This window comes from Solanum stenotomum, chromosome 10, assembly GCF_019186545.1.
Source record: "Solanum stenotomum isolate F172 chromosome 10, ASM1918654v1, whole genome shotgun sequence".
Lineage (NCBI taxonomy): Eukaryota > Viridiplantae > Streptophyta > Magnoliopsida > Solanales > Solanaceae > Solanum > Solanum stenotomum.
The window spans coordinates 26,017,204-26,089,292 of NC_064291.1; the positions used below are offsets into that span (position 1 = coordinate 26,017,204).

At 34.8% G+C, this 72,089-nt stretch overlaps 1 protein-coding gene and 1 long non-coding RNA gene across 3 annotated transcripts; both read left to right on the forward strand.

The window, feature by feature from the left end:
• Positions 1-39,279: 39,279 nt before the first annotated feature.
• LOC125878295 (uncharacterized) lies at positions 39,280-40,258 on the forward strand. Its single transcript, XM_049559521.1, has one exon. The coding sequence runs from the start codon at positions 39,371-39,373 to the stop codon at positions 39,872-39,874; it is 504 nt and encodes a 167-aa protein (XP_049415478.1). The 5' UTR covers positions 39,280-39,370; the 3' UTR covers positions 39,875-40,258.
• A 571-nt stretch (positions 40,259-40,829) lies between these two features.
• On the forward strand, positions 40,830-45,345 carry LOC125878298 (uncharacterized). Of its 2 annotated transcripts, XR_007447741.1 has the most exons (4): positions 40,830-42,338; positions 42,701-42,784; positions 43,197-43,461; positions 44,265-45,345. It is a non-coding gene; the product is annotated as an uncharacterized LOC125878298 (long non-coding RNA). The 2 variants fall into 2 exon arrangements; XR_007447740.1 differs by having other exon boundaries at positions 40,830-42,784.
• The last annotated feature ends 26,744 nt before the right edge of the window (positions 45,346-72,089 follow it).

Below are 72,089 nucleotides of genomic sequence, written 5' to 3' on the forward strand. Positions count from 1 at the left end.
AAAAAGAGGAAATATGCAAAAAAAAAAATTACCTTTCCGTGAATGGTAAGAATTATTATTGCTTTGAATTTCCTTTATTGAGATGCATTTTTTTTTCTGGAAAAACTAAAGAAAAGACTATCGTATTTAAATTTAGTGAATTAATACGGTTGAGATTTTTTGGGGAAGGAAGTTAAGTAAGTGGGTGAGGAATTTTAGGGATAATTATTTGTAGTTGAATTTTTTTAAAAAAATTAAATAAAGAAAGAAATAGATAATTAGATAGTTTAGATTTCTTTACAATTTTGTATATAGCTTAAATATGCTTTAGTGTTATTTAAACGGTAAGTTGCAAAATGTATGTTTTATTTTTAAAAAATTGTTTTATATTGTTATTTATTTTTAAAGTTGAATTTAAACATTACGTTCCAATTTTAAAAAGTGGTTTTATATTGTTATTTGTTTTTAAATTTGAATTTAAATGTTAAGTTTCAAAACTGTTTTTTTTTTAAATGTTTTATATTGTTCTTTGTTTTTAAAATTGAATATCTTATTTAAATTAACTAAAAATATCAGTTTTAAAACTAAAATTTAAGAATAATTGTGGTGATGGCATGTGACGTTTTCTCTCTCCTATTATATATAGATAGATTATTATTATTATTATTATTATTATTATTATATTGTTATTATTATTATTATTATTATTATTACTATATTGTTATTATTATTATTATTAAATTGTACTTCAATTATAAAATTGTATTTCAGAAAAGGAAAAATTAAAAATTCAAATTTGTTGACAGTTTTCGTGGAAACTGATTCCAACAGTAACCTTTATTTCTTTTTGGTTAATTTAAGATAGATAATTAAAATATTTTTAATTAATTTTTGAATTTTAAAATTGTTAAAATTTTTGTGATGTTGACATGTGTCATTCTAATTCTAATTATTGACATGTGTCTTTATTTATTTATTTAATTTCTGTTTATTAAGTATTTAAAATTCTTCAAAATTCTAAAAATTTTGTGGTGTTGACATGTGTCATTTTTTCTTCTCCTTTTATATATAGATAGAAGTTTTACGCTCTTCAGAAAGAAAGAAAAAACAGAAATCTCAACAAAATGTAACATTTTCTTCTAAGACAAAAAGACATCCAACAAAAGAGGCATTTAGTTTGTGAAGCACAATCTTTGTTTCCTAGTGATACAAAGAAGGATTCGGAGTGTAACACCCTGCTATTAGAAAGACTTGGAATTTGAAAGAAACCGTATTTGGAAATAATCAAATTTGGAAAGTTTGGCAAATATAGTTAAGTATGAGTTTTGGGTCAACTTCAAACGAACATAACTTCTAGCTCAGAATTATTTAGGTTTTCTACAACATAACGTAGGAAAGATCTTTGAATTATCTTTCCAACGCCGCCGAGTTTGATAAATTTCGAGTTCGTATGAAGGAGATATGCTCATTTGAAGTTGGGTTGTCTAGATAAGGAAAGTCAAAACCAGATTTTAGAAGGGTATTATGGGTTTTTCACTACCCAATTAATTAAATTTATTTTTGGTAAATAAGTTGGGGTCTCAACTGATTGGATTCAGTTTATGCTTCACAAAAATAAGTTAGGGTTTTGAGAGAAGAGAAAAAAAAGGAGAAAAGAGGAGGAAAGGAGAAGAAAAGTTCAAGATTCGTCAAGTTCTTGAGAGTTTGGTTGTGGATTTCGCCAAGGATTCAATCCTACGAGGTATGTGAGTTCACATAGCGTTGGGTTCGTTCACCCACGCGCCAAACATGTTTATTTCAGTATGATTTTCGTCCTAAAAGATTGGGACTTTGATGTTCTTGAGTTGTGTTCTTGAATTGGTTTCGTTCTTGAATTGGGGATGAGATTGAGGAGTTCTTGAGAATTGAAGGTCGATTGTTAGAGTTGTTTTGAGTTAGATTCTTGTGTACATATACTAGATATCTGGATCTAAAGAGAATTTGGGAAAAAGAACCGAGTTTAAGCGAATTGGGGTTAGAAAACGAAAGAGGAAAAAGTCGGGCGAATCTGGGTACTAGGTCCGCGACGCGGACCTGTTCCTCAAGATTGAGGAATTTTTCTTGGCATCGTGGAGTGTTCACGGACTGTTATGCCTCAAAATATATTTTGCGACCAAATATTTAAATGCATCTCTGCGTCGCGAACTTGCTTCCAGATAGTGATTTCTTGATCGTTTCTCATGTTTAACTATCTAAAAACACTCCTAAACATCATGAGATCTTTCCTATCACAAATCACAATCATTGAATACATAAATTCAAATTCAAGAAAAGTTAAGAGCCAAGTCAAGAGAAGTTCATAGAATCTTCCAAAAGCCTTTTACAAATGTTTTAACTTTGTTTTAAGACCTGAGTTTTGAGTTAAGTAAAGAGTAAAGATTTGAAGTTCATTACTTCAAAAGTGTATATCGGGACTATGTATTCCCAAAGAGTAAAATGCTTTCACATTTAAACAAGAAAGAAACTGAGATTTCCAAAAGAGCCTTTGAGCTAGTTTTCAGTAAAGAGTAAATGCTTTCATAATTAAGAAAAAAAGGAAACTTTGATTTCCAAGAGAGCCTTTGAGCTATGTTTTGAGCAATTATCTCAAACCACAGAAAGAAGTTATGTTTTTAAACATAAGAGCTAGTATTATATTTTAGGAGTAGTATTGAGCACCGATATGGAGGAGAGTTCAGACAACTCTCAGCCCCATAAACCATGTAGCCATCATGGGTAGAAATCATACTTTTTAGATGATTCCTTAGTGCTTTTTAGCATAGACTATTGGATCCACTTAGTAGTTAGGTTCTATACCCTCAACAAGGTATATGATGGCCCTGGCAGCGTGAGGCAAAACGATGTATCATCACAATAGCTCTTAAGTGATGGTTGTCGATTAGAGAAACTCCCACAGAAGTATTTTGAATTCTTATATACACAGAGTTAATTGTATTTTATATACATCCAGAGTTTATATTGTATCTTTTCATACATACAGAGTTGCTATTGTATTTCTAAAGACCTAGAGTTGTTATCCATATTTTAAAAGCTTTTCTTTATATTGAATTGATATTATTGCTTTATATTGAAATGAGTTAAGTTTAGTTGAGTTGAGCCATGTATGTTCTTTCATTTCCTTTCAAGCTTATGTCTTGTTTAGTATTCCTCTCGCATGCTCGTACATTCAATGTACTTATTGAGCCCTTCAATGTTTCTACACCTGTTGGTAAGTCTATTCCAACAGAGAGAGTTTATCGTGAGTGTACCATTTTCGTCAATCACTAGAGCACCATGGTTGATTTAGTTGAGTTAGACATGGTAGATTTTGATGTCATTCTAGGTATGGACTGGCTTCATGCCTGTTATGCATCAATAGACTGTAGAACTCGAGTAGTCAAGTTCCAGTTCCAGTGAACCAGTTATAGAGTGGAAGAGTAGTTCAGCAGTGCCTAAGGGTCGTTTTATTTCGTACCTTAAGGTAAGAAAGTTAGTCTCCAAGGGGTGTGTCTATCACTTAGTCCAAGTTAATGTCTCTAATGTTGAGATACCTCATATTCAGTCAGTTCCAGTAGTAAAAAGTTTCCAGAAGTATTTCTAGATGATCTTCCCGGAGTCCCTCCTGAGAGAGAAATAGACTTCGGTATAGATATTTTTCTCGATACTCGCCCTATATCTATTCCTCCATATAGGATGGCACTAGAAGAGTTGAAAGAGTTGAAAGAGCAGTTGAAAGATCTACTAGAGAAAGGTTTCATTCGACCAAGTGGCTCACCTTGGGGAGCTCCAGTCTTATTTGTGAGGAAGAAAGATGCTTCCCTTAGAATGTGTAAAGATTGCCATCATTTGAACAAGGTTACTATAAAAAAATAAGTATCCTCTTCCGAGAATTTATGATCTCTTCGATCAATTTCAGGGTGTCACTTGTTTCTCTAAGATAGACCTCAGATCTGGCTACCATCAGTTAAGAGTAAGGGAATGTGATATTCCAAAGACAGCTTTTAGGACCCGTTATGGTCATGATGAGTTTTTGGTCATGTCGTTTGGTTTAACTAATGCACCTACAACGTTCATAGACCTCATGAATAGAGTATTCAAGCCTTATTTAGATATGTTTGTTATCGTGTTCACTGATGACAATATAATCTATTCGAGGACTGAGGAAGATCATGCTAGTCATCTCAGAATACTTCTCCAAACTCTAAAGGATAGAGAGTCATATGCCAAGTTCTCTAAGTGTGAGTTTTTGCTTGAGTCTGTGGCATTCTTAGGCCACATTATTTCCGGTGATGGAATTAGAGTTGACACTAGAAAATAGAGGCAGTGCAGAATTGGCCTAGACCCACATCTCCAACTGATATTAGGAGTTTCTTGGGGTTGGCTGGATATTATAGAAGGTTCATAGAGGGGTTCTCATCTATTTCATCCCCTTTGACCAAGTTGACTCAGAAAACAGTGAAGTTTCAATGGTCTGAACCTTGTGAGAAAAGCTTTCAGGAATTGAAAAGGAGGTTGACTAATGCCCCAATATTGACCTTACCAAAAGGTACGCAAGACTTTGTTGTATATTGTGATGCGTCTAGAGTTGGTTTGGGTTGTGTGTTAATGCAGAATGACAAAGTTATAGCTTATGCCTCCAGACATTTGAAAGCTCATGAGAAGAACTACCCAACCCATGACTTAGAGTTGGTTGTCGTAGTATTTTCTTTGAAAATATGGCGTCATTATTTGTATGGTGTTCATGTAGATGTATTCACTGATCATAAGAGTCTTCAGTATGTGTTTAGTCAAAAAGAGCTTAATGTTAAACAGAGAAGGTGGTTAGAGTTACTCAAAGATTATGACATGAGTATTCTTTATCACCCAGGTAAGGCTAATGTTGTTGTTGATGCCTTGAGTAGAATATCTATGTGTAGTATCGACCATTTCGAGCAAGATAAGAAAGAGTTAGCAAAATATATGCACAGACTTGCATGATTAGGAGTTCGATTAATGGATTCCACTGAAGGAGGAGTAGTGGTGATGAATGGGGTTGAATCATCATTAGTGTCAGAAGTGAAAGAGAAGCAAAACCAAGATCCTATTTTGCTTGAATTGAAGGCAAATGTTCATAAGCAAAGAGTAATAGCTTTTGAACAAAGGGAGATGGTGTATTTAGGTATCAAGGTAGATTGTGTGTACCAAGGGTGGATGAACTCCAAGAAAGGATCATGGAGGAAGCACATAGCTCCAGATATTCTATCCATCCGGGTTCCACAAAGATGTATCATGACTTGAGGGAAGTATATTGGTGCAATAGTATGAAGAAAAGTAATGTTGAGTTCGTTGCAAAATGCATGAATTGTCAACAAGTTAGAGTAGAGCACCAAAGGCCCTATATTATAGCTCAGAATATAGAACTTCTGGAATGAAAGTGGGAGATGATCAATATGAATTTCATCACAGGTTTACCAAGGTCTCGCAGGCAACATGATTCGATTTGGGTGATTATAGCTCGAATGAATAAATCAGCAAATTTCTTACCGGTAAAGACTACCCATTCAGCAGAGGACTATGCCAAGTTGTATCTTCAAGAGGTAGTTAGTCTTCATGAGGTGCTAGTTTTGATTATTTCAAACAGAGGTGCATAATTTACTGCACAGTTTTGGAAGTCATTCCAGAAAGGCTTGGGTTCAAAGGTGAACTTAAGTATTGTTTTTCATCCTCAGACAGAAAGTCAAGCAGAGCGCACTATTCAGACTATAGAAGATATGTTGAGGGCTTGTGTGATTGATTTCAAGGGTAATTGGGATGATCACCTACCTCTCATTGAATTTTCTTATAACAACAGTTACCATTTTAGCATTCAGATGGCTCCTTATGAAGATCTTTATGGGAGAAGGTACAGATCTCTAATTGCATGGTTTGAGGTTGGTAAAGCTGGGTTGATAGGACCAGACTTAGTTCATCAAGCTATGGAGAAAGTGAAAGTTATTCAATAGAGGTTGAAAACAGCGCAGAGTCGTCAGAAATCTTATACAAATGTTATGAAAAGGGACTTAGAGTTCAAAGTAGACGATTGGGGCTACTTGAAAGTTTCACCCATGAAGTGTGTTATGAGATTTGGTAAGAAGGGGAAACTTAGTCCTCGATATAGTGGTCCTTACAGAATATCCAAGAGGATTGGCAATATAGCTTATGAGTTGGAGCTACCTCAAGAGTTAGCAGCGGTTTATCCGGTATTTCACATCTCCATGTTGAAAAAGTGCATGGGTGATCCTTCACTTACCATACCTACTGAAGATATTGGTATCAAGGATAGCTTATCATATGAGGACATTCATGTTCAGATTTTAGATCGCCAATTTCGCAAGTTGAGGACTAAAGAAGTAGCATCAGTCAAAGTGCTATGGAGAAATCAATTTGTTGAGGAAGCTACTTGGGAAACTGAGGAGGATATGAAGAAGAGATACCACATCTATTCATATCCGGAGAAGTTCCAACTTAAGGTACTAATCCTTTTCTTGGCTTTTATTTTAACTTGGCATGTTGAATTTACATTTTGCTTGTTGGGTGTTTGAGCTAGATGTTAGATGTTACGCCATTAACCTGCTAAGATTAATCTCATTCGAGGATGAATGTTCCCAAGGAGAAGATATTGTAACACTCTGCTACTAGAAAGACTTGCAATTAGAAAGAAACTGTATTTGGAAATAATCAAATTTGGAAAGTTTGGCAAAGTTAAGTTAAGTATGAGTTTTGGATCAACTTCAACGACCATAACTCATAGCTCAAGATAAGTTAGGTGTTCTACAAGATACCGTAGGAAAGATCTTTGAATTATCTTTCCAACGCCGCCGAGTTTGATAAATTTAAAGTTCCTATGAGAGAGATATGCCCATTTGAAGTTGGGTTGTCTAGATAAGGAAAGTCAACCGAATTTTAGAAGGGTATTATGGTCTTTTCACTACCCAATTGATTAAATTCATTTTTGGTAATTAAGTTAGGGTCTCAACCGATATGATTCAGTTTACGCTTCACAAAAATAAGTTAGGGTTTTGAGAGGAGAAAAAGAAGAGGAGGAAAGAGGAGGAAAGGAGAAGAAAAGTTCAAGATTCGTCAAGTTCTTGCGAGTTTGGTTGTGGATTTCGCCAAGGATTCAATCCTATGAGCTATGTGAGTTCACATAGTGTTGGGTTCGTTCACCCACGCGCCAAACATGTTTATTTCAGTATGATTTTTGTCCTAAAAGATTGAGACTTTGATGCTTTTGAGTTGTGTTCTTGAATTGGTTTCGTTCTTGAATTTGGGATGAGATTGAGGAGTTCTTGAGAGTTTAAGGTCAATTGTTAGAGTTGTATTGAGTTAGATTCTTGTGTACATATTGTCGCACCCTATTTCAAACTGGCCGAAACAGTTCACAACATAATATGGCTGTCACTCTAAATTTTTGAAAAAAATTGTTTTATTTTTATTTTAGAATCGCCAGCTAAATTTTAAGGAGAGTATTAGAAAAACCATTTTTTATATGTAAATGTAAACTCTGTTTTGATTTGCGAAACCAATGAGATTCTGATTAAGGGTTTTGGTTACTCGAGGGGAAGGTATTAAGTATCCCTCCGAAGATAGTCCTTAAACTCAATTTTAGAAAAAATTTATCAGGAAAACTTATTTATTTATTTGTTTTAAAATTAATGATAAGTTAATTTCATTAGTTTAAGAAAAAAATAAGTAAAATACAAGGTATGACATATATACGTCTACAAAATAATAGTATATTTATCCTATAGTAAAATAAATAAGTAAATAAATAAATGCACTTAAAATGTACAAAAATTTTATATGGGTATGGAAATTTGTCCTTTTTATTTATATAAAATTAGGACGTAAAAAAATAAGATAATAGTCAGAATAAGTATATAATAGTATGTGTAATATGTGTTTTTGAATAATAATAGATAAAATGGAGTGTTCTAAAAATAAACAAATAAAATAAATAATAAAGGTACTAAATGCTAATATATTATATAAAATATGTGATTTTAGCTAGATTTATTATAAAGTGTAGTATATACATGTAAGTTGTTTAAAACATGTGAACATTTATTATTTTATTTACATGTATAGACGAATTGACGATAGATTGGATGTAGTAAATAATATGTACATTTAAGTGTATGGATTTATGAATTATAAAAATAAATAAGTAAAATTTGTAAAGTGATAGTAGATATGAGAAAAATAATAGAAAGTAAAGCAAAATAATAGGTTATGTGTAGAGAAAACTAAATATAAAATATATAATTTATTATCTTTACGTGCATGACATATATATATATGTATGTACCTTATATTTTGAACTTGTTGGCATATCTAAAATCTTGAAATAGCATGTTAGGAGATTAAAATATTTTTAGCAATATTTGATTTAAAAATAGAGATAGTGATAATAGTAAAATATAATTTCTTTATAAAGAGGTTGATCTAAAGATTATAAAATAGTCCTCTAACTATTGGGACTTATTCTATAATTATATTTATTTTTTTGTTAATAAATTATATAGACCTACTTCCTTACTTGTTTTCAAAAAATATGTATCTCTAAAGGTGAATATCTTAACCTTAAATATTTCTAAAGGGTAGTTATTTAAGCCATTAAATTAGCTTTAAAATATTTGGAGGTCCTAAGCGATGAGTAGGCCTAAATGAATATTATTTTAGTCCTTTTGAAACTTCATTTGGAAACTAGCTATAACCCCCTCTTTTCGACTTAAAAGGGCTGAAAGAATGTTATAAGAAAAAATGCTAACCCATTTTTTACAAAATACTTTTTTTATCATTTATTCTAAATAGTGTTTCAACTAAATTTATAAATAATATTAGCTCCATAAATAATCTTCAAAATAAAAGACAAGCAATATATCAAAAAAACTAGTAAGTAAATGTTAGCCAACACATCAAAACAACATAAGTAGGACAACGAAAGAAAGGCTAAGAAACACATTGGACTACTAATTTGCGAGACTCCAAGCATTGCAATGAAGTTGGAATCGTTTTTCTGGATGATTTTCAATGGGAACCAAATGGCTTTTTATAGCCGATTTTGGGATAGATTCACACTCTAAAACCCATTAGATTAAGGCATAACCAACAAAAATCCAACGGTTCTTTACATCCCTCAACTTTTCAAGCCTAGCAATAGTGGTAGACGAGATTTATAGACCTGCCTTGATCAGAAAAAAGGGATGGAAATGATATAAGGTTGTAGGAAGGGATTGTGATTGATGGACGGTGGAGGGGCGTAGTTGAAAACCGCCGGATATTGCCATTTTTCGGCGGTCCAAAGTTGATGGGAGAGGAACGTGGAGAAGCGGTCATGGCAAGAGAACGTTGGGAAGGAGGAGAAGTTGTACGGGGGAGAGGTTTGGGGAAATGATGTTCTGGGAAAGAGAACCTGGGGATGAGGCGGGTCATGGAAACGATTAAGAAGGCTTAAGCGGTGGATGCACTATTTTTGGATGGTATGACAACAATTAATCGGGCTTGGTACACCCACGAAGATCAGGTCTCCCCTCTCACTTTTAAATTGACCAAGGAGCAGCTTGAGAAAGACCAGAAGAGGGACCAAAACATGGCAAAGATCATGACCCAACTTGACATTTTGTCCAAGAATATCATAGGAGCTTGTTCTAGAAGTGTCAATGATGGGGGTGTTGGGTGTGTAAACCTCGATGAGGCTAAGTTTGAAGCATTGTACAACGAAGAGGTGAATTTCCTTGCCAACCAAGGAGGTGGTTATCGTACAAACTACCCGAGGCAGGGTGGTAACCAAGGTTGGAACAAGGATGAAGGCTGGAAAGATCGTGATAGAGAGTGGAGGGACCGTAACCCCACTTGGAAAGAAAGAGATTGGGAGAAGGAAATGTGCATTCCTCCCCACGAGTGTCAAAAACCAAAGGATTCTGAGGGTGGTCGGTCTGAGGATATGCTTTCTCGTATTCTCAACAAGGTTGAAGGGTTTGACAAAATTTTGAAAGAAATGAAGGAAGATGTGTCGACCCTTAGTCAGACGATTATTTCTCACTCCGTCTCTATCAAACAGTTGGAGACCCAGATGGGTCAGACTTCGTCTCATTTAAACCCGAGACAATAAGGGGGGTTTCCTAGTAACACTATGGACAACCCCAAGAATGAGGTCTGAGTGAGAACTTATGTTGTGCCACGATGTTAACTAAGGCGTTGCTTGGGAGGCAACCCAAGTTTTTATTTTCTTTCTTTTTTATTTTGGAATAATTGTGTGTTGATTATACAAGTTAAAGTGTGGAATGTGAGGAAAAGTGCAGGTTGGCGAGTCTAATGTCCAGTCGGAGACTCGCTGAAGAGGTCGGCGAGCCCGACTTGGACTATCGTTGGACTCAAGAAATTCTAAGGTTGGAGTCTGTAAAACTAGGCGGGCCTATGGACAAGTCGAAGAGTCGCCGAACAGGTCGGCGACCCCGACTTTGCCCGTCGTTTGGACCCTCACATTAACTGGAGATCCTGTAAAACTCGGCGAGGTAAGTGACCACTTGGCGTGTCACCGAGTGGTTCGGCGAGAAAAATTAATGTCGCCGAATAGGTGAGAACTGGACGATTTTTAAAGGCCAAAGGTTTAAAATTTCAAACTCTTTCACTTTCCCTCACTTTTTAACCTTCCAAAATCACACCCGCCCTATATTTTTTCGTATTTTCATATTTTTACCGCTTCCTAGTCGTCACTTGTGTGTTCGGAGTTGGAAATCTTTGTCGCCTAGCTTTTCAAATCTTGTATTCGGCATTAAAGGTTGGTTTTCTGAACCCCGAACTCGTATTTAGCGATTTTACTCATTTGCAATTGTTTTGCTCTTAATGATGTATGTTGGGCCTCTCTGATCCCATGTTTTGTGCTAGTGTGAATACGTGCCTGTTTTAATTTGAATATCTTGCCTAAAATGCGAATATTGTTGATTTCCCAAATTTTAGTGCTTTAAAATTTATCTAAATTGTTGGGTTGTGCGTAATTGTTGTTTGGTCTAGTCAGATGAAGTCTGAGTAATCCTTAATTACGCTAAATGACGTGTTTTACCCGATGATAGAGCGTTTGACGTCATTCCTAAGGACTTAAGTCGTCAAATGACCAAGTTTGGCCAAACCGAGGGAAGTTTGAGTACCTCGGTGGCACCCATAATTGAACTAGTGTAGGATTTGATTTTGTTTTTGGAGGCTGCGGGTTGATTTTGGAAGTCGGGGAAGAAAGTAGGCCCGTTTGGCAGTTTGGCGAGCTGGGTCGAGCTCGCCGAACCCCCTTTGATCGCCTTTAATTTCCTGGGTTTGAATGCTTTTGGTTCTGTAACTTTCGGCGAGAAGCCTGACTTCACCGAGTGTACTCGATGACTCGTAGAAGGTCTTCTTTGATCACCTTTTCTGCGCCCCTAACCCCTGAAATACACTGTAACTTTCAGCGGGCTTATCTATGTTTGTCGAATGTTATCGGCGATTCGCCAAAAGGTCCCTCCCATCGCCAACATGCCAATTTTCCTAGGAATTTTTCTGCCAATTCTTTTTGCGAGCTCGATCTGGCTCGCCAAAGTGATTCGGCGACTCACTGATCAGTTCGGCGAGTCTGTCTGCAACTATTTTTCTGCATTTTTTCTTAAACCGTTTCTAACTTTCCCCGATGTTTTTGCAGATATGGCTAGACCAAAAGTGGCAGCTAGAGAAATGCCACCCCGCAAGAGGTCTAAGGGAAAAAAAATCAATGAGGATGCGGTTACATCCCGGGCCAAGGCAACCAAACTTCCCACCATAAGTGGGAAGGGAAAAGGGAAGGGTAATGCACCTGCTCCTGCGTCACCGGAGGTTAGCTTCGACAGTGACGGAATCTATGCCACTCACCTCACCACTTCTGAGAGTGAGGGTGAGCACCAGGACCATCAGGCTGCAACTTCTGAGCCTGAAGATGAGTTATTGTTAGCCCAGAGAGCTGGGCTATATTCCAAGAGGATGAATGATCCGCCTAGGATCAGGACTCCCTGAGCCACTGGTTGTCATCTCACTCTAGCACAGGATGTGGTCGTAACACTACCGGTACATGGTCCTCCTCCCCGGTCTATGAACAGACTAAAGACTGAGGGGCTGAGGACCATTATAGAGAAAAATAGGTTGTCTACTGATGGAGTCATAGACATATACCCGGAGATCATGAGCTGCTTGAGGTTCCACAAGTTCCAACTGTTCATGAAACCCCGTGGTCCTTATGTTCCAAATTGGGTCCGGGAATTCTGCACCGCCTACGGAACCCTGGTGTCACAAGAAAGAAGTAGGCCGCCAAATTCAAGCCGGTATACTATGTGGTTGTCAGGGGCAGAAAAGTGAAGTGTGATAGTGATGATATCAATGCAGTCCTGGAATGTTCAACGAGAATTAAGGATGATTGTCAATACAAGATCAAGACAAAAACGCTAGAGATTATGAAGAAGTGGTTGGCTCCTTTAATATCTGATGGCACTCCCAAGTGGATCTAGGTTGGAGCACCAATTGAGAAGAAGGACCTCAATATAGCAGCAAGATTATGGTTTGGCTTCATCAACAGTACTATCATGCCATCCCAGAACGAGTCGATCCTCTGCCATGCAAAAGTAGCTTGTCTTGGTTGCATCATTGCTGGGACAAGGCTGAACTTGGGGATGATCATTGCACAAGAGATGGTCATGAGGGCCAACCAGCACCAAACCTCTCTACCTTTTCCAGTGTTGAATACCGAGATGTGCAGACAAGCTCGAGTGCCTCGAGATGAGAAGAAGGATGTGGAAGTGATTCTCACATCTTCTATCGACATTCGAAAGATTGAGGCGGAGTACTTGAAGGATGAGGCCGAGAAGAAGAAGGCAACCCCGGTAGACTTTTCCCCGGTTGTTAATATTCATACACTACCTGCAGAGGCAGTATTGCCTACTCCAGCCCCTGGGCCTTCAGGTGCATCTAGTGTTGTCCCTAAAGTTACTCCCAGTTCCTCCACTGCTACATTGCCTCTTAGATCTGGTACTGTTATTGTTGTTGTTGCCTGACCTCCGCTCACCTAGGCATCACTACTACAGATGGGGCAGCTAGCCCATTCTGCTGATAGGCGCGCCTCCAGGCTTGAGGCAACCATTCCTGGCATGATCGAGAGGGCCCATACTAATGATGTGACACCTCTGAGTTCTACTATTGATGCCCTTGCTGCAAGGAGAGCAGTGTCCGAGTGTGGCCAAGGGGCCTACTGAGAAGGTGATGGCTCTAAAGGTCATTGTTGCTGAGTTGAGGAGAGATGTGGACCAACTGAAGTCTACTGACATATCGATGATTTTTGGGACGGTGGAGATCCCTGATATGCCAGTTGATCTAGATATGCCTCCAGCTACCACCGGAGATGAGATTCGAACTGAGGAGGTAGCTACTGCCGACTTTGATGCTGAGACCGATGAGGAGCAGCTGAGTGTTGATGAGGAGGCAACCTATGAGGGATTGACAGATGTTGAGGAGGCGATGATAGACTCCGCCGTGTAGATTTCATTTTCAGACACCACCATGGCCAGATTTACTGCCGATGTGACTCCGGGCACTGATATCCCGACAGATGGAGAGACTGTGTAGATAGGACTTTTCTTTACCTCCCTCTCTGCCCTTTTTATTGACTTTTTTGGATATTTTATTGCATTTGAGGACAAATTGTTTTTTGTTTGTGGTGGGGTGAGGTATTTCCATACCTACCTCTTGTGATTGTTATTTTTGTATATATTGGTTTTTTGTGTTTAACTTGTGTTATGGCACTATTTTGTGGATGTTTGAGCTTGTGGCTTCTTGTTTTAATTGCAAATGGTTTTTGGATTTTTAGACCCTTCTAATAAATTTTGCTACCTCTTGATTGTGTCTAATTGTGGTTGTTCTTGTGCAAGTTTGAGTATCGGTTATCATCAATACCGATGACTTGAATAGTGCTCTTAATCGAACAAAAATGAATGTGCGACTACGATGAGGCCAAATGAAGTTGCATAGACAATATGAACTTTTTGCATCTCGTTGTGACTAGTCGATTATCAAATTGAGTCTCTTGTGATCAACATTTTACACTAGCGAAAGTGTGGAGTCTTGTTTAATATTGGTGCCAACTCCTTGTGTGATGAGCTCTTATCGTGAACCTTGTGTGATGACACCTAGAATTTGTCCCGTTGGTCCAGTTGACTAAGTGATACAAACTCTTGATATGATCTTAGGCAACAATTTTGAAGAATGAAACAATTTGACAATATACCTCTTTTGTGGCCAACCTTGTGAGTGTGTGAACTTTGTTAACCCCTTTAAGCCTTATCCTTTTCTTGGAAGAAACTTGAGCAAACGAGACCTCTCTTTATCCATTCACCCATAATCCTCATGAGGTGTGGTGTGTTTGAATAGCCAACTTAGGCCAAAATCCTAAGTTGGGGGTGTGGTGAAAAGATAAGGAAAATCAAGAAGTGTAAAGAAGTCGCCCTTTGACCCATGAACTTGAAAAAGATAGAACCCCTCCATACAAAAAAAAAAGAAAAGAAAAGAAGAAAGAAAAAAAAGAACGAAAATTTGTGGAATAAAGTTGTGAAAGTTGCAAAAGAAATAGGGTGTCTGGTAGCCCATGAGAAGTGAATAATGGGGTGAAATTTGAGCATGAATGAAAATGCTGAAGAAAAGGAAGGAAAGTTGTTCATACCACATTTCATGAAGATCGCAGCCACTGAGTCAAAATGACCATATCTTTACACTCAGCCCCGTTACAAGACTTGAAAAGACCTTTTTGATCTTGAGTGAGCTGAGACAAATGTTGGCAGGAAAATAAGGGCAAACCTATGTGTGAAATCATACATGCATTCATCTTTCTGAGTGTGAGAGTTGTTTGTGATTCCGGAGTTATAAAGTGTTGAACAATTGTGTGTGAATATGGAATCATCTTTTTGTGAGGGCATCTGAGTACCTTTGTTGAGTTTGAACTTACATTTGAAGCAAGTATTGTGAACTTGAGAGTCTTTGATAATGGTGAGTCACATCTTGAATCTTTGAGTGCACAAGTGTTCCTTGCATGAGTAAGTTGAGTCTTGTTGTGTGCATTCATGATTGAGTCTTTTGTAGTACTGTTTGAGACATCCTTTTTGAACTGCTGAACTTCAGTTTTACTTGAGGACAAGCAAAAGTTTAAGTTGGGGGTGCTGATGAGTCTGAGATTTGGACTCATTTAGGGCTTTATTTGTATAGGTTTAGTTTCCTCAAATACTTACTTTGTGCCAATAACTGATGTAAATTCCTTGATTTTCAGGATTATGGATTGAGGAGCAAAGCAAGGACACTACAAAAAAAAAACAAAGCGAGCTGAACGAATGAAGGAAAGAGAGTCTGGTGATCGCTAAGTCCATTTGGTGAGTCGCCAAGTGGCCACTTGACTACCTTTTGTCCCTGAAGGAAAGAACCAAGTTGGCGAGAGAAAGGAGCAATCGGCGGATCGCCGAGTGGTTCCGCAATGCAGAGTTGGATTGCCCAAAGTTACAGACCTTGAGGATGCTGAAGGCCAACGCAGAAGGGCAATGTAATTGACCAAAGGGCGGATCGCCGAGTGGATCGGCGATCCCGACTTACTTCACCGACTGACCCATCGCAACACATTTTTGGTAACTATAAATACATTTTTGAACATTTAGTTTAGTATCAATTTTTAACTTAATTCATATTAGAATTCTTATATGAGAATTTTGGATAGTTTTCTCTAGTTTTTCCTAAGCTTTGGAGAATTGAGATTCTTCACTTTTGAGAAATTGGAAGTGGGTCTTTGATATTCTTCGAATTGGAACATTGTAAAGACAAAATTAATCTTACCTAGTTGATGGAAACACAATTTGGTAACAATTTTTATCTTTGTATAATGTCTAGTTAAAACCCCAGTTCTTAGGGTGTGATTATCTGATTATGGGCTAATTTAGCTAATGGGTGTTACTAATTGTTAGTGTAATTGCTATTTAAAAGTGAGTTCTGTCATTTATTGTGGGTTAATTTAAGAATTGCAGTTGCAAATGTGATTCCACCTTTGTGTTCTTGGCTTGCTCGAGAGAGAGGTTATAGAACTAAGGTATTTGATTGATGGTCTGTGGGTATTGGGTTGGCCTGGGTTCAGCTCGAGAGAGTGAATCCTAAACCCTTTGCCACACATTTAGCTCGAGAGAGTGGATGGACTAAGGTGTGGGCTGTTCTTATCTTGCATGTTTGTCGATGTTCAAGAGAAATCAACTTGATTTAGGGTAAATTGTTCGAGAGAAAGTTTATTTCCTCTATAGCCTAGCTTACTCACTGATTTTTAACCATTTTTCTAATAGTTGCAACTACCCATTTGTCTATAATAGCATATAATCGAATCACATCCCAAGAACCCGTCTCATTATTGTTATTTTTGTGTTGTTTGCTGTTGTTGTAGTTGATAATTAAAACCAAAACCCCCCTTATTCGACATTCGTGTCACCCCCTGATTTGAATTATGTTTTTATTCGATAATGTCTAATTCTTATGACTGATTTGACCATGTTCACACTTTACTATTGAATCTTAAACACGTACCGCTCCCTGTGGGATTCGACCCCAGCTCATTTAGTTGGTTTATATACTGATTAACGATCGTTGACGCTTAGAATTGGATAAAGAGTCTTTGAAATGTTATTAATCAACTAATCATCATGGAAAGAAATCTTGTTAGCTTCCACTATTCGTCCAATCGTTGAAGCCAAGGTTTCACTTGTGGTCTCTTTTGGAATGTTCACTCCGCTTAACACCTCCATTCAAGCATTCTTATGAGCTTCGGAACTCAAAAGCAGAGACCAAATGGATATGTGGGCTGGCGTCTTCTTCAGCTGCTCTTCGACTGAATAGTTTTTAGAATGCATCTTCTTCCAAAACTCTGCAGCTTCAGCATCGGTAACATTCTTCCTTGGATTCTATTCTTTTCCAAGAACTCTTTTATTTAGGCTCTCTGGGGCATAACACCTCCATGACCTAGTCATCCATTGAACCATGGCTGTGTCGATCATCTTGCCCTTGGCGCCTGCTCGATAGTCCCATGGGACTACTTTTGTGTCATACTCGGGCTTTCTAGCGATTATAGTGGTTACTACAGCTCTTGGGAGATATGTTTGGACACTCAGAGATTCCCTTAGTTGAACAATGATAACAGGTTGTGCCGAAGATGTCATGGCATCTGCTTCTTCTATGTTTGGGTAGTTGGGACCCTCGTATTTTTCATCTAGAGTAACCATGTTGACTTCCCGATTCTCATGGTTTGGCAAGGGGTTGTTGTTCACATTGGGAGGCGCTGGAGTGCATTTGATTACTCCTCTTCTGATCAAAGACTCGATCTATCCATAACAATCTTCTATGTCGTGTCTTTGGATTCCTGAGTGGTAAGCGCATCGCTTGTTTCCATCAAAATTACGAGGGATTGGATCAGGAAGTTTTCCTTCAACTAGTTGCAGCACTCCTGCTGTCCTCAACCTCTCAAACAATTAGGGATAAGGTTCGGCAATTGGTGTGTAAGTGCGAGCATTTCTAGCTTCAAGATTTGGACGTGGTCTCGGTGCATATGTTGGTCTACATTGGTGGATTGGTGCTTGGACAGGGGCATATGGTCTTGGTGGATTTTGGTGTGCTGGTGCTCGGGGTGGATTATAGTGTGGTTGGGTATTATATATTAGGTGTGGGACGTAAGAAGTATGCGCAACAATTTGGGGATTGTTGGGGTATCGATGGGATGATCCTCCTTGTTGGTAAGTGACAGTTGAAACATCCTCCCTTTTCTTCTTGATGCCGCCAATGGTACCCAACTTATGGCCCTACTTGCAACTTGCAATGCAACCATAGACTGAATTTTCCTAGATTTGACACCTTCCTCTATGAAGTCTCCCATCTTGACCAATTTTGCGAACTTCTGGCCCATCATTGACATCATCTTGTCAAAGTAAATACTTTCTTGAGCTAGAATAAAGTACTTCGAGAGCTCACTCTCATCTAGTGGTGGTTGCACCCTTGCGGCTTCAGTTCTCCAATGTCGTACGTACTCTTGGAAATTCTCAAATGGCTTCTTCTATATGTTGGCCAATGAGAATTTGTCTGCTGTAATTTCAATATTAAATCTGAAACGAGTCATGAAATCCTCAACCACCTCCTACCAGTCACACCATTTACGAGGGTCTTGGCACGTATACCAGGTCAATATTTCTCCAGACAGATGGGACATTAACCACTGCTAGCATTGTGAAGGTAAGAGCTCCAGCGGCATATACGGGTGGAACATGTGGCCCAAGTATCTGTTGCATTGTAGAAATGGTAGGGTTGCGATTTGAGAGGTCAGAAACTGTCATGACTGCGGTTGGATAAACCGGTAGAACTCGACTGTGTGCGGGAGCGTGTTGAGTTAGTTCTGGCTGATTTGTTAATTCGGCAGAAGGTAAGTCTGCCTTTGGGAAGTACATAGGCGTCTTGAAAGTAGGGAAAGTGGTAGCCGACAATTTGACCAAGTCTCGCACTTGACACAATTTTTCCCTCAAGATCTCGAGTTCTTGTTCCATGTGAGCCATTTTCTCCTCGTTTTGAATGTCTGTTATACTTTGAGAACTTTCGGGGTTCTCAATAGGTACTATTATGTTTGCGGCAGCATTGAACTCGTATTTATCAATCATTTTTCCTTTTGATAGAAGGTTGTATCGTGAGTTAGCCAATTTGCAAGTCGACACAAATCAACGTACTTTTGGGGATAAATGATGAAAAAGAGAATAAAACAAAGAAAAAGGGAAACTATGTTAGGTTGGGAGATATTGAAAAATGTAACAAATATATAAGTGTAACACATATATACGCCAATTCGGCGACATTCAACATGCGTCCTAATATAGAACCTCTTTTTGCCTGAAGTAGGCCTACGTTGCAATTATTTTGATAATGAATGATCCATTTAAAAACATTTTAGATTTGGAGAAAACATAACTTTATTGATCAAGGCAATCTGGCTATTACACTTATGTAGGCAATCAGAAGTCTAAGAAGTGACAGTATAGGGATGGCCATAACACATACAAGAGGGATAGACCACATGGCACTTTGGGGAGCTTATGAAAGAATACAATGAAGAAAGGCGATCTAGGGTCAGGTTGGAGCATCATCATCATCATCTCTGAAATCATAGTAAGGCCCTGGCTAATACTATGGGGATTCATCGATCTTCCATTCCCAATGGTTTGAATTTTCCCTTTCGTCAAACCATACGGAACCATATTTCGAGTGAGTGTCTTCTGCTATTGGAATAGTTTCATCCTCTATATGCATCACTCCTCCATCTTTAGGGTTATACAAGTTAGGGTCATGCTCTAAATATTCTTCTGGATCCTCTTCCATATCCTCAGTTGGTTCTCTAGGATCCTCTTCTGGGTCTTCCTCCATCCCTTCGTTTGGTTCATCATCAACTGCTTGTATGAGATGGTCGACAGACCGTGGGGTCACCTGATGATATATGGTTGTGGTGATGGGCATGAGGTTCAATAGCTCCGTGCCAATTTGATTTGATCTTTGGGTGTTTGTGAACGCCAATATCTCGTCACTGCTAGGCCTTGCGAGAATTCCTCCCATCATAAACCAAGTATAATTTTCAGGGGTGTACCACGACTGAACCTCCATGCCTAAGTCAAGAATACCATACCATCCTTGTACCAAAGCAACAATCCTTTTGATCAGGATTTTTTCTTCATAATCGACCTCTATTAGTGCTGTATTTGACCATAGAGGGACGCCTTGGGTAATCCCAAAATGTCGAAGGACTTTTAGAGGTGCGTAGGGCTGGAAGCCTTCCAACCCAATCAACTCAATGAAATAGGCGTGGTTGGTTCTCAATAGAGCTCGGCCATGGACCCATGGTAGTCGCCACTGAATATGGTTCCCTTTGAGGTGGGTCAGGAAAAGGCTCCAACCATCTTCATTATTTGGGGCATCGCACATGCTCAATCTCATCGCGTGGCTCCTAATTTTGTTGTGTAAGTCTGCTTCAGTGCCATTTTCTGCTAGTCTTTGATAGAAGTGTTCCAACGCCCAAATCTGTAGCAACAAGTTACTTCCCTTAAACTGATCATATCCTCTAGAGCAGAGGAATAATGATTGAAATATTTCTGTCAAGATCATGGGTACGATGGTCACTCTAACAGGTCCTCTAAACATGTCAATGACCATTGGCAGTAGGTTGATGTCGACACAACCTTTTTTCTTTGGGAAGATCATAATACCCAAAAAGGCTACCACGAAAATAATAGCCCTGTTCCTCTCCCAATCATCCCTGGAGATGAAGAATTCTTGCTGGAACCTATCATAGCTCTCTCGAAGACCGAACCTTTTAAATAGATATTCCAACTTGACCCATCCCTCATCAACTATTCGTAAACCCTGGCCTACTTTCAAACCCAAAGACTAGAGAAAACAAATTCCCGACGTAGTGCGCGGGGCCAAGGGTGCTCTGCCAGCTAATGGTAAATCAGCAATTTGACTTATCTCCTCCAGTGTTGGTGTGATTTCAAAATCTGTGAACTGGAAAGTCATTGTTGCTGGTTGCCAAAATTCGATCATTAGAGTGATGAGCAATTTGTTTGCCTCCACATTTAGTAGGTTAATTAATGACCCTAGGTGTGGCATAATCTCATTTTCGTATGCCACTCGAATGTTTCCCCACCAATCTTTCAAAGTTCGAGGGACCTCGGTCTTCATTCTGATATTAGGGAGGTTTTGGTTGATTTGCATCTGAAAGAGAGGATAAAGGGTATAATGAGTTTATTTGCTCTAAATTTGTTAAGTGTTTTAGTTTGGATCATTTATATCAATTTCACACAAAGTGTATGTCGTCGAGTTTTAAAGAAGAAATTCATTGGCATTTGGGTGGTTTCCTAAACGCAACGACAATACCTTATATTGTCTTTCCTAAGGATATGCAACATGACCTATTTCTAGAGTAGGATTTTTTCCTAGATAATTGAGAGTGGGACTTAGTAATTGTGAGAAGGCGCACTATCTTAATTGCACCAACTCTGAAACTAAGGAATCCAAAGAGAGTTTCGGAGGAGTGCAGGAACACCCCTCGCATGTACAGTGTGTGTGTTTGTGTACGGCCAAAGACTCAGTAAAAAGTGCAAATGACAGTGCAGGGAAAGCAATAACAAGTAGTGTTTTAAAACAATTAAGGAACACAAGTTTGAATCTTACTTGCGTCCTTTCAATCAAAGCAATTTATCAAATAATAAGCTGAAAATAAACACGTAATCATAAATATTATTTCTAAATTGATTTTTTATAAGGTTAAAACCTAGGTAAGGCCTCAGCAGAGTCGCCAAGCTGTCGCACCCTATTTCGAACTGGCCGAAATAGTTCACAACATAATATGGCTGTCACTCTGAATTTTTGAAAAAATTGTTTTGTTTTTGTTTTAGAGTCACCACCTAAATTTTAAGGAAAATATTAGGAAAATCATTTTTTATATGTAAATGTAAACTCTGTTTTGATTTGCGAAACCAGTGAGATTCTGAGTAAGGGTTTTGGTTACTTGAGGGCAAGGTATTAAGCATCCCTCAGAGCCTATCCGGAGATAGTCCTTAAACTCAATTTAGGAAAAAATTAATTAGGAAAAATTATTTATTTATTTGTTTTAAAAGCAATGATAAGTTAATTTCATTAGTTTAAGCAAAAAAAAAAAGAGTAAAATACAAGGTATGACATATATACGTCTACAAAATAATAGTATACTTATCTTATAGTAAAATAAGTAAGTAAATACATAAATGCACTTAAAATGTAAGAAAATTTTATATGTTGGAAAATATAGATGTGACTTATATAAATTTATCCAAAATATATAAATATTGAGTTAAAAGGGTATGGGATTTTGTCATTTTTATTTATATAAAATTAGGACGTAAAAAATAAGATAATAGTCGGAATAAGTATATAATAATATGTGTAATAAATATTTTTGAATAAAAATAGATAAAATGGAGTGTTCTAAAAATAAACAAATAAAATAAATAATAAAGGTACTAAATGCTAAAATATTATATAAAATTTTGTGATTTTAGCTAGATTTATTATAAAGTGTAGTATATACATGTAAGTTGTTTTAAAGCATGTGAACATTTATTATTTTATTTACATGTATAGATGAATTGACGATAGATTAGATGTAGTAAATAATATTTACATTTAAGTGTAGGGATTTATATATATATATATATATATGTCTGTACCTTATATTTTGAACTTGTTGGCATATCTAAAATCTTGAAATAACATGTTAAGAGATTAAAATATTTTTAGTAATATTTGATTTAAAAATAGAGATAGTGATAATAGTAAAATATAATTTCTTTATAAAGAGGTTGATCTAAAGATTATAAAATAGGCCTCTAACTATTGGGACTTATTCTATAATTATATTTATTTTTTTGTTAATAAAATATATAGACCCACTTCCTTACTTGTTTTCAAAAAAATATGTATCTCTAAAGGTGAATATCTTAGCCTTAAATATTTCAAAAGGGTAGTTATTTTAGCCATTAAATTAGCTTTAAAATATTTGGAGGTCCTAAGCGATGAGTAAGCCTAAATAAATATTATTTTAGCCCTTTTGAAACTTCATTTAGAAACTTTTAAACTATAAGCCCCTCTTTTCAACTTAAAAGGGCTAAAAGAATGTTATAAGAAAAAATGCTAACCACTTTTTAAGAAAATATTTTTTGTATCATTTATTCTAAAAAGTTTTTCAACTAAATTTATAAATAATATTATCTCCATAAATAATCTTCAAAATAAAAGACAAGCAATATATCAAAAAAACTTGTAAGTAAAGGTTAGCCAACATATCAAAACAACATAATTAGGACAACGAAAGAAAGGCTAAGAAAAATATTGGACTACTAATTTGCGAGACTCCAAGCGTTGCAAATATCCTAATTGTTGTTGGCCTAATATTTTAGGCCAATAATGAGTTCCAAAGTAGAAACTCCAGCTCTTCGATTTTACATGAAAAATATGAGAGAAAAAGATTAGAATCATGTGTCAAACAATAGCAGGACTAAGTAGTGAACATATGCATTTTTTATAGTTAAACAGTAAAACTTCAATGGATTTCCATTAAATTTATTCATATGTTGAACAGGAAGCATAAACCTCATATATGTTTTCGAGACTTTAGGAGATACATGACATATTAATAAAGCACACCAATTAGAGAATTAGTTTTAAAATACAGGCCAAAATATTCACTTTCTTACTAATTGCTCATGCTAATAAAATAAAAGTACAAAAATAAACATTCAAAATCTCCATGAAAATTTCTTGCACAACAACAGTTCGTATTCTTTGATAGAACTACGATTAAATATAGCAAAATTTACCATTTATAGTCGCTATCTCTAAAGTGAAAAAATAGTCAATTTTCGACACATAAAACGTAGAATGATTGTTTTTTTTAATATATCACAACAAGAAAACAACAATGGTACAACGAGAAACAACAACGACACTTTGAGCAGAAAACTAAAGAGAATACTAACATGAAACTAAGGCGAACATTAAATATCAATCACATATTCAACTAATTGAGTTCGTAGTTTATTTTCTAACACTAATAGCTTTTTTTAACATGTTATAAATTGATTTTTTAAACTAAAATATAATGAAACAGATTTCAGCACCCATTTAACTCAGAGGATTAAACAAAAATGAATGTTCAATATTACAATGGCAACAACAAACAATCAATCGACAAAGGATTACCATACATTCAAACAGTAAGAATGTAGAGAACTATGAAAAATATCCAGAAGAGTACAAAACAATGGGAGAAAAACAAAGCTTCATACAAGACGATGAAAAAACATAATCTAAAAGAGCGAGGTAGTGTACCTTTTCGGGGGCAGCAAACATGGGCTTTGACGTCAAGATTCCAACTTCAAACTTCCTTAAACTCGAGTTCAAAACCGAAGGAGAAGGAGTTGAGATAATCTTTTGAACTCTTTGAAATATGTATTGCATTTTTTTCTTTTTTGCTCGATCTCTCTCTAATTTCTAGATCGTTTTTCTGGATGATTTTCAATGGGAATTAAATGGCTTTTTATAGCCTATTTTGGGATAGACTCACACTCTAAAACCCATTAGATTAAGGCATAACCAACCAAAATCCAACGATTCTTTCCGTCCCTCAACTTTTCTGGCCTAGCAATGGTGATAGTCGAGATTTCTAGGACTGCCTTGATCAGAAAAAGGGATGGAAATGATATAAAGTTGATAGAAAGGGATTGTGATTGATGGACATCGGAGGGGAGTAGTTGAAAATCGTCGGATATTGCCGTCTTTCGGCGGTCCGAAGTTGATAGGAGAGGAGCGTGGAGAAGCGGCCATGGCAGGAGAACGTTGGGAAGGAGGAGAAGTTGTACGGGGGAGACGTTTGGGGATATGATGTTCTGGGAAAGAGAACCTGGGGAAGAGGCGGGTCATGGAAAAGATTGAAAAAGCTGAAGTCGTGGATGTACTATTTTTTGGGAGAGATGAAAATCTTTATTTAATTTGGGTCATCCGATCGTTTGATCGGATGGTTAAGTTAAATCATGAATTAAAAGGAAAAGTTATATATATTAAATAAAGGTAAAATCTTAATTAACTAGGACCGTTAGATTTAATCGTAGGGTCAAGATTTAAGCTAAAGAAGCACAATCCATGTGCTAGCCTACATGGTGTACACGGATTGACCTGTTTAGAAGGACTTGGATTGCCAAATTTGCTTAAATTAAATCCATTGTAGCCTCTAATGTATTAAATAGTAATAATTTAGTAAATTAAAAATAATTATTTTGCAAGACTAGCTTATTTGATAAAATTAGTCATTCTAAAAATAAAATTAATATAAATTAGTAACCCATTAATTAATTAAGCTCCCTAATTTTGAAAAAAAAATGTCAAAAAATGTTTATTGTAACAGTAGAAATTATATTTAATTAGAAAAATCGAGTCAACCGTTAAGAACAATATTTATACGACATAAAATTTAAAAAATGAGAAAGTAAGTAGTAATATTTACATAATTTATTTAATTTTTATAAGAAATAATATTTATGAAATAAATTTATCAAATAAAATAAATAATTAAAAATCTTTTTGTATTCTTATAAAAATTTCATAACACATATATTATTTATTTATTATTATTATTATTATTATTATTATTATTATTAAAACTTTAGTTAAATGTGGAAAGTCAAAATTGGGTGTCAATATATATATACAGGGTATCTCGATCTAAAGAGAATTTGAGAAAAGGAACCGAGTTTAGGCGAATTGGGGTTAGAAAACGAAGAAGGAAAAAGTCCAGTGAATAGCGGACCTGTTCCTCAGGATTGGAGAATTCTTCTCTGCGTCGCGGAGCGGTCACGGACTGTTCTGCCTCAAAATTTATTTCGCGACCAAATATATAAATGCATCTCTGCGTCACAGACTTGCTTCCAGACAGTGATTTCTTGATCGTTTCTCATGTTTAACATCTAGCGCATCGTTGATCCAGTTGAATTTCAGAGTTGTGGTGAGCCTCCTTGCTTTCAGAGGATCCCTTTTTTCATTACTTTATCATTTTAGTTCATTAAGATGTCGTGGGTTTTGTCCCGACGTCCATCTCAGTTGTTAGAGGCTTCATAGACAATTAGTTGATATTATTTCTTGAGTCTTTCCATTTCAGTTATGTTTGAGACTTGAATTGCCACTTTTGGCCAGTGAGTGTTTATTTATAATACATTCTCAGTTATTTTAAGCTTTCAGTTTACTTTTAAAGTACAGTTATGCTAAGTTAAGTCTTCCACTAATAGTTAAGCCAGATCAAGGGTTCACTTGAGGCCAACAATGTTTATCGAGTGTCAGTCCCACCCAAGGTGTAGGCTCGGGGAGTGACATGGAGCAAGTCATTCAGTTCGTGAAATTCATTCCACTGCAAACAATAAAAGGTACACAAATCTTGAACCAAAATATTGTTTAAATCTTTCATTGGTATCAGAGTCATCATTAATTGCTCAATGATTATGTAGTATTCTTTGAAATTATGTACTGATTGTGTGTTATAAAAAAATATTGTGTCAAGAACATTTATATAAAGATTAGTATTTTTTTATGAAACTATGGTTAATCCAACTTATCTATTAGAAAAAAAATGAATTTGATTGTCAATCTCGGAACATACCTTCGATTCTTCAACTTAGTGTTCTGACGATGAAGTGTTTATTTATTTTGTGTTAGGGAAACAATCAAAGATGATCAGATTTATTTTTTGGATTAGAATAAAGTTTTTTTCCTCTGTCGTTATACTCTTCAGATGAAACGTTTTTTGTTGTTGTTCTTTCGAGTTTTTTAAATCTAAATATAAGATGAAAAGTTGAATAAGATTAGAGTTGTGAATTGAAAAGGAGTGTTATGGATTTTAAATGACCTTGTACTATTTTTTGGTTAAATATTTAGTTCGTAGATGATGATTGGATGCATATGTGTCTTTTCAATTTTACATTAAATATGAAACCTTTATGAGAATTGATTTGCTTGAATGTTATGTCACATGCATAATTGATTAAAAATTCTTGCCTTATTATATCTCAATAACAGACATGACATCAAAAAGTATCACTGTTGACTTAAACAAAGGTGAAAAACTTAATGCTGACAATTATGACATCTGGAGTCGTAAAATATGGTATGTACTCAAAGAGCAAAATGATCTGGAAGGTATAAATCATGTTTTGAATCAACCAGAAGAGGGTAATTCTGTACAACACACAAAGGATCTTGAAGCTTTCAAAGCTTGAGAAAAAAGCTAATTCCATTGCACGTTGAAAAATAGTTAGTTTTGTGGTTGATGACCTCATACATGAATGTGAGGAATTCCCTACTGTTCATTCTATGTGGGCACATTTATGAGGAGCGTATGTGGGTACAACTGTAACCCACCTCCGACAGTTGACTATTAAATTTGATACTTACAAAAAATGTCATGATCAGAATATCACACAACACCTTAGGGTGATGTCAAACATGATAGCTCAACTCAAGAGTACTGGTCATGTTCTTTTAGTTGAGCAACAGGTTCAGGTAGTGATTCGGTCTCTTCCCAATAATTGGAAACATTTGAAGATTAACTTGACCCATAATAATAGCATCAAAAATTTTTCTAATGTTGCACGCCATGTTGAACTTGAAGATGAGTGCCTTGGTGCCGCTAAATCTACTTCTAATGCCTTTGTGGCAGAATTAAGTGGTACAAAATCTCCAGGCTTCAAGCGCAAGAAAAATTGGAAAATAAATGGGAAAGACAAAGAGACTGGAGAAGGACCCTCTAAGAAAAAGAAGAAGCCAAATTCCAAGAAAGGAAAACGTTTTTTCAAGAAGAGAGACAAGAGCAAAATGAAGTGCTACAATTGCCAAGTATTGGGGCATTTTGCTCCTGACTGTACTAAGCTGAAAAAGCTACCATTTCTAAATGCATCTCTAAGTGCTACATATGTTTCTAGCACTTTTTTACTAACTGTATCTTATCCTATGTGAATTGTAGACTCAGGATCCACCAACCACGTAAGTCGAGATCGAGAGGTGTTTGTGGAGTTTCGTCAAGTTTCATCTAAATCAAGGTGGATCTACATGGGAAATAAAGTGAAATAGAAGTGTCACGACCCGATTTCTCAAGTCATGATGACACCTACTATAACCCACTAGTAGGTAAGCCAACCCGTAGCCCGAAATAACAAGTAATGGGTCTGAGGGTAGAAACTAAACAAGAGTAGGCAAATAACAATATAAACAGGCGGAAGCAAACCAAAAACATATATACAAATAAAGATCTCTCCCAGAACCTGGAAGTCACTAGTACAGAGCTACTAACAAAATGAGTACAAGTCCCAAAAGTGGACAACAGAGACTGGACTGTCTCGAAAGGAAAAAGACAAGTCTATATATATAGATGGAGACTAAAATAGTACAAAACGCCGTGTGCTTACTCCCGTCTCCGAATCAGGCTGTTCTAAGCTCGATCAACACAGGCTACTAGTGCCCGGACCTGCATCACGAAACAGATGCAGAGCATAGCATGAGTACCAAAACAACAGGTACCCAATAGGCATCATAGGCCGACTGAACTTGAAAAGTAAAGGCAGTATGAAAAGAAGGAATACACAAATCGAGGTCAAGAACAAAAATCTAACTAACAAAGGAATGCACACGAGTGTACAAAGAACTAACTAAAGTAATCTATAAGCTAACTACACCTAACTGGACCCCATAAGCCCAGAAGGTACACTCGTGTGAAAGTTAAATAAAAACCCGAACGGACCCCCATAAGCCCGACGAGTACACAGAATAACTAAAACTAAAGAGAATTACATATGAGAACCCAAGAATGGAGAACACGAACCAGAGCCTCAACCCCAATTAGTAGAATCTAATAGTATGGAGGCCGGACCTCGAACCGGATGCTCACCAGAAGTACCTAAGTAACCAATCACAAGTATCAAGTATATGAGGCCGGAACTCTAACCGGATGCTCTGTATAGGTATCTGGGCAATAGAGGCCGAAACTCTAACCGGATGCTCTATATAAGTATCTGGGCAATAGAGGCCGCAACTCTAACTGGATGCTCTATATAAGTATCTGGGCAATAAAGGTCGGACCTTAAACCGGATGCTCTATAAAGGTGCCAAAGTAGCTGCTGAAAGAGTCCTAATCGATCCACACTCATAAATGTCTGTGGAACGCCGTCCATACTTAGCCAATCAATGTAAGTCCTTGGAACCAAATCGAAAATCAAATTCAAATCGCGAAGTAGAATTAGTGTCGCCGACGTAACTCGTGAAGCCGTAACATCGGGGAAAATAAGGATAACTAAAGTTGGAGCAAGCGTATCGCCTAGCTAAGGCCCAATCTATCAGACTCAAGTCTGCTACACCAGTCTACAGGGATCTAAGTCGGCCGAGCGATGTCGGGACAAAACTAAGGCCTATCGGATCCGAATCATATATTTCTAAGGCAAACCCTAGTCAAACCTAAACTAAGGCCCAAATGCTTCAACAAATAGTAAATTAAGCATGCAAGCACTCCACATAGCGAGGAGAGTTAATTAATAACACAAAGCATGCTCACAGTTACCCGATAATTCCCGAAATAGGTCGAAAACATGATTTCTAAACACCTATGCATGATTCAATCACTACCAACCCAAATCCCAACTAATCAACATGCATTCACACTCTCAAGCTCAATCTAAGAGAGGGAAACTGTAGCCTACCTGTAAGCAGATCACACGCGCTCCAAAATCACTTCTTCGGAACTTTCCCTTTCCGAATGGTCTCGAAACGCTGTCCCGCAATCAAAATAGAGTCACAACGTTAATATGGTCGGTTAGACACTAAAATCACAACAAACGGAGACGGATCAAATTTTGGAGTCAAAACGAGAATCGTGGGACCCGCGCTGGAAATTCTGGAATTAACCCCAAAAGTGGGTCCTAACCAGTTTCCCCCAGCTCATATCCCAAAATGGGACACAATTCGGGGCTTGGGAACAACACACTATCAACATGCAACCAAAATCCAAATTACACTAAAACGAAACAACAATATCAGCAGCTATTTACCAGAAAATATCAGATACGAGGGTCCAGATGCTGAAACCAATCACACCATGATGATCCTCACGAAAAACACAACTTTTTACCTCCAACAAAATCTAACCACGCCAACGCGTTCTCCTTGAAAAACCACTCAAAATAGCCCCAAGAATCACCGAAATCGGATCTAAAATGACTGAAGTATCAAGTCTCAAAAATTCCCAAAATCAAGTTCACAAAAAGGGTGTGGCAGCAGGTATTTTACGAAAATTACCTCAAACGGGGACCCCAAATCACTATCCAAGCTCACCAACCCGTTGTTCTCGAAAAATCTCACAACTTTGCCTTTTGAATCGCCCAAATTGGTTGAGAGATAAGAGAGTTATGAGAGTTTGAAGTTTGGAAATGTTGCTGGTTTTTCTACAATAAATAGCAGATTGCTGCAATTTTTTTTTCCAAAATTCTAAAACTCCGACGGAGTGCTCCAAACTCGTTCGGAACCCCTTGTACGCAAACAAGATATGCAACCATACCAAATTTGATATTTCAGACTCAACGGCGCAGTCAAAATTTTCATCAAAGGTCATCTCAATAAAAAGTGGGTCCCACTTCCAAATGCCCTTTTTACCAAAATCCACTAAGGGGCTCGAAATGAGTCCGGATGCTTCGGGAGTCGAATGAAAGGTAGTTATAGACCAAAATCAACATTTCACGGAATTTTCATCTGAGCACGTTTTCCAAGAATGTTGACCAAAGTCAACCTTAAGCCAAATTTCAAAGGCTAAAACGCCTAATCGCACCGACTCACACTGAAAACCTCGAGAGTCATGCCGACCATGCTATAAGCCTAAAATGACCCTTCCGAAGCTGATGGAATCATCAAAATTCTCTTCTGAGGTCATCTTCTTGAACTTTTGATCGAAAATGATCGTTCAAGGTTCATAAGCTCCAAAACACAAAAACTCGCACCAAGACCAAACGAACGACCAGGTGACCGAACTGTCAGTCCTATTAAGTCATAAATGACTTGGGGTCGCTACAGGAATGCTCTAAATGTCACATAGAATGCAAGACACAGAAATGACCAGGAGGTTCATTAGAAGAAGCCAAAGGGATAGGCACTTAAAAAGTAGACTTGTGTGGTGACCGTTCTTTGATGTTGCATGACGTCCTATAAGCACCACACATTTGACGAAACTTAGTATTTGTGTATGTTCTTTTAGACGTTGGTTTTGATTTGTTTTTTAGTCGTAATGGTGCTAGAATAACTCTAGATAATGTTTTATATGATTTTGGATTTTGTTATGACCGTTTTATCGTATTAGATTGTAATCCTTCAACTTATGACTATTATGTTGACCGTTGTGTAATGACATGTTATTCAAGTAACAATGATATTGATGTTATTACATGGCATGCAAGATTAGGTCACATAGGGAAAGATTGAATGGATAGGTTGACAAAAGAAGGACATTTAGGTTCTTTTACCAAAATTGATATGCCAACTTGTGAAAATTGTCTTGCTGGAAAGATTACGCGTAAACCATTTGGGAAGGTTAAAATAGCTGAGTTCCCACTTCAATTAATTCATTCTGATATTTGTGGTCCAATGAACGTAAGGGCAAGGTTTGGTGCAACATACTTCATTACATTTATTGATGATTTCACACACTTTGGTTATGTCTATTTGATTTCTCATAAATCTGAAGTACTTGAGTGCTTTAAAAGATATATGAATGAAGTTGAAAGTCAATTAGATAAAAGCATAAATGCTTTAAGAACTGACCGGAGACGTGAATATTTGTCAAAACAATTTGAAACATTATGTATTGAAAGTATTATCAGACAGTTAACTACTTTTTATACACCACAACAAAATGGTGTAATTGAAAGAAGGAATAAAACATTATTAGACATGACAAGATCAATGATGGTGTAGGCGAATTTGTCTATTTCTTTCTGGGGAGATACATTATTGACTGCGGCTTACATATTGAACAAAGTGTCTTCTAAATCAGTATCTTCCACTCCTTATGAACTTTGGACTAGTCTGTAGGGGGTTGTGCAATATATATTAAAGATCATTTTTGTAAGTTTGGTAAACTAAGCCCAAAAGGAAAGAAATGTATCTTTATAAGGTACTATGAACGCTCCAAAGGGTGCGTGTTCATCGATGAACTGGAGGATGGAAGTATTACTGAAATTATATCACGGGGATGTTAGATTTTAAAAAAATAATTTTTCCAAAAAGGGTGATATATATGAAGTTGAGCCTTTCTACAAAATGTTGAATTCAGAGGATCAGGTAATGTTGTCAGGCATACTTGATAATTTAAAGGATCAAGAAATGATTTCTGGTCCAAGTGGGAGTTATGAATCTCAAAATCCTATAGAGGAATATGAACTTCAAATACGTAAGAGTACAAGAAAATATGTACCTAAACGATCTTATCAGATTGAGGATTATGTTTTCTTGGTATCTCCTATAGAATTGGATGAACCTAATTCCGTAACTGAGGCTTTATCAAACCCTAAAAGAGATGAATGGTTAAAAGTGATGAAAGAAGAATTAGAGTCCAAGAAAACCAACAAAATCTGGGATGTAGTTGACCTTCCAAAGGAACGTAAAGCTATTGGAAATAAATGGATTCTCAAAGTTAAACACAAATCGGATGGGTCAATAGAAAGACACAAAGCACGATTGGTGGCAAAAAGTTTTACTCAAGAAGTTGGAATAGACTACGAGGAAACTTTTTCACTAGTTGTGAAGTTTACCTCCATATGATTACTTTTTAGCTATTGTTGCACGTTTAGATCTAGAATTACACCAAATGGATGTGAAGACTGTTTTTCTCAATGGAGAATTAAACGAGAAAATCTACATGGAACAACCAATAGGCTTCGTTGTTAAAGGCCAAGAAAAGAAAGTTTGTAAATTGAAAAGATCAATTTATGGCCTAAAGCAATCTTCAAGGCAGTGGTACCTGATATTTCATAAGAAGGTGGTGTCATTTGATTTCACCATGATTGGTGAAGACCATTGCATCTATGTGAAAAATTCCAATGAAAATTTTGTAATTCTTTTTCTCTACGTAGATGATATTTTATTAGCTGGAAATCATTTGGAGTATGTGAAAACTGTAAAGTCATGGCTTTCAAAATTATTTGATATGAAAGATATGGGTGAAGCAGACTATATATTGGGTGTTAAGATCCAAAGAGATCGTTCCAAGAAATTTTTAAGTTAATCTCAAGAAACTTATATAAAGAAAATATTGAAATGTTTTTGAAGGAGTGAAACTTTAAGCCTTGAAATGTGTCCGAAGACTGAAGAAGAAAAGTAATACATGTCTCGAGTTCCTTATTCTAGCTGTCGGGAGTTTGATGTATGTTATGATGTGTACTCGCCCAGACATTTGTAATGTCGTGAGTCTAGTTAGCAGGTATCATTCCAATCCTGAAATAGATCAATGGAAAGCAGTAAAAAAGAATATTTCGATACCTGAAGGGAGCTGTGGATCATACACTATGTTATAATGGATCTGATTTATTCATAAGAGGTTATACATATGTTGATTGGGCTGGTGACCAAAATGATAGAAAATCAACATCTGGTTATGCTTTCTTACTAAATGGTGGTGCTATTTCATGTAAAAGTAAGAAGCAAACTTGCACAACTCTTTCAACCATGGAATCTGAATTCGTGCCTTGTGCGTCTGCAGTATAAGAAGTTGTTTGGTTAAAGAGATTCTTTGAGCATTTAAGTATTGCAAAGAATTCTAAGGGTCCCATGATTCTATATTGTGATAATCAAGCGACAATCGTATACACGAAGGATCCTAAATTTCACAGCAAGACCAAATATATTGACATCAAGTATAACTTTGTAAGAGACGTAGTGGCAAGTGGAGAAATAACTTTGCAGTACATTCCTACACGTGAAATGATAGTTGATCCTTTTACGAAAGCCATCTCTAGAGACTTGTTTGAAATACATGTTAAGGCTCTAGGTTTGCATAGGATTTGATGTTATTTCAGTATTGTAAAATAACTTAATTGTCATAATATGCTCTTTTATATAATACTACTGGATTACATTCAAATATAATATGCATGTGATATTTTGTAAGAAATAAAGTGTGTCGAACAAGTCATGAGATTGACTCTCTCACACACGCAATCGTTTCTTACGTTGGGAAACGTGAAGAGATGAGTTTCACCATCATATTATGACTTGTTTTATGAGCCAGACAAAAGATTTTCTAAGAAAATGAATTTAAGGATCACTGAAGAGAGAAACTAGGATTAAACACTTGGAGGTGTTTAGACCGAAGTATGTACGATGTTAGATAATCGGAAGAATGAGACGCATACACCAGTATAAGGTGAAAACATTGTAGCACGTGTTTCATACCACGTGTGTCAAGCGATCAATGGGTCAATAGAAGAATGTTCCCTGCTTCTTCATTGTGTGAGATCCCGAAAAGTTAAAATGACTTTTCAATGAAATACCCTTTGACCTTTTGTTGTTTCTTAAAGTTTCAATCGATGTTGCTACTTTAGCATGTTACTTATAGCCATGAATGATTCGGCAATGTAGTGCATGTCTAGCAAAGCAGTTGAATAAGAACATATAGATTCGAGTAGAAAGGAAAGACAATTAATTGAATAATAAACTTATATACACAAGCCGGCTATTGCACTAACCATATTGGTATTGAGTGTAATTGTGTGTATAAAGTAAAACATGAACTCGAGTTAACCTCTTTAAGAGGATAGGTGATCGAATAAATAACTACTAAAGTAGTGAATGAAGTTCGGGGCATTGTGAGTAATAGTATTATCATTTAAGTAGTGAATTCCTTCCACATATGATTGGATTCCTATGTGGGGCTTATAAAACCTTCAAGGTAATCTCTTGATGCTCACAGGTCGCACAAACTATTTGTCATATGAATTGTGTGTCTGTTGATGTTGTGTTAGCTTGGGTCTTGTCCACCATGTGCGAAGTGGGAGATGTAAGTTTTGGGTCGTGGATCGCCCATGTGGACCAACCCGATCCGATCTTACCTGATCGAAGTTATTTTCTATAAAATGGATAAGTGATAATTTTAAAAATGATGGGAACAGTTACATAGTAACTGCTCCAACGTAAACAATCCATTTTTTTAAAATATAAGTTTTACGCTCTTCAGAAAGAAAAGAAGAAGAAGAAGAAAACAAAAACAGAAAACTCAACAAAAGGTGACATTTTCTTCTAAGACAAAAAGACATCCAACAAAAGAGGCATTTAGTTTGTGAAACAAAATTTTGTTTCCTAGTGATACAAAGAAGGATTTGGAGCTAGTCATTCAGTTCGTGAAATTCATTCCGCTGCAAACAATCAAAGGTACACAAATATTGTACCAAAATATTGTTTAAATCTTTTAGTTCACACCAATTTACTATGGTCTAGCTAAGTATGAAGAAATAATGTCTATGGTCTACCCAGAGAGTTTGTAGAAATAATGTCTAAGATTATCCTTTTATGACTTTCACATGATGTAGAGTGAGCATGTATTCAATTCATTTCATCTTCATTGATGGGTCGATGATGTGCACTAATTTGTACTTTACATTTTCTCATATTTTGATTGATTTTCTTTCTGAATGACATGCCCCTAGCTGTTAAATCATACTTTTCTTTGAGTTTTAATTTAGCTTTTGCAATGAGTGAAAATTATAGAGTATTTTATATGTAGTAATCACATGAGTAACAAATTATTGTAAACAAGAAAGAACTAGCTTAGACTCTGCAGTGAATTTCAATTCATCTGACTACGATGCTCACATTTTTTTGCTATAAACCAAAATGTTCTAAAAGCAAACTAATGACATGTAGATGCAGGGTATAGGAGGAACATGAAATGTTGCTGTAGAAAAGGGGTAAAGAGACTTTCTCAACAACAAGGTGATTCAAATATATTTCTTCCACTTTTGCAGGTAGTTGACTGCTTCTCATGATGATACATATAATTGCTTTGAGCCTAAATTATACAATTCAATGCCATAGGGAAGTGTGAGATATGATATACATTCACAAGTCAAAAAAGTATGAGTGAAGAGGAGATGAATGGAGGAGAGTAAGGGATGTAAATAGAACTAGGAAATCGCATAATGAAATATCTTTAAGTTCTATATGAACATAGTGTTACTATTTAATTTCATTGTGAATTGCTTACCTTTTCTCATTTATTTAGATCTTCAGTAGCAGCTAGCAATATCAATTGTTTTCAAATGTAATATGATTGGATAAAATATCTATTTTATATTGGACCTGTGCAAGTACTGGACTAGTATTTAGGAAAAACTACCTATTAAGACATACTTTACTACCATATATACATATTTTATCTCTACTTTAAAAATATTTCATATAATACCACTTTTTAATAACTATACCATATATTTTAAAAAGTTAAATCAGATACACAATCCATTTAAATATGGTATTTAATAATTATTTTGAAATTACATCTCCTTAATTAGTGGGACATTAACAATTCAAATTAATTTCTCTCTCCAATTCTGCTGTTTCCCTCATCCCCAATCCCATAACATGTTTGTATCTCGTTCCCTCCCCCACATAATTCTCACACATCCCCCATTACTCCCTCTTCATTAATCATCTCATTACACATTTTGAATGTACTAAATTCATATCCAACTCTACATAATCAACATTAGTTAAAGCAGCAAAGTAAGATTATTCCTATTGTATATTTGTTTCAACCGTATCATGTATCTGAATCAGAGTTGGAATCAATGTATGCATTTCTGCACCTTTAAAATATCTTTTCTGCACCTTTAAAATATCTTTACTTATTAGTTATGATTTTTCATATTACTTATTTAATGTTCATTTGTCAGGGACTATATATTATATACAACTGCATATGCTAAGTATCTGACTGATGGACAACAGATACCATCAATAAATTTTGATGTCGATCTACATTGTTTGAGATACTGTGCACTTTTATGGAATTATGAGAATCAAAAGACTCATCTGGTTCAATTAGCGATAACAAAGACCTCCTAAGCCAATGAGCACGTTTGTTCTTTCAGATGACATTGAAAACATTTATATAAATTAGTCATTTGAAGTTCTTTTTTTAGATTTCCCCTTTCTTGAACTTGCTAAGCCTCCTCTTGAACGCATTCATGTAATTAATGTCTTCTCCGAAGTCACGTTTAACATCTTCCTGAATGTCCTTTGGAGTATGCTTTCTTTATGATTCTCATATTTTGGAGCAACTATTCCAGCTATTAAACCAACTGTTTCTTGACGATGTGACAATANAGTTCTTTTTTTAGATTTCCCCTTTCTTGAACTTGCTAAGCCTCCTCTTGAACGCATTCATGTAATTAATGTCTTCTCCGAAGTCACGTTTAACATCTTCCTGAATGTCCTTTGGAGTATGCTTTCTTTATGATTCTCATATTTTGGAGCAACTATTCCAGCTATTAAACCAACTGTTTCTTGACGATGTGACAATACTTTATCCTTTTACAGACATATGTGATAGTTATTGAAAGACCTCACTCGAAAAATAATTATTTTATTCAAACATGATGATTTGAATATCCATTGACACTCCTCAGACATACAACTCAAAAAATAACTGCACACAAAGGCGTTACAATAGCTGAGGCTACCAGATACATGCTTAATTACATAAGATACAAATTAATGAAACTTAACACTTTCATGAATTCACTATAACGCTACTCACAACAAACCTGGGATACATGCCCAACTAATCATTTATGCTATCCAAATTATTGCTCATTCGAGATACTTATTATTTATATGAGATACACATATAATATCTCTAGACGTTTTTCTCATGTATATGTACTACATTATTTTTCAGGGATAACTGTTTAACAAAATATACACAAAATTCATTACTCTTAAACATGAGGTCGTTTAGTCGTCCGAGATACACTATTAAGTTATGGCACATTTATTTTCATATATTTGCTCAACATTATTATATTAGATACACGCTTAATAAGAAATATATGCTTTAAAATTTCACTTTTAAACATTAGATTGTTACTTTTAATAATGTGGTATAAATTATTTGTCCGAGATACATATTATTTGTTCGAGATACACACTATAAAATTATGACTCCTGAAGATTAGATCATTACTTTTAAGAATGACCATGTTATGAAATTAACATACACGATAAAAACACATTTAACATTACATCTACTTTCATCAATATTATGACACATTTTCATCGTGTTTCTAAGATACACAAAAAAAGATACAACCATCAAAATAACAAGCATGACTAGCCTCTTCTTATCGGATCTTGCAACATTGTATTGGAATTGATTGTCTATGACATATTTTTGCATAACAACCATAATAGTCTTCTTGTACTTATACACTACTTGACTTTAACAAATTTGTGACTACAGTCACCAATAACATGATTCGATTTAGTATTCAAAACACATAATGCATCTACACTATGATTCTCTGGAAGAACTGCGGCAGATACAGTCATGTCATCATCCCCAACTTGAACAATTGATGTATCTGGCTCAAACGCAATTTCATCATTAATGCTACATCCAAAATTGTGATCTTTTGTTTTTATGCACAATGGATACAACCCGAAATTTGTTTGACTTCTTTTCAATTCCATATGAAACCTCATGTCCATCTCGTTTTATATTTTCATTAGAGTTAGATTACCTTCGTGTATCTGATCTCCATCCTTTTTCGAGTACAGTTTGTTTTGAAATACCATCCACTAGATCGTTGTAGTTTGCATTAGCTCTCAAACGTATTTCATCAATTCTATAATTTTCATATTCAATTTTAGAGGCCAAGAACCCGAATGTCTCAACAAATTTGCAAAAAGAGATCTCGAAAATTTTAAGATTCAAAAAATGAATTGATGAAGAAGATGAAGTTCTCACTTTTAGATTACTAATTTTTATGATGTCAGTTGATACAATGGATCCATTAAATACGTTTTGGTTGTTGAGTTTCCATAACTTACTCCTATAATTAAGGGATTAAGTTATAACAATTAATTCAAATTAATTAAAACATGTATCACGTCCTTTGAATTTTAATAGAGTCATGTATCTTACAACTTATTAAACATGTATCTTATAAATGAAAAATGGCATAAGAAATAATTTGAAAACTAGTGGGATTCGTAGTAATTAAGATCTAAAGTAGTGAAATTTATGTAGCTTACCCTAGTATTTATATGCAGAAGTAAAAATTTAAAAAACAAAAACAACATGTATTTTCAAATGAAAATGATTTAATATTAAAATATGTACTCATATTTTTTCCTAGTAGTTTCCAATTCAACGAAGGAAAAGGAGAAAATGTGGACGCGCTATTAAATGCGCGTATATCCTAATAGGAACCGCTCAACTACAGCCACGTCATTGTCTCTTTTAGTTTATTTTTTTATTTTTATTTGTTTTATGTTCCCAAGACCGCCTTTGATTTCTTTATAAGCCCTTCTCCCTTTCTTCCTTTCCATCTCCACAAATAAACCTGCGTCTGTTCTTTCTTCCTATATCCTATATATATAATACAGTATTTATTTTTTTCCATTATACCTCAATTAAATTTTTTTCATCCGATCTATTCCGATGGCCGGAGTTGCCCTTCTTCAACCACAAGATGTTCTCAAACATCATGTAAGCTATCGTCAACCTATGAGATCTCGACGGAATTCCACTTCTAACCCTCTACCTAATCCTAACCCTAACCCTAACCCTAAGAATAACCGAAGAAAGCGAAGTCCACAAAAAAATGGATCTGCTAACTTTTCAACTTGTCCTCCTAGTGCTAAAAATCTCCATCTGGTGATGGGAGAGGTGAAAATTCTAAAGCGTGGTCAAGTGTTGAAGGAAAACAAGCTTGTCACTGGTGAAGATCTGGTGTTGTCCACTACAGATCGGCTGGGTCCAGAGCCGGATATGGTGCCTAAGAACATAACGATTGCTCATTTCTATGCTGGATCGGGTTTCTCCTCCTCCTCGCCGCCACCGAGCTCTTTGCCTGTGCCGGCTTTCTTCAAGAAGGAAAGTGAACATAACCTCCACGCTACAAGCGACTTGAGGCGTCTTCTCAGGATCGATCTGGCCGACTAGTTGAACAGTTATGGGATGTTTCAATGATGACGACGACGACGATAGAGTCTTAAGTTTGTGTTTTGCTCCCGGCTCGTGAAAGCTTCCCTTATTTTTTCAAGGGGAAGGACGAGTTGGTCAAGCAATTTATCATATTTCCTTATTTAGGTCCTTTAATTTACCTTTAATTATAGCAGAAAAGTAGATCTAGTTAGGCTGTTGTTTTGGGCTGTATAGTCTAGTCATAAGTTTGGGTTTTTTCGTTTTAATCGCCTGCTATAGTATTGTAGCGTCAGTTGGTCTAGTTTCAGTCGGCTAGTGGTTTAGAGCCATTAGCATATCCTTCTGTAATTTATGTCTCTTCGATTTTATATGTAGCTTCAGCAGTAATTAGAAATATTAGTATTACTTTTGTGTCATTACACTGTTCTGCTTCGGTCTATCATATAATTTTTTCTGCTGTTATGAGCTTTTTATTGTATAGTAAATTTTTTTGCTTTTGTTCTGTCCTTGACAAGTTTCTCTTTTATATCATATGAATCAGTGTAACAAATTAACTTTGTGTCTCATTATTTTGTGCTAACAAAATCATTTAATAGGGGAAATCTGCATGTTTTAATCTTTCACCATCACATTATTTGGATGGTTAATTGGTAATGCCTTCATTGCACTCTCACATCTCCTTGTTCCGTTTTTCATGTTTTGTTAGTTGTGAAACTAAAACTGTTTAATTCTTAATATAGTTTGGCAGATTTGTCATGGTCTGGAGCTCTGAGAAGTCCTTTCAGATATAAGTTGCATTAAATTGCATTGCAAATATTTTCCTGCTGAGGTTGAAATCTTACTTCCAAATGTATAGGCTTTCTCTTGTTTGCTTTTCTGTATGCATTCTTTGAGCAATAGTTTATCATTAGGCTGAATTCTTGGATCAGAATGTACTTCTGTCACCCGTATGTGCTAACTCGTGTGATTTTTCACATATAATGTAGGAATCTGTGGCAACAGACGGTGGGCTACATTTGCCAAAGCAAAAGAGTGAGAACTATCTAATCTTGTACAGCTGTGAAAATTTTCAAGTCTGATAGTTGACAAAGTGAAGAGCAGAACTCTTAATGGGCAATGGGAGGGGAAGTGGAGTGTAGCCAATGAATGCAAAATTGTCATGGCTGCATGTGTTGTCTGGGTAGTATCCTCAAAATCAGACCTCGAGCTATGTTGGTTTATTTGATTTAAGCTCATTTACTATGATTTTCATACTTAATTTTGCTATTTGATTTTTCGTCTGATTTATTCATCAGTTAGTACTTGTGATTTTAGTGTAGTTTCTTTAGCAGTTCCCTTTTGAATCTGCTTTTCTAGAAGTAGGTTTTATTAACTGTATGCTTCTGTATTATTCATTCAAGTAGGGTTATCAACTGTATGCTTTTCCATGTATTATCCATTCGTATGCAAGCATGGATACATCTCTCACTAACCTTCTGCTCTCCAAACCCCTCCCTCAAACCATGAAATAAGAGAGAAAAATAGAACATATGAAAAGATTGATCAGTTCCTTCCGTCTGAAAGGTTGACTTGCATGATATGCTACTGTGGTCAGAATAGATATATATATATTTCTAACTCTATAATAAGTACCGGTCTCCAAGTCCTTTGTCATCCAGGGTTATGTTGGTAATTTCAATTTGAAACCCCTTGTAAAACCAATATAGGAAAGATTCTGTTCTAAATTGATATTAGTACACGCGTATTTTCTTATGATACCTGTTTCACACTTCTCTTCCTTCATATCAATAGTCAATACTTTGTCGAGTCTGCTAAAGGCCCCCATTTTCATTTCCTGCTCTTACATTTGTTTCTCCTTTGCTTATGGTTTTCCTTTTAAGGTTGTTTTTGGAAATTTCTTACTGTCATGCTTTTTCTGTTCTCTTTGGTTTTCACTCTTTTTTACCACTAAGTCAGCTCTTGTTGTGCTGAAATAAAGCCTTGACAATCCCAAATGCTACCCTACAAACATCAAATGCAAGCCAAACAAGTAAATGCAACTCTTCACTCTCTGTTTGTGTTACCTTCTTACATAACCTTCTGTTACAAGGCATTCACAGTAGAATCTTTATGTGAAATCAACTTGGTACATACAAAGTTTCTCAAGCTTATATACCGTATGAACAAGAATTGTTGGCAACTTTTTTTTACTTCAAAGCTTCAGTTGATTTTGTAATTTTAATTTGAACATTTGATAGTCAAGAGTAAATGCAACTGTAATAAAAATGATACCAGAAACTATTCTTAGAATGCATATCTTTGGTGTTGAGAATAGGTCACACAACTTGAGTTAATTAAAATCTCCATTTCTTTTTGCTACTTTCAACTTCTCTACAAAAGTATTGTAACCACCATTTCCCTGTTAGTGTCTTCAGGTTTTCTACAAAGCTCCTAAACAAGTGTGGTCAGTGTAGAGCTGTGTTTGCTTCTACATTATGACAAGGTAATGCTAGTGTGCGGTGAGCGAGCATGCTATGTGTACAATTAAGCAAAGAGTTGGTGAAGGTTGGAACGGAATATCGTATGTAGTGTTGAATGCAATCTGAACCTCTTTTTACTTTCAGCCCTCAGCTTGGTTCTTCTTCCTCTTTCCTTTTTGTTCACAATTGTTTCTTATGTTTTTATTAATTTCGGTGTTATTCATTTTTGCTCTTTTTGGGTTTTTAAAATACCAACAGAGCTTCAATATTGCTATTGATCATTGAAATGTTGAATTGTCTGCCTTTTATTTTCATTGAGGAGTTAAAAGTTTAATTGTATCAGTTGAAATTGTGTTTTAAGATGTCAAATAAAGTTTGATTTCAGGGATGGACCAAACAATTTGAAAGTTCCGGGTATACATGAAAAGAACTACATAGAAGTTGCTTGATGAGTGCCTCACACTGAGAGGTAAGTCATGAAAATCAGAAAATTTCTTCACCTTTATTTATATCAATACTTAGGTGCATCTTTGTTTCTTGCTTTGATTTCCTAGAATAGTATTTTGAGTATGAAACATGGGTCCTTCAGAGTGAAATTGATGTTTATAAATCAAACGAATATATTTTTCAACAATAAATAATCATCGGTGTATACGACTGGAGAAGAAACTCAGGCATCTGAGAAAAATATTCTTATTGGGTTTTCAGTAGACGGGACCTTACTTAAATTGACATTTTTATGCAAATTAGTTGCACTCTTTGGTGCTTATACGTGGGGTAGTAGGCTAAGTAGTTATCTTTATGCTTTATGAAACACCTCTGGATCTTGGATGACTATTTATCAAAATTGAAATGTTTCCTCATCTTATTTCTTTTAAAAGGCTGATTCTATGTCCTCTATAGTCATGTTACAATCAATCGTCTGTCCAATGGTGACGAGCCAAATTATCTCTCTGCAAGTATGGAAATGATACGTGGTACACCCGATTCTTGACGAACTCAAGAGGCAAAGAGAATGGTTGGGTGGCGAGGCATCACTTCTTACGAGGTTTGATGCTATTTTATTGGTTGGGTGGCAAGGCATCACTTCTTACAAGGTTTGGTGCTATTTTATTGGTTGGGTGGCGAGACATCACTTCTTGCAAAGTTTGATGCTTATTTAATGATCTCAGTAGAATTTCTTCTCTTTTGGCACTGTTCATTTTGGTAGGGCTGTTATACATATGAAGCTGTATGAAGCATAGTTTTAATTTTAGGAGCTCTTTTGTTTTTGCCATCTCCATTCTAATTTATAATTCCTTTTCTTTTGGGTGGGTATAAAATCTGTCTAGAAAGACAAAAATATTGTAAGGGAGTAGCAAGGAAGTATGTGAAATATACACTTTCTTTTAAGAAAGACAACTTATTACTGTTTTCTGTTAGTGTGCAACAAATCTCTTGTGTGATTGGTATTTGGAATAAGCAACTTTCTTTTGTTTGATGATTTGGAATTCAATTTGGCTGGAAACAAGTAATGTTCTTCCAAGTCCAGAGAAGTTGCAACAATCATGTGTACAATTTTGATCCAAACTGATGTACTCAATGTTCTGTAGTGGTTCTATCTTAAAAGAACCAATGCAATTGTTTTATTATATAATAAGAATTGAGGTAGCATCTAATATTAACTGTATTACATATCATCTTTTTAGTTGATAGAGACAATCAGTAAGTACGAATTGGGATCCTTAAATTTCTTTTTATTTCCAATCAAGTGTTAATAATTCCTATATATTTATAATTATTTATTCTTTTCATCTTGTGTGTCTTTACTTTCTTGATCACTTGATTATGATGGACAATTGAACAAATTTGCATGCACGTTATGAAACTGTATTGTGTTCTACCTGCACCTAATTCAACTATTCACAATCCTTTTGAGTACGTTATAAGTGGTCATGTTCTTGTTACAGGTGCTTTGTGAAAGAATACTTAACAAAGGAGGACGTATAACTGAAGATAATTAGACCACCATACACTCAGGAGTTAATTAGCTACTCACCTGCAAAGGTAAGCAGTGCTAAATTGCTATTCATTTCTTTATTTCAGGTATGTTTTCGATGTGTCCATATAGTATACATACATGTGCATGCGTAGATTACAGAAATAATTGATTTACTCGTGATATAAATAGTGATATCAGTCACCCATGCATAGAACGGGCACTGGTGATGGGAATGCATTCGGGCGATTCATAGCAAGTTAATTGAGAACTATCTTCAGCTATGCGCCAACAACATTTTTGACAGATTAATCATGGTAGGGAGCTCTGCTAAAGTCCTTTCAGATATTAATCGCATTGCAAATATTTTCTCCCGAGGTTGAAATCTAACTTCCAAATGCATACGCTTTCTCTTGTTGCTTTCTGTAAGCGTTCTTTGAGCAAAACTTTATCTTTAGGCTGAAATCTTGGATCAGAATGTACTTGTGTCACCAGTATGTGCTTTCCTCATGTTATTTTCACAGATAGAGGGTGGGCTATTTTTGCCAAGGCAAAAGAGTGAGAACAATCTAATCTTGTACAACTGTGTGAATTTTTGAGTCTGATAATTGACAAAGTGATAGATCACAACTCTTAATGGGCAACAAGAGGGGAAGTGGAGTGTAGCCCAAGTATGTAAAATTGTCATGGTGCATGAGTTGTGGGTAGTATCCTCAAAGTCAAACCTCGACCTATATTGGTTTATCTGATCATTTTTTTTTTTTGTTTTTGATAACCGAGAAATTCATTTGTGACCCGCCCTTTGGACCAATCACAACCTTCTAAACTCGGTGGATATTGGTTTATCTGATGTAAGCTCATTTATTTTGATTTTTATACCTAACTAGTGAATTTGTCCGCACGATGAGAAAAAATTAATTAAATATTTAAAATATGTATCTTTTTCTTTTTTTAATTTGAATATCAAAAGCATTTTAATGGTCCTTTCTAGTTTTTAAATTAAAATAGATTCAATTTAAGTTTTAGTTATTATTAAATTGTAGTTTAACCAATGGAATAATAACGGTTGAATAAATTCAATGTAGTGGTATTGATTAAAATAACAAAATATGTTCTTTTAGTTGAGTAATAATAATAATCGTTTTGTGTAAATGTTAATAACTTAGCGCACTTGAATAAAAAAGTATAACATAATATAAAATAGATTATAGGAAGTCTTTGATTTTTTCAACAAAATGAAGAGAGTTAATTTCACAAATGATCATCGAGCTAAATGTTTATTAATTAAATTTTGTATTTAAAAATGTAATTTTCTTGATATTTTTGTACGAAAATTCATTTATTCAATGTAGAAAATTGAAATAAGCTGCAACATACGATAAATTTGTCAAATAAAGATTAACCATATAATCAATAAAACAAACAAATTCATCATATCAATGGACAGTAAACGAAAAATTATGTACAAAAATAAAAGAGGAATTTTAATTTTGTATTGCAATTATGCATCAATATGAAAAAAATAAATTATATTTTGACCATTATTTTAAAGTTGTAATTGAGTGATATCTCAATTTAGAAAAAATATAAAGGTGGCTAACAGAAAAATAATGTGTAACCTCGCTATTATTGTTTTGTTATAAATTCATTGAATTGTTCAAGAATTAATTGATGAATTCATGTATGTAAAATTTCAAGTCACATGAACCTTGGTGGATAACTATATATTTGCTAGTTTGGTTTTTAACAAGGTGACCTTTGGATATGATATCTCAACACTATAAATAGAGATATTATTCATCATTTGGATGACACACTTGAATAAGAAGAAAAGTCACCTTCTTCATCTCTATATCTTGTCTTCTTCTCTTTATATTATATTATTTTGAGCTTATGCTTTATAACACGTTATCAACACGAGTCTCTATATTAATATTATGATGCTTGATAGCAATATAGCTAGCAGAGTTTGTATATTTATTCCTTCCCAAAATTTCTATTAAAGAAAGAAAGGAAGAGACGATAAAGTTGATACACTCAACGACAGAGTTGGCTTGTTTCAAGTTGCATCCAAATTATTTATCATCATGCTTCTATAATCCAGGGAGTAACTTTTCCTATCTATTCTAATTTAAATTATTTTGAGATTTAAAGATTATAATATTTTATATTACAAAATAATAATAATAATAATGTAATTGTAGTTTTGCAGGAATTGGAGTTGATTAAATCAATTAATCATATGTAAGCTTTAGAAAGTATTGGTTACATTTAATTATGATTTGTCGGCTGTACTAAGTATTGGAAAAGTAGTAATATGAATATTTGGCTCCTCCGAATAAGTGAGATGATTTGACTAATTTTGTCCGTACATATATTTGAATAAATAAATTCTCTATTTAAAGATTAATATTTCCAAATTTAGTTGCACTAATTGTATCGTTGAGGTGGTGCAGGAAATTATATAAATGGAAATAAAGATTCAATTGATATTTGTTGAGAGTAAAGATGCTCAGAGATGAGTCCATTGCACTTGACCTACTATATAATTGATTGAGGGTAAGACGATAGATTCAAGTTCCATCGCACCAAAAGGATAAGACATTAGGTTAAAGTCTGGATGCACCATAATGAAAAATGTTTGAGGGTAAGACGGTAGATTCAAGTTCTATCGCATCAAGAGGGTAATACATCAATTTAAATTTTGATGCACCATGATGATAATACGTTGGATTCATGTCCCATCGATTTATGACCTAAGACGACTTTATATGGATAAGACGTTGGATTTAAGTTCTAATGCACCATGATGATGATTTAATGATGACTATGACAAACTAATTGTATTTTTTATGAGAAGCCATGAATTTCGCCCAATTGGTTTGCTCCATTCTCTTATGTGAATGTGGTAGCAGTACACGATATGTTTGAAAGATGATAGTGATTATTGTGGTTGTATAAATGAATATGGGCATGAGAAAAAAAGAAAATTATAATAGCCATTATGGTGGTTAAATTAAGAACATCGTGAGTTCTCCAAATATTCCTTCAAAATGTGAATGTAATTTTTATCAACAAAAGATATAAAAAGTCATTAGACACAAGATTGTTGTGCAATCTAATAATATGATAAATTTGTAAATCCTCTATCAAAAGAAAGGAAGATAAAGTGGTGGGTACACTTGACCTTTCAAAGTGATGTTGAGGTGTGTCATGCAAAAATGATAAAATTTAAGGACATGACAATGAGCTTACAATGCAAATTTATGAAGCACATACAAATGATTAGTCCATTCCTTTAAGAGATTGTGACTTGTAATAAGCATTGTGAATGTTTACCAATTCTTGAAAGTGAATGGGTCAAAATATGAAGGAAAAAAATATGAATAAGAACATATTCATGTATGGTTGGAAATATGCGACAACTCATCTCTATGTGAGGTTTGAGAGAAATAAATAGATTTTATTTGGCAGAAATGGTCAATGGTATTGTACGTTTATATGTCATAAATATTATGAAGGCAAAAGAAAAACGTAATTCTTGCCTATAAAGTTGTGGCCTTGACCAAAATAATATTATTGTGTGGCAATACAAATTTGTCATTGATTGTGTACCTATGGTATGACAAAAGTAAAGCAAAAAACATGTCTTGCTTGTAATCATTTTGACCATGAAAATAATAATATAATTTCCTCCTTGAAGGAGATGCTCACCATACGGATGGTGTCATAGAATATGTGATAGTACACAAAAATAATTGTAAGCCCTAACGAGTTGTGTTATTCTCAGAGGAATAATATTGAGGTTGTAGTAAGTCTCAAAAGAAACTTTTTAAGTTTCCGATGAATTGAAAAGAAACTTTTAAAGTTTAGGATGAATTGAAAAGAAATATTGAGACCATAAATTATGAAAAGATTTAATATCTTCAGACTATTACAAGAGAAGTGGGTTATAAATATTATGTAAAAGATAACCCATTTTTTCCTCTTGTTTGTTGCATACAAACATGGACATGCTGATGAAATCACATGCAAAAGTAAACTATAAGTGTATTGTAATAAAGATCAGTTGGCATGATTGGTTGGCCATTTCGATTAAAATATTATGCAAAAATAATTGAGAATTCACATAGTTATATACTGAAGAAATAAAATATTCTTCAAGAACTCTCTTGTGTTGCTTATTCTCATAATAAAATTAGAGCAACTTTCACATATAGCAACCACAAAAATCATATTTGTATGCTATAACTATAGTTTGCATAATTGCGCTCCATAGCAAACATAAATATATATATTTCCTTATACATATACAAAAGAAAACAATTGTATATAATCTGTTTTTGTTTCGGTATACATATACAAAAGATCAATTGTATAATATGTGTTTGTATAAAGTGAGAAAGAGAGAAAGACAAAAGAGAACTGGGCAGGGGAATATTTGTATTGTATAATTATAAGTGTATAGGATGAAGATATATGTATTTGCATGTGTATATACAATTTTCTCTCGCTTTATACAAATAGAAATGCAATTTATACATTTCTATTTGTATAAGCGAGAGAGGCGAGAGAGAGACTGGTGAGCAAGATATGGGAGAGTGGCGAGCGAAATCTGGGAGAGGGGAACAAAAATATATGTATATATACAATTTTCTCTCGCTTTGTACAAACACAAACACATTTTATACATATGTGTTTGTATAAAAGCGAGAGAGGCGAGGGAGAGAACGAGAGTGGCGAGCGAGATTCACCAAGAGAGTCGAAAATAGCAACAGTTTGCTATGAGATACAATTAAATCAAACTATGTTTATAACATTTAATTTGAATTAATAGTTTGCTATTATATACAATTTTCCCATAAAATTATCATTGTACCAGCTAACGTTGGGATTGTATTCCCTGAAATTATTTGGAACATATAAAAAGGTGAATATGAGCCCATTCACCTGCCATGTCGATCGTTTGCAACTATATGATAGATGCATCTATGCGCATGTGCTTTGTTGTAAGCCTATAAATTGGTGTTTGTATGGTTGTTTGCTCGAATTGTTAAATTAAAAGCACAGTTTCAAACTATAAAATTATACTGATAATGTTGGTTGGTTTAGCAGAAACTGTATGCCTCCAATTATATCTAAACCATTAATTATGAGAACAAATCTCCCATTTTTTTTGGTATGATATAGGTTTATTTAACATGTAGCAACGCTTGTACGCATCAAGCCAACAAAGGTCCCCTATCAAAATTAGGAATAATTTTCATCTGTGCAATTATGATTTTAATTGCTCCACCACGCACAAAGATGAATTCCCAAATAAAATTGGGATGAATGTTAGATTTTCTAACATTAGGGGGACAGATAATTGACAACTGAATTATGTATGAGGTAAATTATGAATTATCCAGATCCTCATTAAAAGAAAATGTGAACTTGAAGTTCAAGTGATAATTCATTTGCATAATGTTTCAAATCTATTGCCAAATGAATTTACTGACTCTATACTATAATTCAGCTGCAAATGCTTCAATGAGAAGTTCTTGAAGGACATAGTCTATGATGCGCCTGAAGCGTAATAGACCAATCGGTTCCAAATGTAAAACTCTTTAAGAAGGAGATGAGCAAATGATCAATATGGTCATGATAATGAGGCTAGTGCTATAAAAGAGCACCACGATATAACACTTCATAAAACCTTGGAAAAGGTTCAAGTACCTAAAAAATGATGAAAAATGAAGAGATCTCGATAAGTTATGTCATATTGGAATCGATATCAAATATCCGTCGACGGTATCTTTGATATGAAGTAGCGCTCAATGATATAAATTTTGACGTGGATCTTGAATTCAAATATGTCATATAGTGTGGACATATAAATGATTGGCCAAGTAAAATGCATAATTCAAGTATATTTTGTTTCACTTAGAAAAGTGATGTTTTGGATTGATAGTCCATAAATTAAGGTATAATGTTAGTGGGGTACAAATAAATTAGTATGCGATGATATAGCTGTAAGATATCAAGTACAACTTGTGCCTTGGAGCATAAAGGTTTGTCGCAAAAATCTTGACATTATTGGAGATATTTTCTCCTATGGTGGATGCAATGAGTTTTGTTTTGATCTGCTAATAGATGAAAAACTTGAATGGATATAATGAATAATTGTCATGTCTAGCTAGATAAGGAAGGTTATATAAAAATCCTTGAAACTTTCAAGGTGCCTGAAGATGTAAAGGGTTTGAAAGAAACTTTTTCAATAAAGCTTCAAGAATCCTTATATGGATCGAAATAATTAAGGAAGAAAGGGTACAAAAAAACCCTAATTGTCCTTGCATTTTTATGAAAAGGTCAGAATCTGAATTTGTTATAATAATTTTGTATGTTGATGACTTGAACATTATTAGCACTCTTAAATTGCTTTCAAAAGCTGTTGAGTATTTTGAGAAGGAAATCTAAAATGAAAAGATCCTGGAAAGACAAAATTGTCTTAACCTACAGATTGAGAATTTGATGAATGAAATATTTGTCAATCAACATACACAGAAAAATTTCATTGGGTACCCCAATGATTATGAGATTGCTTGACATAAATAAAGACTCATTTTGATCTCAAAAGAAGGATGAAGAACTTCTTCATGATGAAACTCCATATCTTAGTGCAATTGGGGTACTAATGCACCTTGCTAATAATACTCGACCAGTTATTTGTTTGCAGTAAGTTTACTGGCAAGTTCAGTTCCTCCCCAATAAAAAGACATTGAAAATGATATTAAGCACATACTTGAATATCTTCGAAGGACCATAGACATGAGTTTATTCTATTCCGATGAATCTAAGTCAGAACTGATTGGTTACGTAGATGCAGAATATTTATCTGATCCACATAAATCTCGATCTCAAACACGCTATTTGTTTACATGTGGAGGCACAATAATATCTTGGCGATCAATGAAGCAAACGTTGGTAACCATTTCTTCAAACCATGCAGCCCTCCATGAAGCAAGTCGAGAGTGCGTCTGGTTGAGGTCAATAACACACCATATTCAGGAAATGTGTGGTTTGTCGTTGAAAATGAATATACCAACCACAATGTATGAAGATAATGATGCAATAACTCAATTGAAAGTAGTATACATCAAAGGAGACCGGACAAAGCACATTTCACCAAAGTGTGTGTTTTTTTTCACACATGATCTTCAACAAAATGGTGAGATAGAAGTTCAACAGATCCGTTCAAGTGATAATCTTGTTGATTTATTCACTAAGGCATTGCCAACATCAACATTTGAGAAGTTGAGATATAAGATTGGAATGCGTCGCCTTCGAGATATCAAGTGAAACATTTATCAGGGGGAGTGAAATACGCGTTGTACTCTTTTCCTTAACCATGATTTTATCCCAAGTTGGATTTTCCTGGTAAGGTTTTTAATGAGGCAACATTTAAAGTGTGTTAAGAGATGCGTGTACTCTTTTTCCTTCACTACGCTTTTTCCCACTTGGTTTTTCCTACTAAGGTTTTAACGAGACACATTATCTATGTACATCCAAGGGGGAGTGTTATAAATCCATTGAATTACGGATTCTCCATTTGATTATTTCAAGAATTAATTGATGAATTCATGTATGTAAAATTTCAAGGTGATATGAACCTTGGTGGATAACTATTGTTACAACCCGTATTATGCATATGCTTATTCTATTCTTGTGATACTTGACATAGCCTTATAGTATAGGTGAGGGACCATGTTTCTTATATGATTAGCGTTGGTTTAAACTAGCTCGGAAGGTGATGTGATGCCTTGCACGTTGCAACATGTGTACTGCAAGTTATAACTCCAACAGAAGTATGTAAACTCGAGACGGGAAGGTGGTAATTGAGCTTAAAGTTGAAAGTTAAGTGCTAAGTTAAAGAAAAAGAGATTAATAATTAGAGAATGGAATAAAATAGGTGAGCTGTTTGCTTGACTTAACTAAGCTAGTAGGTGACAAGTAGGTGCATCACCTACTTTGACTTATTGACCAGTCCAAAGAACCAAGTAGGTGCATCACCTACTTGAGCTATATGGATCTAGTTAAAAGGCCAAGGTTTATGGATCAGATTTGGGCCTATGCTAATGGACTCACTTGAGGCCCAAACTATGTTAAATAAAACAAAATGAAATTAAAGCCCAGCAGCCAAATATGCCAAGGCCCAATATATTTAAGCCCAAGTGAAAGCTATTAGGTGCATCACCTAGTTTGACATTTTGAGCTGCTTGATATACATAAGCAAGTACATCACCTACTTGACCAATGAGTGGCTGAAAATGAAGCTTTCTAGTGGATATTCTTAAGGGTGAAGAAAGCTCAATATAAAGATATATTGGCTGCTATTCTCACTCATTTTAACACACATTATTGAGGATTAGCTCCAGCTCTTTCTCTCTCTTTTCTCTTAAGGATTAAACAACAACCTTAAATTTCTTCTAGGGTTCTTGAAGAAACCCTCATCTCTGCAAGACAAGGTAAGTGAAAACACTTATGGATTTAGCTTAATTCTCCCATGGATGATTAGGAAAACATGTTATTCATGCTCAATGAATATTTCCAGAAGCTACTGCTCACTTCCTTGGTTATTAAAATACTTTTCTCTTCTTCTTTGGTTTAAGTGTGAAGGGAAGTTGAAGTTCTAGAGGAATTCAAGTTATAAGGAGAAGTTGTAGAAATTGAGGTAAGGTGACTGCTCCATTTTCTTCCTCCTTATGTATGAGTTTGAGTGAGGAATTATGGGTGTGTTGTCATAAAGAACTCAAGGGGGTGGTGAGTTCAATAATTGGTTGTATGATAAAGAATACTTGAGGTCGTTTTATGTGTATTGTTGTTGGTGCAATTTGGGTAATCTTGGAAAAGGATATATCATGTATATGTTGGGCAGAGAAGGAGGGTGTGGTGATACACATTGTTTTAAGGGCTGTATGGGCTCATTATTCGTCAAAGTTAGCTACTGTTTTACGAGGCTCACGGTTTGATAGCTGCTAATTCAAATTTATCATGACTTATGTTGTAGATTAAAACCTGAAAGGGGAGGCTGAATCGCGATAGTTGTATTGATCAGAAGATAAGGTATGTAAGGCAATTCGATTCAATATTCTTCGGCATGAAATCTGATACTTGAGATTAATATCAATAAGTGAATTTCCTAAGTTCTTTTCCTAGTAAAGGAAACATAGTGGCAGCGTATGATCTCCAAATAGCTAACAATATTTTCTCCCTCTCCTTAGTGTATAAAATTATTTCATTATATGTTTAGTTCTCTGTACTTGTGTAATTATCCTCCTATGTGCTGGTATAGAAATGATATTTGTAAAAGCAAGTTTGGTGAATCCTCCTCTTAGTCAGTTGAAGTCAATTGTGTCATTTAAGCTCACAAGTAATGCATTGATGTTACATAGCTCCTTATGTCATTGTTACTGCCTTGAAGTATTATTTTCATGTCTTCTACTACTGGTTAGTTGTTCCAAATATAAAAAATGATAATGACCACCAAAACAACAATCTCAAAGATTAAAGAATCAAAGTAAAGAAATCTGTATAATTAACGATGGCAGCTCAGGGGTGGAAGCCTAGCATGGGCCGATCCCAATTGGTATAGAAGGGTGGAAGCTGAGGGGCTTAAGCCTAGCATGGGCCTATCCCAATTTGTGTAATTATGAGGACCGCATCCCGGGGGTTAATATTCCTAGCATGGGTCATCCTCTTCTACCACTGATCAGCTGGTCATTCATATCACATGATTTATAAAGATCATAACACACAGAAAGGTAAAGACAAGAATGTAACATACATGATCCCACTAGAGTTAATAAACGTGGTCTTCTATTCTGATTTATGCACACATATATTGATACTTGGTTTCATTCGAACTCTTATTTTATATATGTTATTGCCTTACATATTCAATACATTTTCTCGTACTGACGTCCCTCGTGGGGGATGCTGCATTTCACATGTACTTCAGCTAGTTGACCTCCTCGGTAGGAGCACACGACACTCAGCTACTTTTGGTGAGCTCTAGATTGATTCGGAGCTTTACTGAGTCTTTGGTAGATTCATTTTGGGTATTGTATCGTAGTTTAGAGTAAGGCATGGTCTGTCCCAACCTACTCTAAGGTTTTCTATCTTTTAGAGGTTTGGTAGACTTATGTTTGTGGTTCAGTTGCGTCTTAACAAGTTGTGGCCTCAACGGGCAAGTCTTGTATATAAGTTTTGGGTCTACTTATGTTGGTTCGTATCGCTGCATTCTATGTGAACTTGTCACAAGATTGTCATATTTATATACATAGTAAGCACATGTTATATGTTGGTTCTCTCGGGCCTAGAGGGCATCAAGTGCCTGTCCGTCTTAATGGGATTTGGGACGTGACAAAAGTGGTGTCAGAGCAAGTCATCCTAGGGAGTCTACAAAGCCGTGTCTGTGTAGAGTTGTGCTTATGGATGTGTTGTGCAGCATATTTATAAACAAGAGGCTACGGGACATGTATGAGTTGTCTCCTTTCTTTCATTTCTTTGATTGTGTGATAGAACCAGTGTTGTAGGTGAATCATATCTAATTCCTAAATTGTTTTATTATAGAAAGGATGCCGGTTATGAGAAGGAGCAAAAATACTGGTAAGAGAGTAGATGTGGCTGCCCAAGAAAGGACCAGCCAACCACCACCTAGTCAAGCTGTACAAGGTGAGGCTCATGAGTCTCCCTCACATACTTCCCCGACCCCTCCATCTCCATAAGATCTAAGGAGGGAAGCTGCACCTCAAGAACCCCCAATTAATGCTACTGAGCAAGATTTGAGGAATGAGGTCCAATTATTTGACTCGTATAGTTGATGCTCATGGCCAAAGGCAAGAAGGTCCAGTTGCAGGTACTAGTGGTATAGATAGAGCAGCTGGCACACGGATACGTGATTTTCTTAATTTGGACCCTCCATCATTCACCGGGTCAGATCCTAATGAAGATCCATAAGACTTTATAGATCAGATCCAACACACTTTCGATGTTATGCATGTAAGTGGTAAAGATCACTTGAGCTAGCAGCATATAGATTAAAGGGTGTGGCTGTATTGTGGTATGAAGCTTTGAAGCAATCCAGGGGAACAAATGCACCATCAGCTACATGGAAAGAGTTTAAAAAGGCATTCCTTGACCATTACCTGCCATTGGAGATCTGAGAGGCCCATGCGGATCAATTCTTAAATCTCCACCAAGAAAGTATAAGCGTAAGAGAGTACAATCTCAAATTTAATTCCTTGGCTAGGTATGCTCCTATTGTAGTAGCTACTATGGGGGATAAAATTCATCGATATGTGGATAAATTAGATTCATATCTGGTTAGAGACTGTACCATTGCTTCGTTGAATAAAGATATGGATATAGCAAGGATGCAAGCTTTTGCCCAAAAGTTGGAGGATCAAAGGCAAAGAAGATGGACACAAGAGTCCGGGCATTCTAAGAGGGCCAGATCCATGGGGCAGTTTACACCATCCCAAGGTGAGTTTAGGCCTTGGTTCTTTAACAGACCACCTAGGCCATCATCTTCATACTCTATAGCTAGTGCCCCACCTCAGTTTCAAGAGTCTAGGGGCAATCAGTTTGGGCAAAGAGGTGAAAGCCAAGGTTCACGAACAGCGGGGTACCAAGAGCAGGGAAGTATGAGCCAATCAAGACCTCCTCGACAGTCTTGTAAACAATGTGGAAGAAATCATTTAGGTGCATGTCGGTTTGGGACATATGTTTGTTTTTGGTGTGGTACACCAGTTCATATGATGAGAAATTGCCCTCATAGGGGTGTGGGTGGTGTGGAACAACCTACTAGATCAATTGCTCCATCCTTATCATCAACACCTTCTTTAGGTAGGGGACAGATGCCTACTGGTTGTGGTAGAGGAGCTAGGGGAGCAACCAGTTCTAGTGGAGTTCAGAATCGCACATATGCTCTCGGGGATCGACAAAATTTAGAAGCCTCACCGGATGTGGTTACAGGTACATTGTCCATCTTTTCACATATTGTATATGTATTAATTGATCCGGGGTCTACACTATCATATGTTACTCCATTGATTGCTGAAAAGTTCAAAAGAACACCAGAATTATTAGTGAAGCCATTTGAAGTGTCTACACCGATTGGTGAGTCTATTATAGCTAGAAGGGTTTATCGTAATTGTATTGTAACTGTTTGTTATCGTGATACATTGGCTGATCTTGTTGAGCTAGAAATGGTGGATTTTGATGTTATAATGGGTATGGATTGGTTAGCTTCTTGTTATGCCACGGTGGATTGCCGAACTAAGATGCTGCATTTCCATTTTCCAAAAGAGGTCGTCCTTGAATGGAAAGGTAATATTGGGACACCAAGAGGTAAATTTATTTCTTATCTTAAGGCAAAGAAGATGATGTCCAAAGGATACATATGTCATCTTGTGAGAGTGAAAAATATAGATGTTAAGCCACCATCTCTTCAATCAATTCCAGTGGTAAATGAATTTCCCGATGTATTTCTTGAAGATCTTCCGAGTTTGCCTCCAGAACGAGAAGTAGAGTTTGGTATTTATGTGATTCCAGATACTCAACCTATATCCATCCCTCCATATAGAATGGCCCCGACAAAATTACGGGAGTTGAAGGAGCAATTAAAAGACTTATTAGATAAAGGATTCATAAGGCCTAGTATGTCCCCATGGGGAGCACCAGTTTTATTTGTGCGCAAGAAAGATGGCTCGTTAAGAATGTGTATCGACTACCGGCAGTTGAATAAGGTAACAATTAAGAACAAATATCCCTTCCCTAGAATTGATGATTTGTTTGATCAATTACAAGGTGCTAGGTGTTTTTCAAAAATCGACCTGAGGTCAGGTTATCACCAAGTGAGGGTCAAAGACAAAGATATACCTAAGACAGCTTTCTGAACATGGTATGGTCATTTTGAGTTCTTAGTCATGTCATTCGGGCTAACGAATGCACCAGCAGTTTTTATGGATTTGATGAATAGGGTGTTCAAGCCATTTTTAGATGTGTTCGTGATAGTATTCATAGATGACATTTTGGTGTATTCAAGATCGGAAGAGCGCCATGCTAATCACCTGCGGCAGGTTTTACAAATTCTTCGTGATCATAAGTTGTATGCAAAGTTCTCTAAATGTGAGTTCTGGTTAAAATCTGTGGCATTATTAGGTCATATTGTATCCGATGAATGAATAAGGGTTGATAACCAGAAGATAGAAGTCGTGAAAAACTGGCCAAGACCTACAACGCCTATGGAGATTCGTAGTTTCCTTGGATTGGTAGGTTATTACAGAAGGTTCGTTGAAGGATTTTCTTCCATTGCTGCACCCTTAACAAAGCTAACACACAAAGAAACCGAATTTCAGTGGAGTGATGAATGTGAAAGAAGCTTCTAAGAGCTGAGGAATAAATTAACTTCTACACCTGTATTGGTACTTCCAGAAGGAACAAAAGGGTATGCAGTGTATTGTGATGCTTCGGGAGTGGGCCTAGGATGTGTATTGATGCAGCATGATAAAGTAATAGCTTATGGTTCAAGGCAGCTGCAACCACATGAGAAAAATTATCCAACTCATGATATAGAGCTAGCAACAGTTGTATTTGCTTTGAAGATATGGCGCCACTACTTGTATGGAATTCATGTTGAACTATACACTGATCACAAGAGTTTGCAATATATCTTTAAGCAAAAGGACCTAAATCTGAGGCAACGTATCATCCTGGGAAAGCAAATGTAGTAGCTGGTGCGTTAAGTTGTAAAATAATGGCAAGCACTTATGGGCAGTCTGTGGAAAGACAAGGAATAACTAAGGATCTATGTCAACTAGCTAGCTTGGGGGTTCGCCTTCTTGAATCTCCAGATGAAGGGGTTATTGTGCAAAATGCGGCAGAATCCTCATTAGTAGTGGAAGTGAAAGAGAAGAAGTACACTGATCCTATTCTATTAAAGCTTAAGGAGAATGTACAACAGGGTATGACAAAGGCATTTGAGCTTACGCAAGAGGGAGTACTTCGATGTTAAAACAGATTGTGTGTACCTGATGTAGATGAATTAAGAAAGAGGATTATGATGGAAGCACATCATTCGAGATATTCTGTCCATCCGGGGTCAACTAAAATGTATCATGACTTGAAAGAAATGTATTGGTGGGGGGACATGAAAAAGACCATTGCAGAATTCGTGGCTCAATGTCCAAATTGTCAACAAGTAAAAGTAGAGCACCAAAACCCCAGAGGTTATATACAGTGTATAGAACTTCCAATTTGGAAGTGGGACATGATCAACATGGATTTTGTCACTGGTTTGCCTCGTTCATTTCGGAAGTTTGATTCTATATGGGTAATTGTTGATAGATTGACCAAATCAGCGCACTTCTTGCCGGTCAAGACTACTTATACAGTCGAAGAATATGCGAGGTGTATATTAAAGAGATAGTTCCTCTACATGGAGTGCCAATCTCTATTATATCGGATCAGAGAGCTCAATTCACTGCAAATTTTTGGAAGTCATTTCAGAAGAGTTTAGGAACACAAGTAAATTTAAGTACATCCTTTCATCCTCAAACAGACGGTCAGGCAGAGCGTACAATTCAAACATTTGAGAATATGCTGCGAGCTTGTATATTGGACTTCAAAGGTAGTTGGGATGATCATTTGCCATTGATCGAGTTTGCATACAACAATAACTACCATTCAAGTATTAAAATGGTACATTATAAAGCTTTATATGGTAGAAAATGTAGATCCCCAATTGGCTGGTTCGAAAAAGGTGAAACTGCCTTATTTGGGCCAGATCTTGTTCATCAAGCTATGGAAAAAGTCAAAGTGATACAGCAGCGGCTAGAAACAGCTCAAATTCAACATAAATCATATGCGGATGTTAGAAGGAGAGGACTAGAATTTTCTATAGGGGATTGGGTGTTCTTGAAGGTGTCACCAATGAAAGGGGTAATGAGGTTTGGTAAAAAGGGAAAGTTGAGTCCACGCTATATATGGCGATATAAGGTTATCCGAAGAATTGGCCAAGTTGCGTATGAGTTAGAGTTACCTCAAGGGCTTTCAACCGTTCATCCGGTGTTTCATGTCTCCATGCTTCGAAAATGCGTAGGTGACCCATCTCGTATTACTCTTACCGAAGATGTACACGTTACGAGAGATCTCACTTATGAAGAAGTACCCATTGCTATTCTAGATCGACAAGTTAGGAAGTTAATAAATAAAGAAGTAGCTTCTGTAAAAATATTATGGAGGAACCAACAAGTAGAAGAAGTTACATGGGAAGCGAAAGAAGCAATGAAATTGAAGTATCCTCATCTCTTCCAAACCGATGAGAAAGATTAAAATGTTGAGTTGAGGCATTAACAAGTAAGTATAAGTCTATATTTTCAATGTGATTAACAGTAATACTAACTTAGGCTTGAACTTGTTTGGGCTGGATAATCGTGCTAACGTTCGAGGACGAATGTTTTAAGGGGAGAAGGAGGTTACAGCCCGTATTATGCATATGCTTATTCTATTCTTGTGATACTTGACATAGCCTTATAGTATAGGTGAGGGACCATGTTTCTTATATGATTAGTGTTGGTTTAAACTGGCTCGGAAGGTGATGTGATACCTTGCACGTTGTAGCATGTGTACTGCAAGTTATAACTCCAACAGAAGTATGAAAACTCGAGACGGGAAGGTGGTAATTGAGCTTAAAGTTGAAAGTTAAGTGCTAAGTTAAAGAAAAATAGATTAATAATTAGATAATGGAATAAAATAGGTGAGCTATTTTCTTGACTTAACTAGGTGCATCACCTACTTTGACTTATTGACTAGTCCAAAGAACCAAGTAGGTGCATCACCTACTTGAACTATATGGATCTAGTTAAAAAGGCCAAAGTTTATGGATCAGATTTGGGCCTATGCTAATGGACTCACATGAGGCCCAAACTATGTTAAATAAAACAAAATGAAATTAAAGCTCAGCAACCAAATCTGCCAAGGCCCAATATATTTAAGCCCAAGTGAAAGCTAGTAGGTGCATCACCTAGTTTGACATTTTGAGCTGCTTGATATACATAAGCAGGTACATCACCTACATGACCAATTAGTGGCTGAAAATGAAGCTTTCTAGTGGATATTCTAAAAGGTGAAGAAAGCTTAATATAAAGATATATTGGCTGCTATTCTCACTCATTTTAACACACATTATTGAGGATTAGCTCCAGCTCTTTCTCTCTCTTTTCTCTTAAGGATTAAACAACAACCTTAAAGTTCTTCTAGGGTTCTTGAAGAAACCCTCATCTCTGCAAGACAAGGTAAGTGAAAACACTTATGGATTTAGCTTAATTATCCCATGGATGATTAGGAAAACATGTTATTCATGCTCAAGTATAGGTATAAAGGCATAATATTTCCAGAAGCTACTACTCACTTTCTTGGTTATTAAGATACTTTTCTCTTCTTCTTTGGTTTAAGTGTGAAGGAAATTTGAAGTTCTAGAGGAATTCAAGTTATAAGAAGAAGTTGCAGAAATTAAGGTAAGGTGACTGCTCCATTTTCTTCCTCTTTATGTATGAGTTTGAGTGAGGAATTATGGGTGTGCTGTCATAAAGAACTCAAGGGGGGTGGGAGTTCAATAATTGATTGTATGATAAAGAATACTTGAGGTTGTTTTATGTGTATTGTTGTTGGTGCAATTTGGGTAATCTTGAAAAATGATATATAATGTGTGGATTGGTCAGAGAAAGAGGGTGTGGTGATACACATTGTTTTAAGGGCTGTATGGGCTCATTATCCGTTAAAGTTAGCTACTGTTTTACGAGGCTCACGGTGTGATAGTTGCTAATTCAAATTTATCATGACTTATATTGTAGATTAAAACCTGAAAGGGGAGGCTGAGTCGTGATAGTTGTATTGATTAGAAGATAAGGTATGCAAGGCTATTGATTCAATATTCTTCGGCATGAAATCTGATACTTGAGATTAATATCAATAAGTGAATTTCCTAAGTTCTATTCCTAGTAAAGGAAACATAGTGTCAGCGTATGCTCTCCAAATAGCTAACAATATTTTCCCCCTCTCCTTGGTGTATAGAATTATTTCATTATATGTTTAGTACTCTATACTTGTGTAATTATCCTCCTATGTGTTGGTATAGAAATGATATTTGTAGAAGCAAGTTTGGTGAATCCTCCTCTTAGTCAGTTGAAGTCAATTGTGTCATTTAAGCTCACAAGTAATGCATTGATGTTACATAGCTCCTTATGTCATTGTTACTGCCTTGAAGTATTATTTTCATGTCTTCTACTACTGGTCACTTGTTCCAAATATAAAAAATGATTATAACCACCAACACAACAATCTCAAAGATTAAAGAATCTAAGTAAAGAAATCTGTATAATTAAGGGTGGCAGCTCAGGGGCAGAAGCCTAGCATGAGCCGATCACAATTGGTATAGAAGGGTGGCAGCTCAGGGGCGTAAGCCTAGCATGGGCCGACCCAATTTGTGTAATTATGAGGACCGCATCCCAGTGGTTAAAATGCCTAGCATGGGTCATCCTCTTCTACCATTGATCAGCTGGTCATTCGTATCACATGCCTTATAAAGATCATAACACACAGAAAGGTAAAGACAAGAATGTAACATACATGATCCCACAAGAGTTAACAAAGGTGGTCTTCTGTTCTGATTTATGCACACATATATTGATACTTGGTTTCATTTGAACTCTTATTTTATATATGTTATTGCCGTACATATTCAGTACATTTTCTCGTACTGACGTCCCTCGCGGAGGACGTTGCATTTCATGCTGCAGGCACAAGTACTTCAGCTAATAGACCTCCTCGGTAGGAGCACACAACACTCAGCTACTTTTGGTGAGCTCCAGATTGATTCGGAGCTTTACTGAGTCTTTGGTCGATTCATTTTGGCTATTGTATTGTAGTTAAGAGTAAGGCAGGGTCTGTCCCGACCTACTCTAAGGTTTTCTATCTTTTAGAGTCTTTGTAGACTTATTTTTATAGTTCAGTTGCGTCTTAACAAGTTGTGGCCGTTTGTATATAAGTTTTGGGTCTACTTATGTTGGTTCGTATCGCTGCATCCTATGTGAACTTTTCACAAGATTGTCATAGTTATATGCATAGTAAGCAGAGGTTACATGTTGGTTCTCTCGGGCCTAGAGGGCATCGGGTGCCTGTCCGTCTTAATGGGATTTGGGACGTGACAGCTATGTATCTACTAGTTTGACTTTTAACAAGGTGACCTTTGGGTATGGTATCCCAACACTATCAATCGAGATATCATTCACCATTTGGATGACACATTTGAATAAGAAGAAAAATCATCTTCTTCATCTCTATATCTTGTCTTCTTCTCTTTATATTAAAAGTCCTTTTTATCAATTTTTATTTTTTTTCTTTATTTTGATTTGCAAAATTCACATATATATCTATAAAATAACTTATTTATCTCTCTCCTCACTATTATTACAATCTATTAAATACTTTTGATCTCTCTTCTTTATTACCATAAACAATTATTGGGAAAAAGGATAAATATATCCCTGAACTATTGTAAATGGTATGCAAATACCCTCCGTCATAATTTTGGGATATTGGTGTCCCTGCCGTCCAAAAACTAAGGCATATATACCCTTTATACTAACAGACATACACGTGTCATAATCTTATCCACCGATCCGACATTTATTGACAGATAAAATTGCGCCACGTGCCCCTATTTAGTCTTCCGTTAGAGTGAAGGGCATATATGCTCTAGTTTTTGGACGACAGGGGCACCAATGTCCCAAAAGCATGATGGATGGTATCTGCATACCATTTACGATAGTTCGGGGTATATTTGTCCTTTTTCCTTAATTATTTTATTAAAAAAATATTTTTTCTTAATTATTTTCTTTCTTTTAATATATAAAATTCGGACTAAGAAATAGAACTCGAATATTTTATTAATCTTTCTCTGCACTATTGCTACAATATGTTATTTTTTAAAAACTTTTTTAATAATTACTATAATGTTTTATTTTTGTAGTTCCTTTTTCTACCTTCTATTTCTAAAGTTTTCTAAAAATATCTTATTTATCTTTCCTCCTTCTTATATAAATGGGAGAAAGGACAAATATACCCCCAAACAATAAAAAATGGTATGTCAATACCCTCCGTTATACTCTTAGGTTGTATATACCCTTACCGTCATTCTTTTGGGTTGTGTATATCCTTGAATCTAACGGATGGACACGTGGTACCATCTAAACAATACATCCATATTTAATTTAATTTTTATTCACAATTAAAAAAAACCCGCCCAACTTCCACCATTTGACCCACCCATGATCCAACCTAAACTATCCTAACCCGATTATAACCCCAAATCACCCAAAAGACACTTCATCATTCTTCCTCACACTAACACTCCAAAGTCCAAATCTAGTGAAGATGATATGAGTTTATAGCTTGTTAGCACGCCGGAATATTCTTAGTTTACTATTCAATATTCACCTATTCGGGATGAAAGCTAAGTGGAAGAAGAAGCGTACGAGGAGGCTCAAGAGGAAGCGCCAAAAGATAAGAAGAGATTGAAGTAGAACCTCATTCCGAAATTCTCAACGGTCTAGCTATGCTTACGGTCTTCGTTAGGCTTCTGCTATTTAAGTTTTTGTTTGAAAATTTCAATAACATTTGAGTTGTGATTTTGTTCTAATCGTACATAATTTCAAATTTTGGTTTCTGATTTTGACTATGAAAAAAAATGGTTTAGATAGTATTTCTTCGTTTGCCTTATGGTTCAGTTGAATATTGTGTAAAACTAACTGAAGAAAATGAAGATCCAATAAACATTTACAGTTGTCAACGGTGGTCAATTGACTGGGATGGCATTGAAATCTTTGAGGATGGATCTGATACCATTTTTCGGTGCGAAACTGGTAGTTGTGGAATTCATGGAAGTGGTAGTGTGGTAGGTGAGTAATTCATTTTAAAGGTTTTATTATAATATTCTTTTGGTAAGTGTCTTAATCTTGATATTTAATTTTTATTATTTTTTGTATTTGCAAAATTCATGGTAAAATGTAATAATATTTATTGTAATATTCTTCCGATAGTTATTTTAATCTGAGTATTTCATTAATATTATTTATGATATATTCTAGATATAACATATCTTGGGTTCTTTGGTACATATATAAATTTTCTTCCATTAATTGTTCTAATAGTTTTATATCTTCCATAGATTCTGTCCAATATTGTAAATATTCGTAGTTCATTTTAGTCTGAATTTATTTCTAAATCGCACCATTCTATTCTTTCGTAGTCTAAATCATGTAAGTCTATTTCATATCATTGTTGGTTCAATATATCTTCTGATTCATTATCATTAAATATTTTTTCCCATATGATTCTTCTTAATTTAATTATTTTTATATCTTTAAGTATATATAAGATTAAAGTTTTGTAGTTTTTTATCATTTTATCATGAACGTATGTAGTCATGTTCTTTATCATGCAGGTTTTTTATTTCAAATTATTCCTTCCTATCATATTCATAATTGATTAAATTCATATTAGATTATTATGAACTAGATTATCTTTATCATGTTCTCCTGTCACTACTAGCATCGTACTTTAGCGGATACTTCATTCTTATCAGCGCCTCAACTTTGTTTACTCCCCTAAACGACTTTCCTCGCCTACCGGTTTCAACATTAGGATGACATAGTATAGAAGTTTTCTCCCTGTTTCCAGTGTGCTAATAAACTAGAAATCATGATTCAAATAATTCTAATACATAATAACTAACATAAATTTATTCAATCATATATGATATTCAGGAATATATGAAATTAGTTCTGCATATTTTTTGAACAATATACCTTTGCCTCTTGCTTATTCATGCTATCTGAAATATCTGATTGGATTTCAGATTTATCCATTAACTTTTAAGTAGTTAGTATCTTGAAAGAGTTTTTTAAAGGAGAGGATTTTTATTTAGGCGTTGCCTGTCCTTTTAAGTTACATATCCATCCTTTATATAGAAAGGATTTTCATACTACACTACAATAATGTACTACTATTCACTTTTAACACTTGTCACCTAATAAATCACACCCCCTACCATCCCTTACACTTTCCCATCATGATACCTTACATTTGTACATCTACACCATACCTTACTTTACACTTGTCTTTTATTTTACGACTTTACATCTTTTTTACTTTACAATAAGTCTACAAACAAACAACTTTACTATTCCTACTTTACACATGTCCACCATTCCTATCTACTTACTTTAATATGCACATGCATAATAATGCATACTTGACTAATTTACATCTACATCTTTTTCTTTACGTTATTTACTTTATCTTCTTTGCCACTTTGTCTGCTATTTGCATCTTATCTTTATCATCTTCTTTTGCTCTAAATCGACATCTGGAATTATGTTATCTTCACCGTTACATTTCGAACATATGTGATCAGGATGTTTATGTCCAATTAATTTGCAATATCTGGTTAGTAACTCTGTCAAAATAAATCCTGCCTTTAGTGCTCTCGTCGTAGGTCGTTCTTCTGGCTTAAGTAATGACAAAATCCATCTCTGGACTTCATCCATATCTGCTTTCCTTAGCTCTCTTGAATTGGAATAAATCATTAGCTGATCTCTTGCATAGTAGCTCCATATAGCATTTCCATTTAGATAATTATTTGCTAGCTCCTGTATGATAGTTGATATACCAATTATTCTTTTGTTGGCATAAAAACTTAGTATCTCTATTTTGCATATCTCTTCTTGTTGTCCGATGTCCTCGGGTATAATCATATCTTTAGTCAGTCCTATCTTGATAACCTGTATTGGGGGTTTTATTTCCTAGTATAATATCTCCGCTGGTGTTGTATAGAATTTTATATAAAATAAATGTCCTTTTGTAACTCTTTTGTATGTGACGAATGCTTTGTGTAGCTCCGATATTCCACTAACTTCTTCTCCGTCGTATGTGTATATGGTATTTAACAGTCCGTAGTTGTAACATGTTCTTACTAAATTAGCGTTAGTTTTTGGCCGTGCAATTAACTTGTTATATCCTTGTAACTTTTGTGTCAAATAATCTTGGTTTGGTTCTTTTGTAGTTGATATGGGGTTGCGGTTTAAATAAGTTTGGATTTTGTGTATATTTTCGATATAGGTTCGTGTGATGTAGTTATATGTCTTTTTCTCATTTTGGTTTTGCAAACTATCTACGTATGTAGATGTTTGTGGTTCTATGGACATATGTCTAGGTGTCCTTTGGGTAAATGGTTTTGCGAATAGCTAGTTTAAGTTCGCATTTTTATGTTGTTTATCGCTAACTTGTTTGCTTGTATCTGCAGCTGTATTTAAACAGACATTATGAGTTTTAAGGAGTTTCCCATCGTCTCCTTTTAGCTCTGGGTTTTTTCCGTCTTCCGATCGACGTAGCTCCGCATTTTTATAGTCATGCTGCTGACTAGCTTTAGACTTCAGATTATCTTCATTAGTCTTTAGCTTTTTTACCTCGTTGTCCATACTATCCACTTTTGTACAAAGTGTAGTAATAGCTTTGAGTATCTTTTCGATTGTATCTTCTTCCTCAGTCTCAGTCTGAGTAGCTTTGTCGTGATAGGTAATCTACAATAACATTCTTATCAGTTTTTATTACTCCAATTGTAAATGTAAAATTTAATATATTTAATATCAATCTCCTTATTTCTTTTGTTGTTACCGAATCTTGTATTTTTCTTGTTAGCCACCATTTTACTTGTGTATTATATATTCTTGTAATAAATTCGTTATATACAATATATGGTTCAAATGATAATAAACACTTAAACACTGAATATAATTTTTTTCTATTTATTTCTCATTTTATTTATGTATTATTAAATGTTCCTGAATAATACCTACAATGATGTTCTATCGTATTGCCATCATATCTGTATTTTAATATTCCTCCATAACTTTTTTCACTCGCATCTGATTCTACTATATAAGTAAATATTTTGCTTTCATCCGGAAAATATAGTTTAAGTTAGTTTTTACATAATAATTTTACCTTTTGTATTTGTATTTTGTTTTTTTTATCAAACTGATATTCTATATCTTTCTTTAATTTTTATTGTAATGGTTTTAAATTCTCTGCTAATTTTGGTATGTATTCTCTTACTTGATTTACTAGTCCTAAGAATGATTGTAATTTCTTTTTTGTGTCTAGTTGTTCATTTGAGTTAATTATTTTTTGTACTATATATGTTTGCATTTTTATTCTGTTTTTATCAATTTGTATTCCTAAGAATTCTATTTGATTTTTCATTATATCTGCTTTCTTTTTACTTAGACTTATACCTGAATATTCTATGATGTGTATAAATTTTTCTAATAATCTTATATGTTCATCTTGTGTTTTGGAATATAATAATATATCATCAATGTACACTACACAATTTTATATTTGTTTAAAGTAATTGTTCATAAAGTGTTGATATCTACCTGGTGCGTTTTTATATCCAAATGGTAATACATTCCATTCATAAAATCCTTGTGGTATAGTGAATGCTGTTAGTTTTTTAGATTCTTCTTTTAGTTTTAAGTGATAAAAGCCAGATTTACAATCAAATTGCTAAAATAATTATATCCTTGTATTTGTCTTATCTTTAGTATTTTATTTGGTATCGGATAATTATATGTTTTGGTTTTTGCATTTAAATTTCTATAATCAATAACCATTCTGCTTTTTCCTCTTTTTTGTTCACTATGTTTATTTACGATAAATGTCGGGCTTGTGTGCTTACTATTGCTTTCTTGTATATATCCTTTTTCTAGTAATTCATTTATATGTATCTTAAATTCGATTAAATCATTACAATTATATTTTAATGGTTTTTGGGTTATTATACTATTATTATCAATTAACTCAATTTTTACTTTTGTTTTATGTTTCTCCCATCCTTGTAGAGGATCCTCACTATATAATAATTCTAACTTATCTTGAATTAGTTTTACTTTATCTATAGAGAATATAATTAATTCTATTTTAGGGTCTTCTTCTTTTATATTTTCTAATTTTTGTGTAATTTTTTCACTTCCTTTTATCCATTCTGTTGTTTTTCGTTTTTTATTATTTACTCTTTTTGCTCCTATTTTTTGTTACACGGTGTCGTGAACCATCAGTGTGTTTTTGTTATTATATGTGGGTATAATTTTTCTAAAAATGACATTCCTAATAACATATCTTTTGTAGTTAATTAAAAGTTATATATTTCTTCTATAGTTAATATCTTATCCCATATTTGTATTTTTATATTTTTTGCCTTATATGTGATCATGCTTTCTTTATTATTAAATCCTGTTACTACTATCAGTGTTTTTAATTTTTCCCACTTATCTTCTGGTATACAATTGTATTTACATATATTAGCTTGTACTCCCGTATCTATCATTGGTGTATAATATCGATTGTAATATCCTTCTATTATTATCTTTGCAAGTATATATATTTTCATATTTTTATTATAATAAAGTCCCTTTTATTATTACTCTTTTATTTTCATAATTTATTGTTAGCTGTTTGTCTTCTAGATTATATGGTTTTACTTGTTCTAGTCATTTTATTCCTAAAATGATATTTTTATCTCCTTGATATATTTTGAATTTTATCACTATTGGTATTCCTCCAATGATTATTTCCTTTTCTGTAGTTTCTTCGGTATACATTAATGCTTTTGGTAGTTCGGGGGCATGATTGTTCAATAGTTATTATTTAATCTTCCGTCACTAATTCTCTTGTAATATAGTTTTCTTCTCGTCCTGTATCTATTAATATTAAATATTTTCGTTGTTCCATTATTCCCGTTATGTAGTAATGATGTGGTTTTATTTCTTCTTCCATTGATTTTTGTAGAGTTTTATCTATTCTTCTTGAGATAATCATTTTTTATGAGATTTGTGGTATTTCACAGTTCATGTTTATTCTTTTTGATGTACTTAATCTTTCTTTTACTATTTCTAAATCTTCTTCTATGTCAATCTCATTATAACTATAGTCATTCTTGTCTATGACTGTGACTATTCTTTCAAAAGGATCTTCTATTTTTATTTTATTTATTTTATTTTTTGCTGTTATTTTATGTTTTGTCGTTAAAACATATAAGTTTTTACATCTAGCTGTAAATATTTTACTTCCTGGGGCTAGTTCTATTCTTGACATTCTCCAATATAATACTAACGATTTATCTATATTTCTGTCATTTATTGCTACAGAGTAATTAGCACTTATTATAAATTTAAATTTTTGGTATATGAGGTTACCTTTTACCGCACTTATTATACTTTTTTCTATGGGTTGTATAATTCTATCATCTTCTAAGTATATTTCTATGGGTGTATCTATTCCTTCTCTAAAACATGCTATTAGTAATTCTGTTCCTCCTAAATGTACATATTTAATTGGATTTTTAGCCTTAATATCTTGTATTTCTTTATTTATTATTCGTTTATCTTTTTCAGTCATTGATATCGTATTCATTATCTAATTCTATTACTGGATTATTTTCCATTTCATTTTCTGATAATTCATATATACTATCATTGCTTTCTAATTCATAATCTACGTACTCTATTTGTGTATATTTTTCATCGTCTATTATTATTTCTGATATTTGTTTTTTCTTTGGATTTTTAGGTAATTTGTAATCTCTAGCTATATGTCCTAATTTTCCACAATTATAACAAGTACATTCCGTTAGTTTTCTTTTTGGTCTACATGGTCTTTTGCTTTTGTAGTTTTTTACATAGTACCTTCTTCTTGGTTTTTTATATTTATATTTTGATCTATATTTTTAATTATATTTCTTTCTATTTTTATAATACCTATCCGTACAACCAAATTGGGGTGTTGTTTTATTTTTGCAACATGCTAAGTTTTTTACTAATATTTTTTCCATTTTTATTTCTTCTTTATGTTTTTCACAGAGTTCCATAAACCATCGTTGTAAGAATTTTATTCTAGCTCCTAAGGTATCTGTTATTTCTGCTTCATTCCAACTTTTTATTACTTTTGAATTAAAAGGTTCTGGTAGTTTTGTAAAATATAATTTTCTTATTTCTTTACTTTCTTCTATGCTATATGTTCCTTTATAATAGTATTCTCTAAATGCACATGTATATTCATCTATGTAACACATATTACATATTGCTAATTTCGTCATTAGATTTCGATTTATGATTTTTTCTTTATTTTGTTCTTCTACCTCTGTTGTCATACTACTAAATTCATTTCTTATAGCTATTTCGTATTTATATAGTATTTCCATAGATGTAGTAGCTATTCCTCCATCGAATTTTTTATTACTTCTTAAAGTCGTTAAGCTTTCACTTGTTAAATTTTGTAGCCATAATTTTACTGTTCCTATAAGTGTTCTTTCTATGTATCCTGGTGCCCCTGTTATTATTATATTGTTATCTATTAAATGTTTTGATATGTATCCCATTCATAATTGGATTGTTTTATTTATATCTGCTACACAGTTTAAATCTAAAAAATCATATTGTCCAGTTATTGGTTTAGGTGTCCATTTTTTACTTAATCTTTTATCCAATATAGTTTTTTCTCTATCATATTGTCCATAGTTTTCATTATAATATTTTGGATTTAAATCTTTTGGGTTTTTTACTCCTGATGTGCTAGGTTTTTCATCCATGTCTATGTTTCCTGTATTTATTTCTAAATTCTTTGTATTATCCATGTTTGCTAAAAGTTTCGTATATGTTTCGCTTGTTTCCAAATGTTGTTCTAGATCATCGTTGTTTATTTCATCAACTCTTATTTCGGGTAGATTATCTTGGTTATTTTCTTCTTTTTCTTCTAATTCATCTTCTAGTTGCAATTTTTCTTTAAATTTAATTATCTCATTTGTTAATTTTGTTTTTTGTTCTTTTTCTTTTTGTTTTATTTCATACATTTCTTTTAATATTGCTAGCTCTTTTTCTAGCTCTATTATTTTGGTATTTTTTACTTCTTCTAATTGTTGTACTTCTTTTTTGCTTGTTGTTTTATTTTTTCAATTTCCGTTTTTCTATCTATTTCTTCATTTTCTTTTGTTATTCTTATCATAGCAGTTAAACTATCTTCTTGTTTTACTGTTTATTTTTCTAACATTAGACTTATATTGTCACCTATTTTCTTATATCTTCTTACTAGATTAGAAAATATTATCTTTATTTTTAATCCGTCATAGTTTTCATATGTTTTTTCATCTATTGCGTATTCTTCCTTATTCATTTATAGATTGTGTTGATGTTTATATTCTAAGTTATTTATTTGTATTTCTAGATATAAAATAGTCTTTCTTTGTGCTATTATAGCTTTGTGACAAATTCCTGCAAATATATTACTGTTAAGTCTACTTTGCCTATGTGCTAATTCTTGTCTTTTGCTATAATTATTTCATTAAGTTTTTGTCTATATTCGTTATTCTCGTTATTCATTGTAATTTTAAATATTGAATATATTTATATTCTACTTTAGATATATTATCTATTAATTGATTTAATTTTTCGTTATTAGTTTTTGTGATATTAAGTTATTTATATTCCGAATATAATTTGTTCAATTTTCTTCTTATTTTTCTTAATTTTCTACTCGTATATTTCTTACCATGTTTCTTATTATCCTTAGCTTTGATACCATTTTTTGTGGTGGTATTGGAAGGATTGGTTTTGGGTTCCAATTTGATGGATATGTT

Bases quoted from the DNA above. Each gene is read 5' to 3' on its own strand.
- LOC125878295 (XM_049559521.1), top strand. From the start codon at position 39,371: ATGGCCGGAGTTGCCCTTCTTCAACCACAAGATGTTCTCAAACATCAT.